Below are 72089 nucleotides of genomic sequence, written 5' to 3'. Positions count from 1 at the left end.
AGGTCCTATCTATCTGAACGCTCTCAGTTTGTACGTGTTAACGATGAATCTTCCACGCAAACCAAAGTTAGCCATGGAGTGCCACAGGGCTCAGTGCTCGGACCTATTTTGTTCACATTATATATGCTTCCGTTAGGCAATATTATAAGGAATCATTCTGTAAACTTTCATTGTTATGCGGATGATACTCAACTATATTTATCAATCAAGCCTGATGAAATTAATCATCTAAATAAAATTCAAGACTGCCTTAAGGACTTAAAAACGTGGATGACCTTAAACTTTTTGATGTTAAACACGACCAAAACTGAAGTTATTGTACTTGGCCCGAAGAATCTACGAAACAAATTATCTAAAGACATACTAACTATGGATGGCATTAATTTGGCCTCCAGTGAGACTGTAAGGAATCTGGTGTTATATTTGATCAGGATTATCCTTTAACGCCCACATAAAATCATTTCAAGGACCGCCTACTTCCATCTACGTAACATTGCAAAATCAGGCATATCTTGCCTCAAAACGATGCAGAGAAACTAGTCCATGCATTTGTTACTTCTAGGCTGGATTATTGTAACTCTCTATTATCAGGGAGTACTAAGAAGTCAATCAAGTCGCTTCAGCTGATTCAAAATGCTGCGGCTCGTGTACTAACCAGAGTTAGGAAAGGGACCACATTACTCCTGTCCTGGCTGCCTTACACTGGCTCCCTATAGAACACAGGATAGAATTTAAAATTCTTCTTCTCGCCTACAAAGCCCTTAATGGGCAGGCGCCATCTTACCTTAAAGAACTCATTATACCCTACTGTCCTACTAGGGCATTGCGTTCCAAGAATGCAGGGTTGTTGGTTGTTCCTAGAATCTTTAAAAGTACAATGGGAGCCAGAGCCTTTTCTTATCAAGCTCCACATTTGTGGAATCAGCTTCCAGTTTGTGTTCGGGCGGCAGACACCCTATCCGTTTTTAAGAGTGCGCTTAAGACCTTCCTTTTTGATAAAGCTTATAGTTAGGGCTGATTAGATTCAGCCCCTAGTTTTGCTGATATAGGCTTAGTTTGTCGGGGGACATCTTACTTCTTCCTTCTCTCTGTCTATACCCGTGTACACTCATGTTCCGATTAACCCAGCTTCCCCAAATGTCTTTCTTTTGGTGTCTATATACGCTGGGATCCGGAGTCATGGATGATCCTGCGGTCCTGTGTCCTGGATCGCGAGCGCTGGATCTTGAATCGTGGCTGTGGTCCTGGATCATAGGTCCTGGATGGATATCCTCGTGGATTCATCTTCCTATTATACACACATGCATTTCCAAACATTTGGACTACCTATGTTGCAAATGTATTATCTTTTCAATTTACACACGGCATCTATTGCACGTCTGTCCGTCCTGGGAGAGGGATCCCTCCTCTGTTGCTCTCCCTGAGGTTTCTCCCATTTTTCCCTTTAAACTGGGTTTTCTTTGGAAGTTTTTCCTTGTGCGATGTGAGGGTCTAAGGACAGAGGGTGTCGTATTGTCATACTGATATTCTGTACACACTGTGAAGACCACTGAGACAAATGTAACATTTGTGATATTGGGCTATATAAATAAACATTGATTGATTGATTGATTGATTTTGAAACGTTACCCACGTATCAGCCTGTGAGCAGAGATGTCCACACCTTATGAAGTTGTCAAAATAAATCACTGAAGATGTCTTTCAAGTTTGCATTGTGTGTAATGCTTCCATTGTTATTAATGATTCTTTCTAATAAGTGCAACATAAATCCCACACACAGATCACACAGAGAATATTGGCTGTGCTTAAGAGGACCAACCAGAACAAATGCCCTTCTCTCTTCGGCTCGTCTGAAGACCCACACATTCTCAGAAGTGGAATCAAAGGGATGAGTCAGCACCAACAAGAGCAGCCTCACATCATGTGCTCCTTCACTCTATGCATTCACCCAGGCAGGCTTATCATATGTGCATGAGGCTGAGCCAGCTGGAGGGAGAGTTGAGGGGGTCAGTATCTCTCCGAGGCTCAGCATGTATCCCGTCCAGCCAGAGCCTTTACTCTTTACTGCTGAGAGACTCGCTGACTCAGTCTTGTTAGGGGAGTCAAGCCAGGCCACAAACAGAAAGAGCTGCAACTTTCTCATGTAAAACCACTGGATACTGTGTGTGTGTGTGTGTGTGTGTGTGTGTGTGTGTGTGTGTGTGTGTGTGTGTGTGTGTGTGTGTGTGTGTGTGTGTGTGTGTGTGTGTGTGTGTGTGTGTGTGTGTGTGTGTGTGTGTGTGTGTGTGTGTGTGTGTGTGGCATTACTATACTTGTGGGGACCTAAATCTGTTTACACAGTCACGTGTGGGGACTCGCCTCCCTTATGGGGACAGATTGGAGGTCCCCATAAAGGGAATCATTCATTTTAGGGTGAAGACTTGGTTAGGTTTAGGGTAAGGGTAAGGTTAAGGGTTAGGGTTAGGGTTAGGCATGTGTTGGTTATGGTTAAGGTTAGGATAAGTCTCCAGGAAATGCATGTAAGTCAATGTAATGTCCCCTGAAGTGATGTATACATGGTGTGTGTGTGTGTGTGTGTGTGTGTGTGTGTGTGTGTGTGTGTGTGTGTGTGTGTGCGTGCGTGCGTGCGTGCGTGCGTGCGTGCGTGCGTGCGTGCGTGCGTGGGTGTGTGTGTGTGTGTGTGTGTGTGTGTGTGTGTGTGTGTGTGTGTGTGTGTGTGTGTGTGTGTGTGTGTGTGTGTGTGTGTGTGTGTGTGTGTGTGTGTGTGTGTGTGTGTGTGTGTGTGTGTGTGTGTGTGTGTACACATGGCATAGCTTTTTCTGCCGAGTCAGTTCTGTTTTCAAGCATGCAATTGATTGAGCTGCGGCTTTGCCAGCCAAAAGCAGTTAAAAATACCAAGCCCAACCAAATGAGGTGCAATTTGTTTGTTTCTCTTCAAGCCTGTAAAGTGGAACCATGTGAAGCAAAGACTTATATCTCCTGAAGGCTGTTTTCATTCTTGTCTTCTTTGAAAATAATTGGAAATCTCGATATATTCTAGTTACCACATTTCAAACCTAATTACATTGTGGGCATTGTTTTCTTGTCTGATGTGGGCCCATGTCTTTTTTTATTATTCGATAAAAAGGCTAAACAAGCATGAATAGTTTCTTTTTTTCTGTCTTTGCCCTAATTTGTTCAAAACTGCCCTTTTTATTAAAGTACTGTAGGCCAGGAAACGTTAAAGCAAGTTCCTAATTCTACTGAGTTTTTGAGATTGACTAATACCAGGAAGAGATTTCCCATCTTCTCTTGGTGTTCATGATTCTGGTCTCTGCGTGTACAATAACTGCAGTCTCAGCAGAAAGCTATTTCAGCTTTATACCACTTACTTTTCTTTCCCAGAACAAAGTAAGTGGGACAGAGAGTTCTCCCTGCAGGACGGATGGTGGCTGCTCTTTGCTAAGCCTAACCCAGTCATAGTGTTGAGAGCTGCAGAGAACGAGCCCTGCAGTAACTCTATGCAAACTATCATCTTTAAAAAGTGTAATCACAGGATGAGTATCTCCTCTCCTCTGTCTGCCTCACTGCATGTTACCATGGGGACAAAGTGTGTGTGCCATGAGTGTGTCCACGGTGCGACCATTTTCATTTGTAAACATGATTAAAGCTTCACTCAAGTTTCTAACCTCTCTCAATTCAGTCAACTCAATCAGTTCATTTTGAGAGAGGTAAATATATGTGTGTGTGACTTTTAAATTAACTCACTTAGCATTAGTTATGTGAAGTAAAGGCAGCTGAGAATAAGAATGTATTTTACTACCCAAGATGTACTCCATAAAGCAGTGACATCAAGTTATGTGACACAATAATCTGGTCTGCTTCTGGGATTTTCCAGAGCTTTCAACCGATTTATGAAATCACTTTGAGGCAGTCAGGGTGCAGATCCTGGCTTGGTTTGGGAAGAGGCACCTGACTCAGGAGCTTGCTTGGCATGAGGTTGAGGCCCCAAAATTAGCAAATGGCTTGGTTTCAGCCGAGGCCCCTAGTAAATAAACTAGCTTGCAAAGCAATCTCTAGGCCCGCTTCAGGGTCTGGCTAAAACTAACAGAGACTGGGTGGTTGCACAAACTGGATGTTAGCTGACCAAGAAGCAGACTGACAGAAGAGAAAGCTTTCGGGACCTCCAGACTCATAAACACAAAGCAAAGAACCCAAGGTGAAGAGATATGCAAGGACTGGCTGGGGGTTTCAAACTCAACTGCAGTGGGACCGAGTCTTTGAACAAGAGAGAGAAAAGGAGAGAAGGGGGGAGGGCACAGTAAACAGCCAAAAACATTTAGCTATAAAAGGGATAATTTCTTTGTTTCTGCTTCATGCTGACTGCACTGCCTGGAAACCCCAAATCATTTCACAAGGCATTACCCATGACCATGATAACTAGAAAACCAAATAAATTGCCTCAGCTCCAAACAGCTTCTCGAGACCTCCAGACTTTTTCTAATGAGTTCACCCCTCAGCCTTTCCCAGCACACACATTTTCTTAAGTGAATTTCATCTTTATTTGTATCCTGTGCACATTTTTGTCTTCTTTCATTTGAAACCAGTGCAGATATCTGGATTTTGATGATTTGAAGACAGCTTTTGTGAATTAAAGGTCACCTATTAGGCCAAATGCACTTTTTATGTATTTTAAACAGAAACATCTGTCCCCGGTGTGTAAGGAGACTCACAAAGTGTCAGAAAATACAACCCTCTCTCTTTTCATACAAGTCAAAGTGCATCACATTTCCGACAAAATATGCTTTCAATTGACTTATATTTCAGTAGTCCTTAACGCTTTCAAAGGAAGCATCTCACTTCCAAAATGACTTGGGCCAGGCGAGGAAAGGGGGGAGTGACTCACAAAATAGAACGATTTGTAATTGTAGAACAAGAGTAATAAATATCATGCAATATAGCCCTATTATTTTTACTTTTGTTTTTCATCTTATCTCTTGTTCTGTTTCCAGTTACCCAACCAGTGTCGGCCGGCCCATAGGGGCGCCACCCAAGCCCCCAGGAAGTGCTCTGGACTTTTTCCCATTGACTAACATAGTCAATGGGAAAAAGTCTTTCTGGGCCGGGTGACATCACGGAAGTTGCAGTACCGCCGTTTGGACACTACACATTTTGGTCACAGAGTTCTTTCACTCTCAGCTTTCCCTCCAATGAGGGAACGCTGAGAGTGAAAGAGCTCGGACCTGATCAGCCTGACATAGGCAGGAGTTAAGGACAGAGGACAGAGGAAGGCAGTATAACTGCTCATGGGCACCCCCCCACTTTTACCATGTGGAAAGTCCGTGAATCGGTCTCTCCACTCGCCGCACTCTGTAGAGCACTGTGTCAGTGTTTCACTATCAAATCCATTCCACTTGCTGATTGAGAGAATGCCCAAATCAATGAAACTCCGTACCATGTTTTCACTGCTACTTTGTACCAAGGAAGATTCTCCCATAGAGAACCGCAGTGACGCGTCCTAAAACCCGGAAGTAAGTTAGCATTTTTACCACGTCCGATAAAAAGCAATGCAATTTCTCCATAGGATTTTGGAAAATAGCTCCAAATAAGGTATGTGTTTGACACAAATTGAAGAGACAGATCACGTTTTGTTCTGCGCCATTAAATCCATCAGCAGTGACCCCGCTGGTGATTTCTGAAGAGTTTACGTGTCTGAAAAACGATGGTTGTTACCGAGTGGCTGAATAGGACTACAGAAGTTGTCCAGGCCGTTTTACGTCATTACACCGAACACGTAAACACTCCTCTAAGTTTGTTTGCCCTGTTCTGCTTGAAAGCAAGTCCCTGCCTCCTGCAAAGTGTTCAAACAAACGCTTCAACTTGTACCATTTAGAGTCTGTATGTTTAAATATGGATCTTAAGTTGGCGAGACGTTGAAGCTGTAGTTCCTGTATAGCATAACGTTAGCATTTTGCTTCTGGCGACTAGATTTATGCTTCGAAAATTATAAAAGTAGGGTAGACATGTGGATATTATCCGGCTGAACAAAGCGTGATCCGTGTTTCAACCACAGACCTTATTTCCAGCTATTTTCCAAAATCCTATGGAGAAATTGCATTGCGTTTTTGACGAAGGAACCGGAAGGAGTTTACATCCAGGTTTTAGGACGCATCACTGCGGTTCTCTATAGCGCGCGCATGTTCAAGGAGTGTTGGACAGCTCAGATCTGTTGTATGAAGCGATGCCGGTAGCGGAGGTAAGGCATACACACCAAATGTTCAGGAAACCTCTTAAGCCCTGAGCCTGTTTTTCAGGTTTCAGGCTCGAAAATGCCACTAACACATCAAGGACTATATCTTCACTTCTAAAAAGGGGTAAATTAATAATCTTTTCTCTCAAAGCAAGGTTACATCTGTGAGTTGGATGTAGAAGTGTCAGAATCAATATAGATGTTTTTATTTTAAAGTAAATTCAGATGGAACATAGTAAAAACATGCAAATTCTAAGGTCCGCCTAAAACAAAACATTACTTATAGTGAAAACCACCCTTGAATGATGGGTTAGTAGACTAAAAGGAATCCAAACTATAACATATAATAAGTACCCTGTATCAAGATTGACGCAAAACAAGTGAAATTTGACCTTTTCAGAGAGGTTTAGAAAAATAAAGTCCAGGCGGACTCACCTCTGGGTAATTTGGGAACCATCAGTTCCATTTGACCTTTTCACTGTTAAAATCATTTTATTACTTTGAATTATCACTATAGGTATTCATTCCATCCAAATACAACTGTTGTGAAAAAAAACAAAAACATACTCTGTTATCCTCGGACCCGGTTCCGGAGCCGAAATCGCGTCATTTGCAGGAAACAACGTCTAAGGAACCTTAATATTTAATAAACTATGAATATTTTATATCCATATAACGGGAAAAAACTCATTTAACTGATCTTTTTTTTTAAATCGAAAAAAACACACAATCCATAGGTTAATATCCAATGGGGCTGTGTCCCCTTTGAAATGTTCTGATAATCTATTTGCAATAAAACTGCAATTCCGTTATCTGCTGTCCGCTCTGTGCTCTGTGCGCTTTGGGTCCTGCAATTCCTGCTTCCTTACGTAGTAAACAATAAGTAAAGTCTGCTGTGTAATGTGCTGGCTGGCATTCTTTATACTTTACGCAGGACCATATCTCTGGAACAAGAAAAAGGTGTAAATCACCCAAATCGACCAATGGGTACCGATGGGAACTGCCCATCGATTCTATTGGATGTAATGGTTTAGAATCGATGGGCAGTTCCCAAATCCACGTAAACATTACCATTGCGGACGTAATAGAGAAGCAAACGAAGCATATCTGAAAGTACAAGTCTGGACTGCAACACTTTATACCCAGTATATTGCCATAAATGTGATGATGGATTATCAGTAAAAATGTCTACGTGACACAAAGACATTGGATTAACCTTGAGCGGCGTTTTTATTCCGTTGAACACAACTTTTGATCACAAATCAAAAAAGGTAAGACGTAATTATTGTAATATTTTTGAAACCGGATGTTGTTTACATTCTCTTTTCTGGCTGATAGCTCCAGGAATTCGGGGTCGTACAGTGATGACCTTACATGTGTGGAATCTGTGGAGTCTCAGCTTTAATCGGATATCTTGTTTGTGCAGTTACGATAAGTAATAAGGGCATTTCTACCGTGAGTGCTGTGCAAAAGTCCGTTAGCATTAGTTAGCATTTTTTCGCTCCATGCTAATTCAAAGGCTTGGTATTACTCTTGTGTTTCTTTTAGCTAAAAATAGTTCATAGTGTCAGTTAGCTGAGTTTCTTACCATTAAAAGGGTATGATGGAACATTAATAGTTTCATAAATGTTAAGAAGCCCTGAGACATACTCTCGTTAAAAAACGGTGGGAGGGGTCCACTGGGGGGACCCTCGGGTTTAAGAGGTTAATACAGCGAAAATCAAAGCTGACAATCTCTTGGTTTGATATGTTTTCTCCCCCAGACAACATGGACATAAGAACATTTGTTTCAAAGAAGAGGAAAGTAAGTCATCAGCTGGTAGCAGTTAATCAGTTAACGGTGATGGCGGCGGCGGCAGCGTCTCACTTCTGGAGAGGAGTTTCGTCTTTATGTCACGATAGAGAGATACAAATACTGAATAGTTTAGATGAGAAAAGGCATTGAAATGCCAGGTCACTAGTATTTATCATGTAAACAGGGAACATGAATAACCCATCTCTCTGTGCTCATGTAAACACCATGATGTCCACGTAGAGACGCAGTCAGTGTGTTTTACTGGAGCCTCAGTTTGATAAGAGATAAGAGTTCTTTAACTTCGGTACTCTCTCTCAAAATGGTATTGTGCATTATGTTTTAATTATACTTCTTATCATTCAGAAGCTGTTTGTGTGTGTTTATGTTTTACTGAGTGCTTATAGGCCATTTTCATCCCAGTGTTCAGTTAACTGTTTATTTTCTGTGCACATTATATAGATAGCTAATATTCTACCTCTTGCTTGGGACTTTGAGTCTTCAACATGTCCAATGTCACAGACTGGGACTTACTTTAGAGTCAGTTGTATTTACATTCAGTATGACTTGTTATGATTCAATGTGAAAGAGTATACTGCTCAATACATAATGATCACTTCACCACCTCTCTTGACACCTAGGCGCTTGAGAGAGAGGCAGAGGCAGAACACAGGGACAGTGGAGAGAGGTCCGGTGCTGAGGTGAGTGATGCAAGGGAAATGACAGTTTAGAATGTTAAGGAAATCAGTGGGGATATTGAACAGGAAGCATTTCAGTCAAGGGGCATCATGTGACCAACATAGACTGAAGAGCAACATTTATTTGAACAAGTCAATGATACCATTCCTAGGTGAACTTAACATCTGTATGGAGTCAGATCAGTCTCAATATTAATAAATGCTCACAGAAGGATTCACAAATGTATTTTGCGATTTATATATAAATCAACACTATCCCTCAATGCACTCACACATATTTATTGTTGTATATAAATGTACAAAAAATGGGCATTTAAACTGCTTTTTATTAATTCAAAGACGGCTCTGAATTAATAATCACATGTTTCCTTTCTTTACTACTGGATGAAATTACAAAATGTACCCATCATTTTCCTCATGCTAGTATAGCCACAGAAAAGTATCAAACCACCTGTTAAAATGCACCAGAATACAGGAAATGTTTCCTACGCCCATGTACCTGCTCTTTTTCAAGGAGCTGGTTTAGCAAGAAGGCTTGGCTAACTACCTGTAGCAACACCAGGGCTATATTTAGCTTCCCCTGCCTCCCTTTTCAAACGTCAGGATCAGACCAGTCTATGGACCAGACCCAGCATGGATCCAGACAGATGTGAGTGACTTAAAGGTCCCATGTCATGGCCATTTCTACTGATCATAATTCCATTGTTGAGGTCTACTAGAATAGATTTACATTGTTCAATGTTCCAAACTCACATTGGTTTCTCATACAGCATCTCTGTATAGTATTATAGTATGTGTATTCACTCTCTGTCCTACACACCTTGTTGGAGCTCCTGCCCCCCCCCCCCCTGCCTGTGAGCCCACTGTGCTCTGATTGGTCAGCTCGCCCACTCTGTTCTGATGAGTCCACCACCGTTACAGCGGAACATCAGTGATTGTGTTTTACAATGGCGTTTGTTAGCAACCAGGAAATGACACCAGTAAGGACAAACAGATGAGAATGCTGCGAGCTGCTGGAGTCTCAGGCTGAGTTCAGGCTGAGAAATCCGCGGAGCTGCAGCTGAGAAAAGATTGTGTGCGTGCGTGTGTGTGTGTGTGTGTGTGTGCGTGCGTGCGTGCGTGTGTGCGTGTGTGTGTGTGTGTGTGTGTGTGTGTGTGTGTGTGTGTGTGTGTGTGTGTGTGTGTGTGTGTGTGTGTGTGTGTGTGTGTGTGTGTGTGTGTGTGTGTGTGTGTGTGTGTGTGTGTGTGTGTGTGTGTGTGTGTGTGTGTGTGTGTGTGTGTGTGTGTGTGTGAGGAAGTCACTATACCCAATACGTCACTGTACTTACTACACTATAAGAAGAAAACAATGGAAAAAGAGAAATGTCCAACGAGGCGTTCTGGGGCAGCACAGACAGGTCTTCTCTGTGTTAGAGATGTACTCGCTACAGGGTGCACTTTGAGGGTCTGTGACTGCAGACCGTTTACATGCAGAAAAACCTTCATAGCAACAAGGGGACGGGTAATAACCGGAAAAGCATGACATGGGACCTTTAAAGCACATATCAGAAAAAACTAAAAAGCATGAACAAACTAGAGTCCACATGGATGGTGCTATGCGACTAGCCATGTTTAGGAGAGTAAACACCGCAGTCCAATGAGGGTACAGGATAGGGATCAGTAAGCATAATAAGGAGGCTGACAAAAACAGGCACTAAAATAATAGACTGTATCAAGTGCTGTGTGCCCTGCGTTGTAATAGGACATGTTTTGAGTTTGTGTATAAGTTTGCTTACATTTTGGTAGACCCCCCCCCTGGAGAAAAAATGCACCAGCCTCCAACTTGTCCAGTCTGTATTTCTGTCACTCTTCTTCGCCCCAAATGTGTTATTCCCCAAACCAAGCCTTTGTCCATCCATCCACCGGAGGCTGCTCAGACTTTTCCTCCTTCACCCAGACCTGACGTAGTTCTGCTGGCGGCACACGGAACAGTTCAAGTCTTTTCATGGATCATTAACAGAAACATGTAGAAATGCACTTTGCTGGTAAAGCCTTAAATAGGTTTGTGTCACTTCTCACATCCTTATAATGTGGATCTTTAGCACAGGATGCTTTGGAATGTTTCCATCAACATTCAGTCTCTTAGTTTTGTTTTAAAAACACAAATGTTCTTATTTGCTCAGGGGTTTACAGAACTAAGGGCTAAAAGGTGTTCCACATAAGTGCTTCTGTCTCTCTCTCTTGTGATCCTTTCCTGTGCAGACCAGTCACATGCAGTGAACTCAGTGAATGGGGAGGAACCAGCTAATGGCAGGGCCATATGTACAAACCTTTAGTTTAGTTTATTTGTTTATAGTGTCGTGGACAAATGGGGCAGCTTTAGCCAACATCGCTAATTTCCAGCTGTTGTCCAGATGATAATGGACACCTTTAAAATCACAATACATCAACAGCATTAGTTATAAAAAAAAAAGTAGATAGAGGCGAAAGGATAAAAGAGAACAATAAAATGCAAACACGTTACAACATGTCACATATAGCACATCACAATCACATAACAGAAACAAGGGGCAACATCCATGATCACAACATGTAACACAACATGTAACACACACCCCATATTAAACACACGGAGATGAAACGGGTTGCATCTGTTCTTTATCGTATAGATGGTTTGTCCACACGAGGACGTAACGGAACTGCGGAAACAGAGCCCTCAAACGATAACGCATCCCAAAGTGGGTAGATCTGCGGACGTAACGCTTGCGGCTCCGTGTAACGTTAGCCCCGCCTCTCCCCACCTCTGCTGCTCACCCCGCGCCATTGCTGATGTGTTTCGCCAACAACAACAATGGCGGATCACAGCCAGGGTTGCGTTCGTGCTCCAGACGCTACTGACCGTAGCTACAGATGTTAGTGAAAAATCTACAGCTCCTCTACCGCAACCATCAGCAACAAGTGGACATGGAGAACTACATGAACTACATGTTGCTAAATCCACTGCGGAGAATAAACAGAAGGACAACCAGGCAACCATGGTAACCAATGCTCGGGGGGTCTTATTTGCTGCTTTTGGTGTATTTTGTGGCGAAAGTACAGCGCCACTTACAGGCCTGGCATATGTACTACAGCGTCTCCAGCGGGTCGAGCAGTCTCGTTTGGACGGAGAGGTTTCTTGAGCCGATTCCTTGAGGACGGAAGACTTTTTTGATATTGAATTTGGTTCGTTTTCGTGTTCGTCTCCGTGTGGACGGGGTCTAAGTGAGCTGTAAAGGCAGGCCCGGTTCTACGGGGTTGCATAGGCATGCATTGCACCCCCAGTTGAATGTTATGCATTCAAAAAAGAGAACGGAGCGAAAAATACAAACAACAAATGGTGTCAGGTGCGCGTGACCTGCTCCGCTGCGCGTGCATCATTTCCAAAGTGCTTCCACAGCAGTGACACACATCTGTGGATAATCATTTATACGAAAATGGTTAAAGCAACCATCACTAAACGCCAGCAACACTGATCTACTGCAGACCGTAGCAACGGGTCAGATGGGGACATCACGTTACTCTCTGTTGTGGACACTAGCTTACTCCCGCCTGACTCGCCGTCCTCGCCCCCGGAGCAGCATCTTCGTCGCCCGAAACACCGCCGCCCCTCTGCGGCTCGCAGGTGCCAGGATACCACGGCAAAACAGAGCCTGCCCAGGTATATCTAAACAAGTACCCGCCTGTGCAGTGGGGTTAGGCGGTCATTGTGCAGCGTGGTATAAAAATAGACAAGGGCTAGAATATTAATGTAAAATAGTGCCATATTCTGCCATGCCTGTAGAAATGTTGGGTCAAACATAATGCACACAATAGCACAGATGCCTTCACCACGAATGGCTACAAAAAGATCTCATATCCCAAGCTTGTCAACAAGCTGATGTTGCAGCTGAAATGTTCTCCAGGTCACAAAGTCAACCTCACATGATGATGTGATCCAGTTTTCAAGCACAGTAAATATTCTCTTCCCAGAGTACATGATGGGACCAAAGTGATGTTTAGTACATGGTTTTAATAATACTTTTGCTTTTCAATGTTTGCCATTTCAAACCATGAGCTGGTTCAAATAACATGTGCCTTGATTTACAAAATGTTCTCATTTGTTTTATCAGCACAGCTTTGAAGCTGTTGTGCTTTTCTTTGCCACAGTCCACTTTGGACTATATGAGATATTTCAGGATTGCACTTTTAACTCACTTGAAATGTTCTCACTTGCTTGGTTTCAAAACATAACAAATGCCATCATCTGTTCATTGGGACAGATTATGGCATAACATCAATGCTATTTTTCATTGCTGTTGCCGGTAGGGCTGTACCCGAATATGCGAATATCCGAATATTCGTTCATTGGAGTACTGTTCGGGTTTAAATTTCGTTATTCGGATATTCGTTTTTCTTTTTTTTGGCAGCTGAGCTGCACTGCGTCTGCCAAATTGAATGTATTGAAATCTCCAATATCAACGTAAGAGCTTGTGCCTCTTCGGGAGGTGCTACCACTTAACCATAAACGTCATTGCTTACTTTCTCCGTCTTTATATGTAGATATAACTTTTCTCCATTAATCTCCTTCACGTTGTTTCCATAGCAACAACAACTTCCTGTCAACAGCGCTAACTCTCCTTCAAAATAAAAGCATATCCATAAAAAATAGGAAGCCAAGCCAAATTACACTTAAGACATATACAACTGCAACGAAAGTAACAAACACAATGCAATATCCTTTTCAATTTCAAAGAACACAAATTGGGTTACATTAAAAAATAACTATAAAACAACAATACTGTAGTATAATAAAATGAATGCCGTGAATAAACCTAAATACACGTGTTGAAACGGTTCGCTGCTCATTGATACGTCCCCCCGAATATCCGAATATTCGCTGCTGTTTACTACCGAATATCCGGAGCCCGAAAAATTGTATTTGGGACAGGCCTAGTTGCCGGCCACTATTGCTCACGTAAACCTAGACCTAAACTACAGCTGCACCCCCTGTAATCTCAGATGCACCCAAGTCATTTTGTTCTGGACCCGGGCCTGTGTGAAGGTGGTATGTGGATGTATGTCTTTGATTTGAGTGGGTAGAGAGTTCCAGTTTGTATTGCTGTGACCAAGAATGATAACTGACCAAAGGTACTCTCCCTGAACGTACGAACCCAATAGGCGTATATTAAATTCACCATTCAATTAGGATTTTGCACACTGAGCAGCCTATTGGTTTGGCAACTGTATGTTTCATATTTGATATCAGCATTCTTTATAACAGAAGAAAAGGCCTACATGTAAGTTACATTTGAAACCAACATGTTATTTTTGTATCCCTTCGTTTATAGTAAGTTAGGCCTGAGCTTAAGGACCTACTTCAGACGGGCCATTCCTACAAATCACCCCAATCTATTGTATCGTAGCCCACACCCCCCTGCTAAGGACCCCATGCAGGCCCATAAATTGAATTGCTGTCGCAAAGAGTGGACTCTCTCATTAAAGGGCCAGACCCTCTGGGCCCTCACCTTTCCGTGCTGCCCAGCTGATAATGAGCCACAGGCCTTTTGGTTGTGCTGGACCACTTTTTGGCAACTCACTTCCCAAGTCATGTACTCTGTAAATCCAAACAGCAGCAGTATGAAAACTATTTGTTTAGTATCAGTGCGTTAATGAGTGCAGCTGCACTAGTGATGAACTGGATGATGAAACAGGGACTGGGGGGGGGGGTAGTATGCAGGAGCCTGGGGGCTGCCTGTTGCCCTGCTCACTCTGATAGATGTCTAAGCCTCTCGCTGAGTGACGCCCTGGATTTCATGAGGAGTGGGGAAGTTAGCTTTATTGAAACAGCAGCACTCAATGACTCAAAGCCACATACATATTTCACCTTAAAACTAATGCTTCAAAACACAAGACAAGGTTGGAGGTCTCCATGACTCCGACTGGCTGGTCTGTAACTCCTCGTTCCTCTCCTGTTCTTACACCCATAGCGTGATGAAGGTTTTCCAGAAGGTTTTGTAGCAGTGATGTTCTGGATGTTTTCTGAAGAATAGGGGAAGAACAATGTATGTCAGTAATAACCCAAAAGTCCAAAAGAAAGAAAGTTTAGAACAACCCTAAATTATTCAGAGAGAATGGGGGGAGACTTATAGCTCTCAGGGTTGTAGTGCTATTTTTACAAGTTCCAGAGCACACCTATGACTCGCGCATTTTGAAGTTAAATGCATCAATCTTGTGCACTTTCAGAGCAAAAATTAAGGACTAGATCTATGTATACATCTCTCAACAACACCCATGTGAAACAGAACTGTAAACATATTTACTTTTCTTTATGCATATTGTACTAATCACTCCCCTTTTAAACTGTATTCTTGTTTTACTGTCCTATAGTATGAATTGTATTTATTCTTTTAACTATAAAGATCATATAAAGGTGTGCCTTGGAAATACTTGTGTACATAAATAGTGACCTAAACGTTTGAGACCCACCAGGATAACATAGACTAAAGTGAACTATCTAAACACTCAGAGATTCCTTTACCTCACTGAGCTGACGCTATAAGATTCTCTCAGTCTGACAGGAGAGAGCTTTCCTCCACCTTGTTGTAGAAACAGTTCCTTATAACCATTAGCGCAGCTAGCTAACAAGATGCTAACAACAACAGTCCCTGGTACCGGTGCAATATCTCTCTCTCTCTCTCTCTCTCTCTCTCTCTCTCTCTCTCTCTCTCTCTCTCTCTCTCTCTCTCTCTCTCTCTCTCTCTCTCTCTCTCGCTCGCTCGCTCACTCACACACAATGCGCTCGTGCCACACACACAGAGCCGAGATTGAATGAAACACAGAAGTACTTGTACTGTACTGTATAATATTATTTCCGATGGCTTTATTGTATGATTAGTATGACTGATGAACAGACCGCTACTGGGTTTTCATCTACAGTAAAGACACAGCTACGAAAGAAACATGGCATTTGTACGGCTCTTGATGTGTACTGCAATTTTTGAAGTGCCGGAGCAGCGTTCCGGTGCGCTCCGGCAGCACTACACCCCTGGTTAGTCTCCATCAACACTGGTAAGTAGTCATGTCTGGGTTTTTGCACTAACATAATTACAAAGTGCCCCAGAGCTGAACATCATAAGTGACTCTGAAGCCAGGCCTGCATGCTATAAACACATGAAAAGCCTAAATAGAATCCTTGTCGCAGGGCGCGTCTACCTCCCTCTGACAACAACTTTACTGTTTATACCAGGGGTTTTCAAAGAGGTCCAGCAAGAGAAGATGTCATTAAATACTCTGTTTTCGCTGTCTACCTCTTTTTTGAGCACACCATTTGAAATAACTCTGTTTCTGTCTTCTTGTCTCGTCTCTGTGTGTGTGTTTGAATCTATCGTGCTGACTCACTAACTGCACCGATTTGATTGGCTGAGTAGCGTCACCTCCTTAAAACATTAAACAATAACTTTTTTAAACCTTTTTATCTTTATGTTTTAAACATTTTTAACATTTTCAACATCGTGGATAAATCCTTATATGCTCCCGGCAACACACTGAACGTCAACTTTGCCTCCTTATTACACTCACCCCTACTTTAGTGGGAACAATGAGAGTGCGTCTTTGATGCACACAGGCGGATAATGCGGGGGTCAGAGTCCTGCATCGGGTCGGTACTTGCTTTTGATCAAAGTCAATGCGGTCCAAGCATATTGGACAACTACATACGGCAACTCTAATAGGATACTTGACACAGTGGCGTTTGGCAAAGCACAAAAAGAAAACTCGAGAGAGATGAGTTATTGTTATTACAACGTGACTTCACTATTATTTAACAACTCTTTTTATTGGGTTCTTTTATTTGGGGTTAAGTATAAGTGATAAATGGATTTAACTTCTGTTAGACAGCCATATGCCATACATTTTTGCATACATTCACAGAAAATATTTATTCAGTATGATAGCTGTCTAACAGAAGTTAAATTCATTTCTCACTTATTCTGACAATGTACTTAACCCCAAATACAAGAACCCAATAAAAAGAGTTGTTAAATAATAGTGAAGTCACGTTGTAATAACAATAACTCATCTCTCTCGTTCAGATTAATATTGTCGGTTTTTTTTAGTGTTCTTTTTCTGCTTTGCCAAACGCCACTGTGTCAAGTGTCCTATTAGAGTTGCCGTATGTAGACCATCTCGCACATGCGCACTGCAAATAGGGCAGGGCGGCAGATCGGGTAGTGACAATGACAAACAGATGAGGATGCTGCGTGGGGTGCCGTGTTGGCGGGACGTTGCGGGGCTCACTGCTCCGCCCTTTGAGGATCGAGGAGCGGACAGTGTGAGCTGGGTTACTGGTGTGGTTTCCTGGTTGCTGCGTGGGGTCTGCGAGACAGCGAGACATCGCAGAACTCAGCCTGAGCACACACTCACAGCCAAGCTGTTCGCCACACAGTTCGCCACACACTCACAGCCTGAGAAAAGATAAGGCTGAGTGAGTGTTTCTCCACGATCCCAACTCGTCTATTACCAACGTTCATGGAGCTCTATGCAAGTCAATGGGACTCCCTGATAGTTGAAAATGTACGCTAAATGTCCCCCCACTGATAATGACGCCAAGGGATCCTGGTGTGTGAGGAGCTCCACGGATTGGTCCATTTGGTCGTCGTTACGTTACTTCAGCGTTTCTCACATCTCTGCGCCCCACTAGTGGGGCGCAGAGATGTGATAGGTGGGTCACGGAAAAAAAAAAAGTTATTTAAAAAAAAAAGATTCTATTTTTTTTTTTACATTTATTTATCATTTATACACTGGTGGAATATCAAAACAACGGCGGCCCGGGGTGCAAAACGTATCACTGAAAAGCGACCCGCTACCACACAAAACAACACCTGTAGATAACCCAATTTGTGTTCTTTGAAATTGAAAAGGATATTGCATTGTGTTTGTTACTTTCGTTGCAGTTGTATGTCTTAAGTGTAATTTGGCATGCTTTTATTTTGAAGGCAAGTTTACGCTGTTGACAGTTGTTGTTGCTATGGAAACAAGAAACGTTTCACAGCGGGCGGAACTTGTCATAAAGTCCGCGATAATAAAGCCCACCCATTTAGAGGGAAGATATGATTGGTCAATTGTACTGTCATTTGACATTACTCTTGTTCAGTTACTATAGCTGGCCCTCTGTGAATTCATAGCTGGACGTCCAATCAGCTCCTGTCTTCACAGACTCGCAGAGAGGAGCTTCTTTCATTTAACCCTTCACATTCAAACAGAAACTGAATAGGCAGATTCAAAGTATTTATTTCTTTGGAAATTTTTGAAAGTTATTTTTGGTAAAACTATTGACAAATATTACTAAAAACATATTTAAAAAAATATATATAAAGAAAAATATAATTTGTTTTAATGTTTTTAAATATTATTTCGTAGAATATCTTAGGCCCTCAGAGACAGGCTCGCCACTGGTAAAAATCTCTCATACACACGTGTAAAACGCTCTCACAGACACACACAACAGCGTTGCAGTCGGGAAGAAAAGCAATGTGGAGCGAGAGAGCGAGAGAGCAAGAGAGAGAGCACACCTATCTATTTAATAAAGTTGTACAAAATAAAGTAAGAAATCATTCCAATGTGTACTATAGGGCAGTACAAAGTTTAAAAGGGGAGTGATTAGTCAAATATGCATAAATAAAAAGAAAGAATGCTAACTAGGTAACATAAGATAAGAATAAACGAGTTTAAATGATTTGTTGTGATGATATTCTAAAGATGTTTGGATTATTGAAAAGTATACAGCTCCCTTTCATCTGAGTGTTGAGAGCTGTAACCATAAATTCATGTTGGGCTCAAAGTAGGGCTGCTCGATTATGGCAAAAATCATAATCTCGATTATTTGGGTCAATAATTGATATCACGATTATTATAAACGATTAACCATTTACTTTGAAAAACATCAATTTATTGAAGAAAATAATTTGAAAAGTATGTTTTTAACAGTTGATTACCCTGAACTTTAAGTATAATTCAACTGAAAAACCTATTTAAAAAATAAATAAAATCGTTTTATTTCGATTATGTTGTTTTCATAATCGTTGCAAGCCAAAATCGTAATTGCGATTAAAATACGATTTAATTGAGCAGCCCTAGCTCAAAGTGCACCAGATTGATGCATTCAACTTCAACATTTAAAAAAAATCTTCCTGGGGGTGCATGCCCCCGGACCCTCGAGGATGTGACGTCCACCACCAAATAAAGCAGGTTAAAATAATTAAATTGCATACATTTTATTTTAGTAAACACTGAAAACGGGTCCCACAGACCCAAACAGCACTCAAAGGTTAAAGGTAGCATATAATAATGTTAAAATGTGCTAAATATATACACTGCAAAAAAACAAAAAAGAGGAGTAAAAATAGCTCACGACTTGTTTTATTTTTTGAAAGTAACCCTCATCCTAAAAAAAGTTGGAGACCCCTGTTATAGAACGATACATTTGACAATTTTAAGCTTGGCCTACCATTTTATTGGAGCGATGAGGAACAGGTGGGGCTTGAAAAGGCCCACCTGTTCAAAGTGGGGAATGACAGAAAAAGTTTGAGAACCACTGCGTTACTTAGACCAGGAAGAAAAAAATGGAAAAAGAAAAATCTCCAACGAGGTGTTCTTAGACAGCATAGACAGGTCTTTTCTGTGTTAGAGTTTTACTCGCGTACTTTGTGCGTACGGGTGTACTTTGAGGGTTTGTGACCCATGTGACATGCATAAAAAGCTACATAATACGGGGGCGGGAAAAGCATGTCATGGCACCGTTAAAATAAAACAAATCTATATTGATTCTCACTTTTCTACATCCAACTCACAGGTGTATCATTCCTTTGAGAAAAAAGATTATTAATTTACCCCTTTTAGAAGGGAAGATTTGCTCTGGGAATGTCATTTTCTAGCCCTGAGGCCTGAAAAACAGGCTTAGGGCTTAACAGGTTAAGGGAAGGATGTGGATTCATCTTCTCCCACTGCAGAAAGTAAAGCTATATCAGAGAAATTATGGAACCAGGAGGAGCTCATGATTTATAAATCGTTGTGTTTAACGGGGTGAGCTCATTGGCCTCTGGTGTGCATGCCATGTGCTCACAAACAGGCTGCTTCCTGATGAGGAACATTAATAATGAACTGTAATTGCTGCATTAATAGGAAACAACAAAGCAAATGTAAAACTTGCTTCTGGACTGGGAGGGTGTTTGTTTTAGAACCTCCATAAATGCATCTATGGTTTGGCACACAGTTTAAGTATGTGTCAAAGTCTTTGTTGCTTCTAACAGAGGCCAGCAGGGTGGAGGAACGGTGAAGAAGACGAAGACAGGAGACATAAGGACGAGGGAAATGTATTTGGTTGTGTGACGGAAGTTAAAACACATCGACAGGGGTATGGAAGAAATGCCTCAGATCCACTTTTTCGACACCTCATAGAAACAACAATGGTTTGTTCACAAAGCATGCCACTGAACATTTGTGAAAATAAGTTATGTATTCAAGACAGCTAACAAGTTTATCATTGGTCCATTTTCAACATTTCATATTAGGCTGGGTCAGTTGAGGTAATAATAATAATAATAATAATAATAATAATAATAATAATAATAATAATAATAATAATAATAATAATGCATTACATTTTTTATTAGAGCGCTTTTACAGGGGCTCAAAGCGCTTTACAAGTACACATCACACATATTAGACATGTAAGAGTCATTACTGCGGACATTACCCACAGGAGCAAATGCGGGTAAAGTGTCTTGCTCAAGGACACAACGGCCTGACAGGATTCGAACTGGAGTTCACCAATGCCCCTGGTAGACAGGACTGTCCATCCTTCCAGGACATACATGTTCCCAGGCTAGATGGAGTATATGATATCTCCAGGGTGTTATGGGTGTGCCGGGTTCTCCTCACAGTTCAACAGGAAATCCTCAAAGAAGACATCCAAAGGGCCCAAGAACCGTTAGAAGATATCTGAGCTGCCTCAGGAGCTGGAAACTCAAAGCATTCAGTGTTTTGACATTTGTTCCATATGTTCTAGACTAGAGCCAACCAGGCCAGGCCCTCCCATTTTACATTTCTGCCCACCCCCAAATAATAAACTGTGCACTTTAATGCTACGATGTATGTGATCTTAGATAGTAAGTCAGATGGACAAAATATATCCTACGTCAAATACATGTGACTTTTGTGATTTGATATTCGTCCACATTTAGACCAATCGCTATTAGAAATAGAATCGGAGGGATTAAACCCTCTTTAATGCAGAGCACACAACACCCACAGTGAAATGTGGCCTCTGCATTTAACCCACCCTAGTACTATAGGAGCAGTGGGCAGCTATAGAGTGGTGCAGTGACGTGCCCTAAAACCCGGAAGTGAAGTAAGCATTTTACCACTACGGGTTCCCTCGTCTCAGATGCCCCTTTCACACCAGCGCCTTTTCAGCTCCAGCTCGGAGCTAGAGCCTGAAAAGCGCCGGGTTTTCCTGTTCACACCGCAGCGGCGGCGGCTCTTAGCTCCGGAATCCGCTTCATTTCCAGCTCCAAAAAATTGTCGGTCCAGAGGCAAGAGCTTCGGAGCTAAGAGGTGGCGTCGCTTACGTCTCTCTTACGTCGAGGCGTGCAGGAAACTAAACCCACCTCCCCTGAACATGGGTCGACTGTTATGCCTGCCTACAAGCAGTAGTGCCTATAAACACACTTTATAAAGTCAGGGAACACTAACCAGGCTTCGTGTGATTCTGTTTATTTGTACCTTACTTTGACCATCCGTTCACTGTTATCGATCATTGTGGAGAGAGGCAGACGTGTTGTTTTGTATTATTGCAGCTATCGGATGCAAGTAGTCAGTTTAGCTTCGGTTGCTATGCCAACATCACCCGTTTTATAACAGAGAAACTTTCATAACAGCGTTGTGATACCAAACAGTGTCAATTCAGACTGACACACATTCACTTAGGCTAAGGGGAACTGGGGATATGCATCAGCTGCTTGTGTGAGTCGGACAGTGAATACTTTAGAGCGGCCGCTGCAGTGTGAGCTAACCGGGAGCTAACGGGAGAATAAACTCCTGTGGAAGAGCAGCACTGCAGCGGTCGGTAAATGCTGCAGAAACACATTAATAAACAATGAACCACGGCACTCTGGAGAAAAGTATAAGGTTGGAGAAGTCGTTATTCAATTTATTCTGGCTTCGTGTGATTAAAAGCAACACGATCATCGACCCGACGCTGTTGTTGTTGTTGTGAGCGCCGTAATGGCTGCCGTTGGGGAGCAAATCAGCGATGTAAACGGTGACGTCATGACGCAGCAGGGGCAGCTCTGGGGCGCCAGTGGGCGGTGTGAACAGAGCGGGAGCTGAAAAGGGAAACCGGAGCTGAACTAGTAAAGCTCCCGCTCGGAGCTAGAAACTGAAAAGCGCTGGTGTGAAAGCCGCAAGAGTCAATGGGATTTCTCCAAAGGATTTTAGAAAATAGCTCGAAATAAGGTCTGTTGTTGACACAAATTTAAGAGATGGATCACGTTTTGTTCTACGACATTAAATACATCAGCAGTGACCCCACTGGTGATTTTTGAAGAGTTTTGTGGTTGCGATGGTTGTTAACAAGTGGCTGAATAGGACTAGGAATACGTTTTTTTCCCCTGTTTTGCTTGAAAGCAAGTACCTGCCTCCTGCAAACTGTTAAAACAAACGCTTCAACTTGTACAATTTTTTATCTGTATTTTTGAATATCGATTTTAAAGGTCCCATGTCATGCTTTTCCGGTTATTACCCGTCCCCTTGTGTGTTATGAAGGTTTTTATGCATGTAAACGGTCTGCAGAGTCAAAAACCCTCAAAGTGCACCCTGTAGCGAGTAAAACTCTAACACAGTCTATGCTGCCTCAAAACGCCTCGTTGGAGATTTCTTATTTTCCATTGTTTACTTCCTGGGTACTGTGACGTGTGAATACCCAGAGGACACACCCTCTGCCAGCATTTCACGAAACAAAGCTTCCCAAACCTTTCAGCGATTCATGCCTGATATGTACAGCGTAGGGCACTGAAGAACGATGCTGTTCCTACTTTGTTTGGACCAGCGGGAGATTCGGGTACACAACCTGTAAGTATTCATTGTTGTTTGTGTATTTATGATGTTTAAAACAAACAAGGTATCTACCATGACTGTTTAAAGGGGTAAACGTTTTTTCGGGCTGCTAAATTGGGATGGCGGAGATGCTCTCCGCAGACCCATGCTCACAGCGTTATAAACCTTTTTCTTACTCAATATCAAGCCACACTTATTGTTTTTACTTCGGCTGTGAATGTTTGAGTGCTCAGGATGAGTTTCGCTTGTTCTCGCTGTATCGGTGACCCGGAAGTCTGTCTGCTCCTCGCAGCAGATCGCAGCAACGGACCTTGCAACGTCCCGACCAATCAGAGCACACTGGGCTCACAGGGAGGGGGGGGCAGGAGCTCCAACAAGCCGTGAATACCGGTGAATACACGTACTGTACAGAGATGCTGTATGAGAAACCAATGTGAGTTTGGAAAATTGCTCAGTATAAATCTATTCTAGACCTCAACAATGGAATTATGATCAGTAGAAATGGCCATTTCCACAGACCTTATTCCGAGCTATTTTCCAAAATCCTATGGAGAAATCCCATTGCTTTCTTGTTGAGGGAACCCATACGCAGCTTACTTCTGGGTAAATACGTCATCCCTGCACCGCTCTATAGTACAGCGCCCAGGGAGCAATGGGATTGAGGGGGGAAGGGGGATGTCCGATGTTCAGAACAGATCAGCCAAGAAGGTGTTGTGCGCAGGGCCGTATCCAGGATTTCCTAAATACATAGCTCCAAACATATTAGGGGGGTTTGGGGGTATACCCTCATATTTTCATGATCTAGTTAGGTGCTTTTTAAGTCCTGTGGGGGATCTCAAATTGGATAATATGTTGATTGATATGTGGTCAGTGGGCTGCAGCATAAATTATTTTTGAAAGTGTAATGCATAACAATCAGTTGATTGTTACTATTAATGATCTGGACATGCAGAAGAGGCTAAAATGATCACAAAACATTGTCAACATTCATTTTCCATGAAGCTTTCTAATTTCCCCTCCTCGACTCCTCGACTCCTCGACTCCTCGGTCCTCCAGTAGTGTCCCGGAAATGGATTTCAGCGCGCCATGTTGAAGGACATCTCATTTCTCTAAATGTACATCGAGCATCGAGGAGACTCTCTGGAGGAGCTATATCTGAGGATACACTGATGGATCCACCGCCAATGACAGCTCTGCATGCATCCCTTGGATATTACCATGGACCACCGTGTACCATACTGCGAATGTATCTGGCCCTTCCTACATCCAGGACATGGTTAAACCGTACACCCCAGCACGTGCACTCCGTTCTGCATCAGCCAAACAGCTCGCTGCACCCTCACTGCGAGGGGGACCCAAGTTCCCATCAGTAAAAACACGTGGGTTTGCTATCCTGGCTCCAAAATGGTGGAATGAGCTCCCCATTGACATCAGGACAGCAGATAGCTTACACACCTTCCGGCGCAGACTGAAAACTCATCTCTTTCGACTCCACTTCGAGCGCTAGAAATATTAACAAAGCACTTATATACTAATAAAGGGCTAGCTTACCTAAAGCCAGTTGAGTAGCACTTGAAATGTTTTTGCTCTATGAAGCCTGATGTACTTATATGATTCTGTTTTCTTCAAGTTTTTATTTTGTTGGTCGAACGCACTTATTGTAAGTCGCTTTGGATAAAAGCGTCAGCTAAATGCAATGTAATGTAATGTAATGTCAATGTAATCTAACCATCAGATCCTCCTTCACATTCTCCAAGAACTTGGAGTTTCAGGCTCTGCACTTTCCCTCCTCACCTCATACCTCAAAGACCGTACCTACAGGGTAACTTGGAGAGGGTCCGAGTCCGACCCTTGTCAATTAACTAGAGGGGTCCCTCAGGGCTCTGTTCTTGGTCCCCTCCTCTTCTCCCTGTACACAAACTCGCTCTGATCTGTCATTAGCCCGCATGGTTTTTCATACCACTGCTACGCTGACGACACCCAATGAATCCTGTCCTTTCCCCGCTCAGAGACCCAGGTCGTCGCACGCATCTCTGCTTGTCTAGCTGACATCTCTCAGTGGATGGCTGCTCATCACCTCTCAACCTTGACGAGACTGAACTGCTTTTCCTTCCCGGAAAATATTGTCCCACTCTTGACCTGACTATCAACATCGGCACCTCTGTTGTTTCCCCGACCCAGACTGCAAGGAATCTGGGTGTGACCCTAGATAACAACCTGTCCTTCACTGCAAACATACATAGCTACAACCCGCTGCTGCAGATACACGCTTTACAACATCAGGAGGATGCGTCCCCAGCTGACCCAGAAAGCCACGCAGGTTCTGGTCCAGGCTTTCGTCAGCTCACGCCTAGACTACTGCAACTCCCTCCTGGCTGGTCTACCTGCATGTGCTATCCGACCTCTGCAGCTCATCCAGAATGCAGCGGCTCGTCTGGTCTTCAACCTTCCTAAATGTTCCCACACCACACCGCTCCTCCGCTCCCTCCACTGGCTTCAGGTAACTGCTAGAATCCACTTCAAGACACTGGTACCTGCTTACCATAATGCGAATGGATCTGGCCCTTCCTACATCCAGGACATGGTTAAACCGTACACCCCAGCGCGTGCACTACGCTCTGCATCAACCAAACGACTCGCTGCACCCTCGCTGCGAGGGGGACCCAAGTTCCCATCAGCAAAAACACGTGGGTTTGCTATCCTGGCACCAAGATGGTGGAATGAGCTCCCCATTGACATCAGGACAGCAGAAAGCTTACACACCTTCCGACGCAGACTGAAAACTCATCTCTTTCGACTCCACTTCGAGCTTATCTAAAGCCAGTTGAGTAGCACTTGAAATGTTTTTGCTCTATGAAACCTGATGTACTTTATGATTCTGTTTTCTTCAAGTTTTTATTTTGTTGGTCGAACGTACTTATTGTACGTCGCTTTGGATAAAAGCGACAGCTAAATGCAATGTAATGTAATGTAATGGGTAGGGACTCGAGAGGGAACTCGAGAGGAGACTCGAGAGGGGACTCGAGAGGTGACTTGAGAGGTGCCTTGAGAGGGATCTCGAGAGGTGCCTTGAGAGGGATCTCGAGAGGGAACTTGAACGGAGACTCGAGAGGAGACTTGAGAGGGAACTCGAGAGGTGGCTTGAGAGGTGACTTGAGAGGTGACTCGAGAGGTAGCTCGAGAGGAGACTCGAGAGGAGACTTGAGAGGGAACTGGAGAGGATACTTGGGAGGGGACTTGAGAGGGAAGTCGAGAGGGGACTTGAGAGGGGTCTTGAGAAGGGTCTTGAGAGGGGACTCGAGAGGGGACCTGAGAGGGGACTTGAGAGGGAACTTGTGTCGGTCGGTACACCGACAGGACACAGGGAGCTGGCGTTGGCTGAAGAGCCAACAGGAGACGAGGAGGTGGGGTCGGCCGGTACGCCGACAGGCCTCTGGGAGCTGGCGTTGGCCGGTATGCCGATAGGACTCGGGTAGCTGGCGTCGGCTGGAGAGCCAACAGGAGACGAGGAGCTGGGGTCGGCCGGTACGCCGACAGGACTCGGGAGCTGGCGTCGGCCGGAGAGCCAGTTCTGGAGCCGAAACTGGAGTTGGGACCATTGCTACTGGGGCTGGTACTGAAGCTGGAGCCATGGCTGCTGGGGCCAGGACTGGGGCTGGGACCGTGGCTGTGTGGGCTGGTTCTGTAGCAGGGGCCATGGCTGCATGGGCCGGTTCTGGAGCCGAAACTGGAGTTGGGACCATGGCTACTGGGGCCTGTACTGGGGCTGGGACCATGGCTGCTGGGGCCAGGACTGGGGCTGGAACCATGGCTGCATGGGCCGGTTCTGGAGCTGGAACCATGGCTGTGGGGACCGGTTCTGGAGCCGTTACCATTGCTGCTGGGCCCGGTACTGGGGCCGGAACCATGGTTGCTGGGGCCGGAACCATGGCCGCTGGGGCCAGAACTGGGACCGGAATCATGGCTCTTGGGGCTCGGGCTGCTAGCCTGGACTTGCGACTCCTTCTCTTAGAAGCCGCCTGAAGGCTCCGTGGACCTCCGAAAGACTCCTGGACAGGAGCAGGAACTGGGCAGAAGCACGGGTTGACTCCAGACGGAACACACCGAGACGTTTGTAGTCAGCAGGCTGGAAATCACACACCCAGAGGAAGTTCAAAATCCAGCCAGGTAAGAATTTCACCAAGTCTGGTTTCTCCATAGCCAACCGGTGCGCCTCTACCAGAGCGGCCTCCTTCTGCAGAACACTGGACGCTCCCTTCCACCAATCAAAGCAGCAAGCCAGAGAAAAGGAAACATTTTGTAGTTCCACCTCAAATGGATCATCTGCTGGGTCCATTTCTGGTCGGTTCGTACTGTCACGGTTTAAGTGAAGGAAGCAGGACCCAAATGCAGATAACTCTGATAAACCTTTATTTCAAGGATAATGAACTTAACACAGACAAAACAGAACGCTCACCGGTGAACTCAGTCACCAACAACCGACAAAGACAGACAGAAAAACCAGAACTTAAATACACACAAGACTAATCATATAAACAAGACAGGAGGAGGGGAAAACACAGGTGAACACAATCGGGTAAATTAGACACACCAGGGAAACTGACAGGGAACCACAGACAGATCTAAACAAGACAAAACACAACGCAGACAGAAAACCACAGACAGATCTAAACAAGACAAAACACAACGCAGACAGAAAACCAAAGACAGATCTAGACAAGACACAACACAGACAGATCGTGACATTGCATGAGAATCGTGACAGGGAGAAGGTTTTAAAAGTCTGCTAAAAACAAAGGAAAAACTCACATTAATACAATTGTCCAGGCTAATGAAAGCTAATGTGAAATGTGTTAACAATTCCATGAGCAATGTCTGTTCCAAATTCTGTGAAAATCGGGGAAACTATATCCGACTACCACGATAGGGTATTGGAGCTATTATAACACAAATTAAAGATCATGGCCTGTGACGTGTGTACAAAGTTGTGTGTTTGCAGCTAACTCTAACTCATTGCAAATTTAGAAAACATCACAACCACAGTCTTCAAAGTGTTGATCATTGAGATCTTATTTCATACTCGCCCCCAGAGCATCTGTACCAAATTTCGTACAATTATGTTCACCGGTTTATACAATTGTGTGGTGTTTTAGCAGAATCAGCAGTCCAAGTGACCCAATGCCAACGACCAGTGACGGTCAACTTGGAAAACTGTTCCAGCTGTTGACCTGGAATTCTAAACCCCATCTAACTGAACTTTGCCTCTTTCCATTTCTCCTCCGATGCAAACAGTCTTGTGTTTGGACTTAAAAGTCATAATCGTTTGGTTTAACCTCTTAAAGCACTTTAAGCCGTTTCCAACACACACACACACACACACACACACACACACACACACACACACACACACACACACACACACACACACACACACACACACACACACACACACACACACACACACACACACACACACACACACACACACACACACACACACACACACACACACACACACACACACAGCTTGACCAGATGGAAAATCACCTGAAGAAACAGGGAGTAGAAAGAAGATTATGTTTATAATATTCCAAATAATAATAACATTAATGAGGCATAATTGAACTGTGCAGGAGAATTAAGGGGACTATATGTTCCACTTTACTGGGTTCCCACAATTGCCAGGAACATTTTCTGAAGAGACACAAGGAAAGTGGTTGCTGCTGAAAGAAAAGGGAATTTCATTTTTCATTTCATTTCAAACCTTTATTTAGCCAGATTGGTCCCTTGAGAGCATAGATCTCTTTTTCAAGGGAGACCTGCAAGTAATATAGACATGTACAACACTGAGTACCTTATTTGTATTAAAACAAAAATGTAAGCAAGCAATAATCTTCTATTAAAGGTCTCCTATCATGCAAAATGCACTTTGTGATGTCTTGTATACATGAATGTGTGTCCCGGTGTGTCAGGGAACTCCCAAAGTGTCAGAACACAAAACCCTCTCTCTTTTCCTCCGTACCCAAATCTCTAAAAAGCTGGTACAACGGGGCTGATCCAGATTTGCGTCCGATATGACGTAATATCGGAAACGTGGGCTGGCTTCACACCCACGGCCCAATCAGAAACATCGCTCTATCAGAAACAATGTGGTCATCTGTCACCTGCAGAAGTTCTCTGACGACTCTCGCTCATCTCCAACGAGGACGACAGGGAGTACAGGGAGTACAGGGAGCTGACGCAGGACTTCACCCTCTGGTGCCAGAGGAACCACCTCCAGCTCCACCACTGTTGTGCAATAACTCTTCTGGGCAATTTGTAAATTAGTAGAATCTACTTTGAATGTAATTTGTACATTTGAATAACTTTTAAATTGTTCTCATTTAGAATTTTACATTTTCAGTGCATTAGCACATTACTCTACATCTGAATGTGAAAACACCAGGGTCAATGATGGATTTAGGTCTGAATCTCAGATCTTATGTTATAATACGATGTTCGATTAATAAAATGATAAGCTGCAGCTCAGCTCTGCGAGAACATGTGGTTTGATTTAGTGCTGTGGAAAGATTACATAGAAGACTTGGAGGAGAAGAAAAGAGCATTGTCCGTTCATATTAAGAAATCACTGTATGTGTTGCATTGTTGGAGCAGCTCAGGTCAGAAGAATGTCATTGCCATTTATACACAGTATAAATATGACAGTGCATATGACAATAAAACCTTTGAATCTTGAAATATCTTGAATCTTGTCCTTTAGCGGGCTCAGAACTTGCTGCTCGCCAGTGTTAGATCGTGATGCATCTCAAAACAACCCATCATATAAAACGATTGGCTGATGCTAAGAGACTTTATAAAGGCCATCCATGACAATGTCTCTCTAATGGCGCATTTCCACTGCAGCGGGTAGCCCCGTTTAAGCGTCCTCAATCGTCCTCAAGCGGCCAGGCCAGTTTTTGGTGGCCTTTCCATATAGCGCAGCACCGGCTAGCGGCTACTTTTTCCCTCTTTTTCCCGCCCCATAAAATCGTGGTTCTATCAGGCCAGGGCTGAACTAGTGACGTCAACACTCTCGACTGCTGATTGGTCAGAGAGAATCGTCACAAGATCGCGCGCGAGATCATCGCTAGCGTCGCATATATATCTAGAAGCAAGCTTGCAGCATTTTTATACACAGCATTTTGTAAACGGAGGAGCTACAAAAATGGCAACGTCAAAGAAAAGCACACCGTGGTCGACCGAGGACGACGTTCCTACATCTCATTGGGGATGATCAAATCCAGTGGGAGCTCGACGGAACAACAAAGCCGATCGCCCCGCCTACCCTGCGTTGCTACCCCAGGTCCTAAACTGTAGAGAGGCAGCCCGGGGGCCTGAGCGAGGACGCTTAGGGACGCTTACACAGGGCTACCCCAGGTCCTAAACTGTAGAGAGGCAGCCCGAGGCCTGAGCGAGGACGCTTAGGGACGCTTACACAGGGCTACCCCAGGTCCTAAACTGTAGCGAGGCAGCTTGAGGCCTGAGCGAGGACGCTTAGGGACGCTTACACGGGGCTACCCAGGTCCTAAACTGTAGCGAGGCAGCCCGAGGCCTGAGCGAGGACGCTTAGGGACGCTTACACGGGGCTACCCAGGTCCTAAACTGTAGCGAGGCAGCCCGAGGCCTGAGCAAGGACGCTTACACGGGGCTACCCCGCTGCAGTGCAAATGTGCCATGATTGATGGACCCTGTGACATTGTTCTTTTATGTGCAGCCGGCAGAGTTGAGTCAGTCTCCTACAAACGTTGCTTCTCACCTTAAGCCAGGCCACTGTGCACATTAAAGATGGCAGCTGTTGTAATCTGAATGATTCATAAAAACTAAAAATGATGATGAAATTAGACATATCAGGTCTTCGTGGAATAATCATTGCCAAAAACAAAACAATTGTGTCAACTGTTGTACATTTATTGGTTAAAATAGCTTTTCACAGACACAATGGGAGAGTTTTGCACGCACACTGTACAACAGTGGAGGGATTAGCATAGTCTGAATTATGGCAACAAGTGAGCTCTGCTCCTGCTCTCACAGGACCGGAGGTCAGATGTCTAATGGTATGCACTGTAGTGATTTGTGTTATAAAATAAATTAGTATCAGAAAACTCTTACAACTAACTGTGTGCATCACATTACATCTCTACCATCAAGATTTCAGTGCAAATGCCATTGTAGCTGAAAGATCCATGACACACGTAAGTACCGACTATATGATGCACAAAGGATGATTTAAACAATTACAATTCAAAGAACAAAAGGCCAAATTGAGAATTATCTTAGTGTTTGTAGTTATGGAGCTACATTGGCATCCATTTTAATATAACTGACTAAATATTAGTCCAGATCTATAGGCAGTCTTCTAAAACCTCACATGTGTATTGTGACATCGTTAGCTGCATGTACAGTACTTAACAATCTATTTCTCAAGCAGCCAGGGCTGCTTTGAGTCTGGAACAGAAAACAACACCTACAGAACAAAAAGGATCATTCATTCAAATATGTAAAAGAACGAAAACCATTCTACTGTCTTTCTCTACAGGCCACGAAAGATGAAAAAGATGAGACACAATAATAAAGCCTTCCTTTATGTTTGCTGAACCCTCACACACACATGGAAACAGAACAGCACATACATTCACCGTGTATCAGGAAACCACAGTCCATGCTGACTGAAGAAGTGACCAAAGAGAACAATATGTCTTACTGTCAATAAATATAAAGTTTCAGGGGATTAATGAAAATGTTCTCTGTGAGTTAGAGATGCTGATAGTAGTCACTTGGAAGTCGTACTGATGCCAAGCAATAAATATTCACTCAACTGATATTAAGCATCCTGCCCGAACACTCGCTGCCGGCCCCAACCAGGCTGTGTGTTCCGACTCAAGTGACTTTAACAGAGTCACCATGGAGATAGTGATGCACTCAAAGTGTGCGAGCTACTCAATGCATGTGTGTGTTTTTAACCTGACAGCTGACTCACTTAAGAGTTACCTTGAACTCAGACGTAGCAGAGTAGAGTTTACTCACTCGTGCTTATTGGCCAACAGAATGTAAAGGAACCAGAACAAGCAGAGAAGACTCCTTTTGATCTACTCACATGTAAAAACTAAGAAGGCTCCTCATTCAGATGTGATGATGGGAAGTGAAATGCTGTCACCAATAGCAGAAACAAAGAACAGAATGTAGCTGTAACCATGGCAACTGAGAGCAGTAAACCACCGGCTGTTAGTCTTCTCTCAACCAACAGTTATTGAACAAATCTTTGCAACGTCGTGTACCTATGACAGTGTTACATAACAAATGAAATGTCTCTTTGCGTGACTAAGAGTCTGTGATTGAGGTGACCCCCCCCACACGGATCTTACATGTGATGAAGTGTTTTCAGCCACATGTGGGGGGGGCGCAGGGCTTATTACACGTCCAGGTCGTCCGGCCGGGCCCGGCTGCTCATGCGGCTGCTGGCCCGGCTGCAGGGCCGCGCCTCCATCAGCGCTAGCGGTTGCAGCTCGTGTCCTGCGGCCGACGACACTTTCTTATCGTGGGTGTCATCGGGGAAGTCAAAGGCCTGGGCGTGGGAGTTTGAAATAGTGCTTCCTCCACCAGTCTGGCCAAGGCGGTTCTGCTCCGTGGAGTAGTTGGCCCAGTTCTGCTCGTTGGCCTGCTTGTTGTAGTTACGGCAGGAGCCCGTTCCCCGCTCCCCTGTGGCTAGCTTGTAGCCCGGGGGGGACATGGGAGAGAGTGGTGCGGTGGGGGAGGAGCAGCCGTTATAGTAGGCATACTTAGTGGAGGACAGGTCTTTAGGAGTGGGGCTCATTGTGCCTGCATTCGGGTACAGAATGGGGGGCTGTCTGCCCTTCACGCGATCTTTGATCCTCTTAAAGAACACGTAGAAGAGCTCGATGACGTTGAGCATCAGAGATACCATAGACACCACCAGCATGAAGATGATGAAGACCGTCTTCTCCGTCGGGCGGGACAGGAAACAGTCCACCCTGTGGGGGCAGGGGTCCCTCTCACAGGTGTACACTGCATTAAGGCTGAAGCCGTAGATGTACCACTGGATCACCAGGAAGCCCACCTCAAACATGGACTTGAATAAGATGCTGACGATGTAGGTTCTGAGCAGGGCCCCTTTCATCTTCACCTTGCCATGCTCCTCGATGCCATACTTGAGCTTTTTCAACTCAATTTTCCTCAGCGGGATGTCAACATCGCCTCCATCATTTTGCACAGCTTTAAGTATCTCCTCCTTCCTGGCAAACTTCTGCTCCTTCCTGTTTAGGTAGAAGACGTGCGCCAGGTAGAGCAGCGTGGGCGTGGACACGAAGATGATCTGTAGGACCCAGAAGCGCACGTGGGAGATGGGGAAGGATTTGTCATAGCACACGTTCTCACAGCCAGGCTGCTGAGTGTTGCATTTGAATGCAGACTGCTCGTCTCCCCAGGCGGACTCCACGGCGGTCCCCAGGACCAGGATCCTGAAGATGAAGAGGACTGACAGCCACACCTTCCCCCCCGCAGTGGAGTAGGCCTGGACCTTGTCCAGCAAGCGGCCCAGAGCACTCCAGTCGCCCATTCTCAGGTAGCCTCAGCTGTTTAAAGAAGAAGGGGAACAATGTTGAACTGTCAATCACATACAGAACCAGAACCAGAATAACATAAGATGTGCTTCCTCAGGCTGTTGGCTTTTGGAGCATGTCATGATTACACAGCAGCTACCCAAACACTGCGAGCAGTGGTCAGTGTATGCAACACTCCATTTCAATTCATGTAAATGAGGAAATATGAATTGGATTCATTAATAGAGCAATTTTAAGAAACCCTAAATCAGCAAGACGATAAATCATGTCATGTAGCTCTTCAGTCGGGAAAGTAAATAATGGCATATTTAAATGCATCTTAAAGCAAAGCTAACACAAAGCGCTCTGAGGCAGGCGACTAGCCGGGCAGCGCGAGTCACATGACGCGAGTCCACCTTCCTGAGGGTCCACACGCAGGTATGCTAACCCCCATATAAAATACCTTATTCTATATCATCTTATCAGTCTTCTCCTCTCTTCTCATGTGAGCTCTTTCCAACAAAGATTTATGCTTTTAATGATTTGCCATGGTGAGGACAAAGACACAGCGGGAGGCAGCGCAACGTGTCTGCCCCTCCAGCCGGTGGAAGAGCACGTACAGCTTCTCGTGTTAGCGGTTCTGAGAGCAGCACCGAGCTGTGACGACGCTGGGAGGTCTTCAGAACTTTAACAGTGCCCACACACGCTCCTGACCACTGAGTCTTCCTCTTCGTCTCTCGGCATGAATCTGACTAGCTGACCTTCTCTGTTCAACATTAGTGTTCTCTAACAAAACAAACTAGATACATGGGTTACATCCAGGACCAATATGTCTTGAGTCTTGAAATGACTATGGTTTCCTCAGTTATATGAGAATATGACCTAAGTAAGTACAACGTTTGTCACATGCCATAATTAATAGTTGTCAGGCGTGTGGACTCTCTGCCGAATCTGAAGGCATTATCTTAATAATAATAATAATAATAATAATAATAATAATAATAAGTCAGCTTCACCATGGGAACTCTCTTCCAGGAGAGACAGACAATGGGAACATTTTTACTTGTTGTTATTACACAGAACATATCCCGCCACTTTCTACATGAGTGACTTTGTGTGCTGAAATGAGCAGACAGAAGAGAACAATGGAGTCCAACACTTCTGAGGGCCAACGGACCCCAGACCCGGGTCTGATGGAGAGTGTGAGCGGGGGAAGGGTCCAGGGGGAGGGAGAGCCGCAGCGGAGTCTCTTAAACTCTTAAACCAGAACAACGCACACACTGAAGGAACCAGTTGTAACTTTAAAAGTGTCACTGCGCGTGTGAGGAGCGCGCTCAGACAGAGGAAAGTGTAACTCACCCGCAAAGTTTCCGAGAGCAGAAGATGAGCCGCAGCCGCTGAGCACTTCAAATCCAAGTTCGGGACCAGGAGGAACTGAGAGGAACTTGTCAAAGTTCCTTTATAAAGGCCCGTGAGACTCCAGTCACCTGATGCATACGTCAGGAGGGGGGGCTACGTTGTGAACTCTTATTATGACTTGTTTATTTTTCTAATCTTTGTTATTTACTCTTAACTATGATTGCTTTTTTATTTATGTTTTCTTTTTTACTCTTATATTTGATATATCATTTACTATATCATATACTCAACTGTATGAATTATTTTTGTTTTTTCATGCTTTTTTATTTACGCAATTATTATTTAGCCTACTCTTTATTATGTATGCTTTACTATTATTGCTTTATTAATTGTTTTGATTCTGTATTATTTAGACTTCAGTATTATTGTTAATGATTCACTCTTTTTATTAATGCTTTAGTCTACATTTTTAAATGAATTCCTTTACTCTATTATTTATAAGTATTAATGCTTTATATTATTTGTTTGTGTTATTTTGTATTCTTTATACTTTAAGTTATTATTTATTCTTTACTCTTAATTCTTGTAGTCAGATCCCAGCACCCTGCAGAGTCCGTAGAGGACACACTGTCGAGGCCCGACTCCTCACACATATAGCTTTCAGACACTCTACTATAACACATTAACACGCAGCTCCACGTGAGTCCGGAACACACGTGACATGTGTCTTTTGGCGCATTATTCTGTTATGTATTCAAATGATTAGTTATTGTTTTTTTCTTTAAAACGGCACTATCAGGATGAAGATGATGATGATGATGATGAGTACTGTTGGTGCTCTAGTGGAGCAGTGCACAGCTCCACCTAGTGATGGAGACGATGTGTTGCTCTGCTGGGTACATGCAGTAGTATTATAGAGTATTAAACACACATGATAAACATGTAAATGACACATGTGGAACATGTACAGTGGCACAGGCCTAAAGAGAGATGACCTGCTGACCTGAACAGAGCAGCAGTAACATCTAACGGAACCCTGTGTTTCCATTGGACGTGGGCATGTCTGGCAACCTACTTCGTAAAAGTAAATAGGTAATCTTTGCTTTATGGAATGCACAGTAGAATGTTTTGCAAGTGATATAATAGCAGCAGTAAAAGCTTTATAAGCAGCAGTGATTATTAAACATAGCAAATCAGCTGTTTCTCAAAGTTTCAGTTTTTGTTCCTTCATAAAAATATGATCAGCTGTTTCATACAAACTTTGGGTTTAAACCATGTGTTTTCAACATGACCTATCATTTATGGCATTCTGTGTGCGAACAAGAAGTATCCATTATTTTTTATATCAGGTAAGCGTGAAGTAAATATTAGCATTTTGGCAAGGTGTTACTGAATACACAGCGTGTGAAAACATTAACAGACGGATGGTGGCTTATTGTATTTAGAGTTTTTTTATTTGACGACACTCAACGACGATGTTAAAGTCTGTAAAAAACTGTAAAAGTATATCTGTTTAAAAAGTTTCTCAGAAGTGCTTTAGTAGAATCAGGCTTATGCTGAAACAGGACTTTCACTACAACTGCAATTTTAAAGAACTTTGAGATGAACACTTTATATTTGAACCTTGTATTTCCTTAAGTCAGTAGCCAGCCAGATAGAAAGTATAACTTCTTGCTTAAGACAAGCTTCTTTTGACATGATATCCAAATGGAATTAAGATGGAAAGGCAAGAGAGCTCGTGTAGTTTTGGTCATCAACATCTTATGTCCCAGGCTCCTCCAAACATGTGATATAAATATATATAAGTCATAAAACAATAAAAATAGAGCAAGAAGAATCTGAGAAACAAAATAAAGGGCACAACAAAGTAACAAGTGCTCGAGACACCATCTTCAGCACTCTATTACACATTTACTGTTTTGGTGATTTTCTTTGATTTGTCAGTTATACATTTTTAACAAAATGTTAGCTGAAAAATAATAAACTGAATTATTTTGTTTACCCAAAAAACCGTTGACCCTCAGAACCTGCTGCTGTGAGCATTCACAACGATATTGCATTGAACAGTCTCATTGTGTAGCGTTCTCCACATAATATATCTGTGCGTCAGAAGATCTAGGAAGCTTCGAGAAGACGTGAACCGTCATCATGACCTAATTACACGTTCTCCTGTTCCCTCTAAAGACACTCTAAATCTCAACTCAAAGCCCACGGAAATACTCTATCTTTATTTGATGCTGCACCTTTTTTATAGAGAAGCTTTTTCCAGCCACTGTCACAGATGATTGATGCTCGCTGTAAAAGTAGATCCGACGTAGTGCTTCCACTCAGGCTGCCCACCCACTGCCATATGAAGCACAGCATGAGACCTAACATGTCTGATCAGACAAACACCGTTACAGACCATTCCACATGTGCTTTTAATACGTATAAGTATTGTCCAGAAACATGGCAGACCTGTGTGTAAACATTACTACAGTGGTCAGATTTACAAAGTTAACTTCAAACAACCAAACACACAAAGGAAGTATCCAATGGGAACATTGTTATCATCACTCCTCTGATTGAAAAGGATTCAATACAGGATACAATATTTACATTGCAGTCACAGCAAAAGAAAAGCTTACTAGTCTAGTGAACGTGCTGCACTGCGCTGCAGCGGCAGGCAGAAAGTACTTCTGGTTTGGAAGAGCATTAAAGGGCTCCATGTCGTCACAGTGTGAACATCATCACGTCTGCGAGGCACGGAGAAGCAATGTGCCGCAGTGGGAATAACAACCAGCTCATAATGTAGCTGGACACAATGGTTTCATTGGCGGCATAACATGGAGGAAATGAAAGTCAACTGGAATAGCTCAGAAACTTATATTATTGTTAATATGATGCAGTCATTTTGTTTGTAAAGCAGTGACGCTCATAATTACACTTATGATTACATCTTTCCTGAACCCTCCAAAATCATTTTACACTCAAATCAAAATTAGATATCTATATAAAAAGATACACACAATTAACAAAACTGTTCTAATGGAGCTTTGGAGAAGGTTCTGGGTCCTGAGAAAGAACACGTTCCACTGTGCAGCTTATTTAAAACCTCCTTCACAATACACACAAGCAGGTGTACAAGTACGCATCTCAACTGAGCTGAGATCGTCTGTTCTATCGAATATGCACAGATTTACCAAAATAATGTACATTTTGGAAATCTTTCCAATATTCTTGAAGTATAAAAACAAAAGTGTATCTACAAAAATATACATCCCAACAACACATTCCAAGCAGAGGTGGTTTTAAATCCCCCCAGATTTTCAAACTTTTTAAATCTATATTTTTTTGTATTTTCTATCAAAAAGGCAGTTCTTCGAATAGTCCACGATACCAATGTGGCATGTTGTTCTTCCTTACAAACACTAACAATACAGTCGCTTCTTCAGTCCAGAAACACAATTTAAAATATTCTTAGTTTAAACAAAAGATTATAAAAGTAAAAACTGTGGCCCCTCGTTGTTGATGAGTTTGCCTGGGGGCCTCAGCAGAGGAGTCTGGCGCCCTCAGTAGACGCGGGGAATGATCCGGTAGCGAACTGTTCGGCAGTACTCGTCCCACGCCGAGCCGTACTTCCTTCGGCACTCGCTCATGTCACGGGAGTCTCGGTGCACCAGCAGGATGAGGAAGTAGATCATGTAGTACCAAGGGAGGAGGTGGCTGAAGCCTGCCAGGGGGAGGACATATGTTAGGGAGTGCATCACACAAACCCATACTCTTCCTTTGGACTGTGTGCTTCACTGGGTTTTGTAGGGATGTAACGATATACCGAATATCGCCATAAATAAACGTCTCAATACCGTTGTGAGACTGACAAAGTCTACCGCGATATTACATGGTTAATAAAAAACCTTTATTTAACCGGGTGGTCCCATTGAGATCACCGATGATCCCAATCTGTTTCCCAAGGGAGACCTGTCCGCACGGCAGCACGTAGGTTACAACGCGAGCATGTGTTATGCCACGCACCTCGCGGGAGCGTAAAGCAGAACTCCCAGACATCGGTTTGGAAACTCTATCATTACCTTCTGGAGGAGTTTGCATAACACGGCGAACACCAGAGCCTCGCTGCGGGGAAACTTTGGCGCTGTTCCGAGTTTGTTCTAATCCGTCAAAATGCTGCTTTCACATTTTTCCGTCATTGTTAAAATAAATATTGGGTTAACGCGACCGCTGCTGTCATGGCGACATCAGTGCCAAGCGAGAGGGTTCCACAGCATATTGTAAACGCCCAAACATCCAGCTTCTACCTGGAAATGTGGACGCCCTCATATTCCTAGAAAAATAAATACCGTACCGTGGACTTGTTACCGCGATATTATCGTACCGTGAGTTTTTGGTATCGTTACATCCCTAGTGTTTTGTATTTCTCATCGAGTGGATGCGTTATAATTCCACACACACGGACAGTTTCATCCCGCAGGCATTAAGACTGTTAAACAACATTTCTAACATTCACCTGGCTGCCCACACACACACACACACACACACACACACACACACACACACACACACACACACACACACACACACACACACACACACACACACACACACACACACACACACACACACACACACACACACACACACACCACACACACACACACACACACACACACACACACACGTCTAAGGTATTGAAGTGCACTAAAGTTGCTTTGAATTAAAGCGCGAGCTAAATGACTTCTAACCAGGGCTCTTATGGCGCATTTCCATTGCAGGGCCTCGCACGGCTTAGTACGGTATCGTTAGGCCTTGTTAGGCCAGGCTCACTTTATGCTGCGTTTCCATTACAGTTTAGTAGCTGGGATAGTTACTATAGTAACGCAGTGTAGGCGGAGCCGTGGCGTCATCTTCAATGAGAGCCCCAGAAAAACAACACAGCCGTTAGCTCTTAGCACTCAGAGCTCACAGCTCCTCATATCTGTTCAGAAACTAGACAGAAGCTAAACCAGTACAAACCACAGACTGTCTGTGTCATGGAGAATACAGTCGCTGCTTATTTATGTCTGTAGGCCGTTGTTGTGAGTGTGGACGGTCGGAGCATATATAACGTTAGCTTAGCCAAGCTCCATTCAGAAAACACGCATTTTAAAAGGTTTTTCGCCTGCCGTCTGTCTGCAGACTTGTCAAAGCATTAATTCATGGTTTTTACTAACCGGTATCAGTATGTTGTTACTTCGGCATCATTTAGAAACGTGTATTACAATTAAACCCCTTGCCAGCGATTCTCTCTGACCATTCAGCAGTCGAGAGTTACGTCACTAGTTTAGCATATTCAGCCTGGTTGTTGGCCCGGTAAGAACCTCGATTTTGGAGGGCCAGAAAAAAGGTGAGAAAGTAGTCCCGAGCCGGAACTACTCCTAGTGGAAAAGCAAAAAAATGCTTGCAGTGGAAATGCGCCATTAGTGTCAGAGGGTCAACAAAAAACACACTCACCACAGGGCAGGGACCAGGCCAGAGCCATCAGCAGGTCCCCCAGGTAGTTAGGGTGGCGCACCACCCCCCACCACCCAGACACCAGCAGACTCCTCCCTGTAGCTGTGGGGATGGTCTTCAGGTCTGCAGGGAGGCAGACACACAGAGGTTAATCAGATGTGGACAAAGAAGTGATGTTTTGACATCAGCTGCAGGAGAACAGCAGAACTTACGGGAAAGTTGGGGGTCTGATGGGTTTCTCCTGAAGGCGTTCTTCTCAGAGTTGGACTTTCTAAAGATGTAGAATCCAACAACTAAATGAGAGACACAGAACATTTTAATTTCAGTTTCGAAACCAGAAAGGAAATGAACACTTGAGATGTTGAGATCACCTCTCTAGGACTTAACAGTTTTCTCCATCAATGCCTGCGACATTTCTGATTGAGAAGCGATACAGAAGCTCAGGACTAAAGGCACAATGGTGAGGGAATTTAATGTGACACTTACGTTTAAGTGTGACAATGGCAGCGAGGGCAGGGGGGCTCAGCGGGGTGGGCCGGCTCACCAGGTAGTAAGCCTGCAGGGTGTAAGTGAAGGGCACCCACACCAGGTCTCCAAACGCCAACATGAAGCCAAAACCATCGTGCATTAGGTCCATGGTGGTCAGGATGGCCTCCTGCACACACGGTCATCTATGCCATTCTTTGCTTTCTTTGTTCATGTTGAGGGAACGTGTGTGTGTGCTGTGTGTCATACCTCGTTCCAGAGGCCGTCGGCCACGTAGAGCAGCTGGAAGAGGTTTACCAGGATCATGGCGTGAGAGGGAGCCTCCAGACCCTGCCGTTTCATCTCCGCCAGCGCCAGCGCAAAGTTGATCAGACACTGAGCAATGACACAAAACAATAGGATTTGTTTGGAGCACTCAGGAAGCTGCAACACCGGCCAACTCATCAAGGCTTTAAAGACCAAGATGCTTCATCAGAACAGCCGTGCATCTGGCTATGCAAAGGCCATACCAACAAATACTCGTCCTGCTTCGAGTGCTCCTTGGGTGTATTCTAAGACAAATGTTATTTTTGGTTTTCCGTGAACTCACCCAGCCAATCAGACCAGGGCGCATCTCGCAGAAGAATTTCAGATCAAAGTATTTGATTCGTGGATTGAGCTCACGTCCTTTGAAAAAGTCATAAGCCACATGTCCTGATGAAATAAAGAAAACAAGTGAGCCCGCTGAGCACAACAGAAAGAGTGAAGAGCAGCTGCATAGGGACCTCACCAGAGCTGCCGCCCAGTGCCAGCTGCTCTGCGGCAGCGCGCCCAGAGCGCACGTAGAGGAAGCTGCTGAGCAGGACGGAGACCAGGAAGGAGGACACAGCCAGCTGCAGGAAGTGGCTGTGGATGTATGTGAGGTCAGCTCCTTGCTGCACCGCTGCTGCTACTGCCACACCACTCACCACCATGGCAAAGAAACCTGCACGGACACGCAGTTAGATACGCTTGGGCAAATAACACAACAACCAAAGGGAGTGCGTGGGAGTGAAACACTTGGAGGCTCACCATTGGTTCTGTACTTCAGCCTCTCCCCAGAGCGCAGTGGCATGCCCTCGCTCAGCTAGAGACAAACACGCTTAGTTAAGTGTAGTTGAGTTAACACATGCATGCCAACAGCATGGAGCCACTGGACTGTAGCTGGTCTGTGCGTATCGGAGGCTTCTGTCCTCGTCGTACTGGGGTGATTTTGAAGGTGACCAGGAGGTCCATGAAACGACACACCTCAGCATACTAGTTGTACTAATTGAACTGATAACTTGAAACAAAATAGAAATGTCATTAAGTCTAATTATTATCTTGTGTGTAAGATAAAGAGAGAGATGGCCAGGATGCCATCGTTCCCCTGTACCGTGAATACACAGAGGCTTGATAGGAAAACTGTAACCATGATGATCACCGCTTCGGAACGATGCCAACTTAATCAATCTATGCCTTTGTGAGTGGAGAGGTCTCTTTTCACTCACCTTTCCGACGGGTAACATGTAGAGCAGCACCTGGAATAAGATCCAGAGAACCACAAATCCAAGAGCCTGAGCATCCCAAAAGCTTTCAAGGGGGGGCCAAGGAGGGGGGAAGTTGGCGAGGCTAGGGTCTTCCTGGTTGACTTTGAGTACCAGGAAGAGAACCCAGGCTGGCAGGAAGAGCAGCCAGAAGTAAGCACCTGTCACACACACACACACACACACACACACACACACACACACACACACACACACACACACACACACACACACACACACACACACACACACACACACACACACACACACACACACACACACACACACACACACACACACACACACACACACACACACACACACACACACACACACACACACACACACACACACACACACACACACACACACACACACACACACACACACACACACACACACACACACACACACACAGAGTGAGCAGACTGGTAGAATTCTCTGCAGTACAATGCTACTGTCCTCTAAAAAGAAGTTGGCAGTCTTTGCTTTAAAGACCATCCTCCAGGCTACTGGATGTAGTTTCCTTAACATCCTATAACTACCTGGCTTCCCTCCAAAGTCAAGGGAAACGGAGGGGGGAGCAGCTGCAGCCACCTTGGCCTCTTGTTCTTCCAGCCGCTCTGCTTTGGCCTCAGCTTTGCCGTCTCCATCGTCCTTCCTGCGCCGCAGATTGTAACGGCTTTGGTTCTTCTCTGGCTCTGACTTCTGAAGAAACAATTCGGACATAACAATCCAATTCAAAAGTTGCACAAGATGTGGGCTAGCAGTCTCAACAAAGTTCCTGCACACCATACAGGTTTGGTGAGAGCTGCAGCCAGGAGTCCTGTCCATCACATTTACACACGGTATAGCTCGTCAGACAACACCAACAAGATTTAAGGTAAAAAAAACAACGTATGTTATATGTTGATTGAAATATTCATGTTAAAATGATCAAAATAAATTCTTATTCTCTTCAATTTAAAATGTAAAATCATAAACAAAGGATGATCTTGCTGCTCTCTCCACCCCTTTCTGTCAAAGTCAATCTGTTGATGAAGTGAGGCTTTATGTTTTCCCTCAGAACGCTTCGGGGCAAACAGACAATGACTATATAATAAGCTGGCTGCTCTCGGGTCTGCGTCTGCAATCCTACTGACGAAAAGTAAACAACACAGCTCGAAAAACAAGACAGTGTATTCATGCAACACGTAGTACTTTTTAAAAAAGGATCACATATTCTACCACTGCACTTTGTGTAAATGTAGGAGCCTGGCAAGGCAAGTTTATTTAAGTAGCACCTTTTAACACAAGGCCATTCAAAGTGCTTTACAAAAATGAAAGACATTATTAAGAGCAGTGTTTCCCCTATATACAAATAGCGGCAGCGCAGTATGTATTTTTGTTAATCTTGAGACATTGCCACTGTATGTACTGGCAGGGCCGATTTTTGGCATAGGAGGTCGCTAGGGCGCCAGATCTGGGGAGGCGCTGCTCTGGGAGGGGAACTTTTTTTTTTACCGTTGGTGCTCATCAATTGTTGGCCTTGATGTAACAATATTCATAATTAAGTAAATGTAACACCCTTTTCACCTCGGTTACACTTTTCATTCGCCCTGTGCGAGGGGCGCTGTAAGTGATAAAAGTGAGGGATGTTGGCTTATCAGGCGCCTGCAGCTCACAGCCAAAGTGCGATTGTGGGAGCGAGCGAGCGAGGAAGAGAGAGAGGGCGCACCGGTACCGGCGCTGTTGTTATTAGCATCTGGTGCTAGCTGCGCTAACGGATATAGAAGTAGATGTTTCAACAACAAGCTGGAGGAGAGCTCTCCTGTCAGACTGAGAGGCTCAGTGAGGTAAAGGACTCTGTGTTTAGATAGTTCACTTTAGTCCAAGTCATCTCAGTGGGTCTCAAACAAATATGTGTTTACAAATTATGTAAACAAATATTTCCAAGGCACTCCTTTATACTTATTAGGATAAATAAAAACAGGTTTGAAATCATTCCAATGTATACTATAGGACAGTAACCAAAAATATCGTTTAAAGTTGGAGAGATACAAAAATATGCATAAATAAATAAATGTTAACTAGGTAAAATAAGGTATAAATGAACAACAAAAATAAAATAAGTTACATGTATTTGTTATTGGCTATGGTAGGTTATTGGTTATGTTCACATACTTATTTGATTATTAAAATGCAAACCGATCTTTTTCATATCGGTGTTTAGAGTTGTACCCCCTAGATCTAGTCTCTAGTCATTCTGCTTAAAGTGCACCAGTGAAGCATTTTACTTCATGTGACGTCCACCCCCCAATTAAAACATGTTCATACAATAATACATTTGAAGCCATTTTGATGTATATTTTACCTATGTCAATAAGTTTCTGTTTTTGTCTTTTGTAGAGATTTTTCATTTATTCTTTATATATAAAATCTCGCCTAGGGCAGCAAATAGTCTAGAACCGGCCCTGGTACTAGGCCTCAAGACCCTTTCTTGTGCTGGCAGACACATAAGAGGTTTCTCAATACTCAACTTTGCCCTCCTCGACTCCTCGGTCCTCCGGTAGTGACCCGGAAATGGATTTCAGCGCGCCATGTTGAAGGACATCTCATTTCTCTAAATGCACTTCGAGGACCGAGGACCGAGCGTCGAGGAGGCTCTCTGGAGGAGCTATAACCGAGGAGACACTGATGGGTCCTCCACGGCTCCTCCGCGGATACATTTCCGGGAACGGTGGAGGCGTGACGCACGGCCGGACTTATCTCAGCCAATGACAGCTCTGCATGCATCCCCTGGATATTATTTTAGAAACTGCTTTCATCGCGTCGCGATGTTTCCAGAGAGAACAGCTGTGAGGTCCGTGCAGAAAGCAGAGCAGTGTGTATAATATATATCACTCAGTATAACAGGCCTACATTACTCTCTTTATTTGCTTTACTTTAGTAGATATCTAAAAACTAAGAGTCGATACTTTTCTAAGACCATTTAGTGCTTAACATAATAAAATACACAACGGCTGTAGCCTGATTATGCTTTAGGAGTTGTGTGTGTGTGGTACGGTGTGTAGGTGTGTGTGTGTGTGTGTGTGTGTGTGTGTGTGTGTGTGTGTGTGTGTGTGTGTGTGTGTGTGTAGATGTGGCGGACAGACGGGTCTCAGTTGGTTTGGTGTCCTCTGCTTACTTTTAATACTTGTAAATACAACTTTTGGCCCGTAATTTCAATTCCCCATTTCAGCGACCAGAGAGGAGGAGGGAGGGGGGGGGGGGTATATCCAGTCTCTGATTGTGTAAGTTATTATGAGAGTGCTCTCATACTTGTTTGATTCTGAAATTGTATATATTCGTATAAATATATATGTGTGTGTGTGTGTGTCCGCATCTGTAGCCTGTTATCGTCTCATTATACCGCACTGTGAATGAATCAAAGTAAATATATAAGTCATCATGAACACATCTGTCCATCAGACAGAGGCTGCTGTGCCTCCTGTCATCATTAATGGACGTCTCTTTAAAATGACCGCTCAGAGGAGAGGAGTTCTCCTTTCTCTAACCGCTTCCCCTCCTCTCTCCTTGATTCCCCTCCTCGACTCCTCCGCTCGCATCTCCTGTGGGCGGCACCAAGTCTCGAGGATAGGAGTCGAGGAGGGGAAATTTGAGTATTGAGAAACCTCTATAGAAACAAATTGGCGGGGCGCACTTCGCACGCACTAAAAAATTCCACGCGCTCACATTATGCTGGGCCCACGTGCCTTAGCACCGCTGCTAAGGCATCCTAGGGGAAACACTCAAGACCATTAAGAAACATATTATAAAATGGGATTTGAAAACAAGCTGCAAGGGAGAGGAAAGGAGAGGCACATGTTTCGCCATGTGACCGGCTCATGGAGCCCAATGTTGTGAGGGGAGCCTCTCAGCTGAAACCTCACGTGGCCCCTCAACCTGCATGCATCATGACATTCCACCAGCTCCAACTTCCACTATAGGAGTCGCGCCAGGCAAGTTCGATGTGCTTGTTTGCAATAGTCTGAAGAACTCAATTAAACTCTTACACTCTCAACTCAGAGAGAGAGAGAGAGAGAGAGAGAGAGCAGAAAAGCGTGTCAAGTTAACGGTGGCATTAATGCCTTCTAATGCAGTGTGTTTACATGCTAAGGTGTGTGTGTGTGTGTGTGTGTGTGTGTGTGTGTGTGTGTGTGTGTGTGTGTGTGTGTGTGTGTGTGTGTGTGTGTGTGTGTGTGAGTGTGTGAGTGTGTGTCCTGACTGTGCTCTCGTTGATGGCCACGTGGGTACTGACTGAGAGGAACTGGCCGATGCGACTGCACCAATTATGCCTTTCTGAATCTTTCATTTGAAAGAAATGTCTTTTTTCAGACAGAAAATAAGAAATACAACTCACCTCATTTACTTTGTTCGCCGGCTCATTGTCCTCTTGCTTTCCATGCTTTGTGCTGCCGTTGTTCTCAGAGGCCTTTGTCTGCTCCTGCCCATCAAACAATGGAGGGAGGTTGATGAGATGAAAAGCGCCACGTGAGGAATAAGCAGAGTGAGCGTGAGGGTCCGGTCACAGTTCAACAACAAGCCACAAGGACGTGCTGCTCTTTAGTTTGGGAAGTGAGTTAACGAAGAGCTGAGTGCAAATCACACAGCTACAGATCACATGTAGAATACTGACTGACTCGCAGGGAGTCAGCATCCATAACTACATCTCACAGGCTCAAGTCAAACTACAGAAATAAAACAAATGCCCTGTTGCCCAGCCAACGCAGAATGTAGCTCAGACTGTGCGACACATCAGGCTCTGCTTACACTGACACTTCGCAGGCACGTTTATCAAACTTCACATAAGCTTTATTTGTTTTTAAGTTTGACAAGACAATAATGGAAGACCTGAGTGAAGTTACTCTAAAGCAGCCAATCAAAGAGAATTGATATTGAGCCGACAGGGCGTACAACAAGGTCCTGTAGGCAGCCGAGCAGGACAGCATCGCTGTGTGGCGTTGAACATTTACTGATGCTTGTGACATCAGCCGCACACAGATATCTCTTCCTGTTCACCAGTTCCGCCACCTGTAGTGCTGAGCGAGCAGGTGGCACTCACCGGGGGGATCAGCCTGACTTCGGATGAATCCTTCAGCTTAGCATCTCTGCGAGAAGGCGGTGCGCTCTCTGTGATAGCTGCAGCAGCGACGGCCGCCGCCGTGCACGAGGGCCGCGTGGTCCGTGCTGGGGAACGAGAGCGGCTGCGTCGACGGCCTGGTGATCGAGAACGAGAGCGGGAGCGAGGGCGCGCCTGGAAACCAGCTGCACTCTGAGGGGAGACAGCAGAGTACGAACATTGTAAACAATTTTACCTTGTTTTGTATTGGACAAGATATTTAAAAGAAGTCTGCCTTATCTTTTCTAGAACGTATAGAAAAGACATATTGAAGGCTTCTCAATTCTCTAATTTCCCCTCCTCGACTCCTCGGGTCTAACCGGTTGTTATGGGAGTCATGGTTTTTAGGGTAGCTTAAAGATATTCCTAATTAACCATTAGTCGTCATTTTAGGTTATAAATCGAGTTGGTGCACATTTATGATATATTACTATTTTCTTTGGCTTCGCAAAATTCAATTCCAGGGCTGAGGAAAAGCGTTAGCGTTATCGCACAGCATGGACGAAGAGACAATTCAAGCTGCACCTGCAACCATTCCTAATGCGTGTCGGAATGAGCAGCGAGGAAACGCATTAACCCTTTAATTCATTCTTTCAACAGAGCATAGCATGAGTTACATCATCGCTCACAGCCTTTGAACGTGTGTCTTCATTTGTAGCAAATAAACATTTTCAAGTATTTTTCAAATTTAAATAAATAGAACAAGCAAATAAATAATACAGAGCAAAGGGGAACTCTCTGACTTGCCAAGGCACATAAAGCTTCATCATCGAATGGAACGTAATACAATCAGGAAAGCACCGCTGCACGGCTCAGATGTCGGCATCAGCTGATGAACGTTCTATTTACTTGGTACACTTCTCAACAAATATGGTGATTACACCACGCCTTTATGAAGACTTGTCAATGAGTTTCAGAATATAAATGATCTGTAGAGTCAAGACTTTATATTCTGACAATTGAAAAGCAGTTGATGCTAAAAAGCAGAAGAAACCAAATGGTGACTGATTATAGTTAAGGGCAGCTTGTGTATTGCAGAACGGCGACAGCCCTATTATCGGTTAACACTGATCAGGGGCGCCCAATACGTCCATCGCAATTCAACTTCTTTTTCTCTTTCAAAGTTGTCCTGTCATCCATCCTCTCTATGGCCTTAGCGCACAGGAAAGCCAGTCTGAGTTGTCTTGTGCCTGACGGGTTCATGCCGTTATGAGGCGGCCTCACCTCCTCATCTGAAGCACAAATGCAGCGCACTATTAGCGCTTATGCGGCGCAATTTGTGTAAGCGCACTACAGTGTATCCGCCGTTTAGTCCACTAGCACCCCCCCCCCCCCCCCCACGACACAGATTGGGCCCTGTAGGTAGGTCATTTTAAAAGTAGCTCCCAGGCTGAAAAAGTGTGGGCACCCCTGGTGTATATGATAAAGCTTTAATTACCTCTTTACGTTTACCTTACAATATTTGATAAGGGGTTATCTCCCTAAGGTTGCGACCTGTGTACCCACCTAGAATTGTATATCAAAGACGAGAATAACAAAGACACTTACACAAAGTAATGTTTCATGAAAGTGTGAAAAGACAGTTTGTAAGTTACTTTGTGACGGGTACCTTGATGTCTTGCTCCTTGAGTTCCAGCTCGGTGCCGTCCTTGTAGATGACCGTGTAAAGCTGGCTGTTGGCCTCAAAGTGAAGCACCTTCACCTCATAGTACAGGCTGCTGCCGGGCCAGCGGCCCATCACCATGTCCCCTCTCTGATACTTCACAGGAGGCATGGTTGTTGACCTAAGAAAGGGTGAGAGACACACGGTAAATGATAGAGCAGAAGATAGTGTGAAAAGGGGACAGAATTAGAAGGGTAAAGATTAGGACAGCACAAAGGCAAAGACATAAGAGTAGATAAGGAATAGAAAAGAATGTAGGCTGGATTTTTGATTTTTAGAGTGAAAATAAAAGCTAGAGAAAAATCCTACATTAGGAATCATATACATTAAAATATGTATTTAGAACTCTGTCAAAGCAGAGCTAACCTCATGCTGTTCCCACACAGTGCACTGAAGCGCATTATGAATCTGTTTTCATGAGATAAAAAGGATCTGGACATTCACCAGTGGGGTTTTAACTGACGTGTTTTGTGTGGAAGAAGAAACAATCAACTCAGCTGGTCTCAACCACAGGCCTTATGTCAGGCATCCAACCAAAAAACACTTGCTCTGAGAAATACGGATAAAATGCTCTTCTCACATTTTGATTCAACTCTGTTTGCTTATCTGTCAATCAGAAAACACACATTGCTATATATATATATTTAAATATTATCATATGGAAAAAAATATCATCATATTTATTAACAGTATTAGAATTAAACCAAATAAATCAAAAGGTATCAAAAACCCCATCATTGTTATGTTTATCTTCAAGTTTAAAACGTTCCAGTCTTATTTAAAACGTTCCAGTCTTATTTTAAAAACATCCAAACATACTTCAGTAGCCAACATGACTGCATGTGCACACTGGACACAATGAGGTGCCCAGGCCAGCTCAGCATTATGGACCTTAGAGATCAGGGAGGCTCAGTGTGTAGAACTGCTGACAGCTCTGTCCCCATAGGGTCCCCCAGCTGTCCGTCTGTCTGACTCCCACTCCCTCAACTGTAGCTCCAACTGTTAAGTTTGTCAAATCTAGCAGCCACTTTAACAAAACCAAAAGATTTAAAATGGTTACAACAGCTGCTCAGTGTTACTATGAGACAAACATTAAGTTTATTCTACAAATATTATTATTTGCAATGCTCCAGAGAACAACACCTGAATAATATCTAGGGATGCACCTTTGCTTTGGCATGCAGCGGCCCATGTTCGCCCTTCTTACTGCCGTCAGCACATCGGTAAGAAAGGAGACATTCGCTCGTGGTTACACATGTTGCTGGGCTGGGTGGGACTTAGCACTGGAGAAGAGGACTTGTCATTGTTTCAATAATGAAGGCATGATCTGCAGTCTGACTAAGATCTGCAGACTCTTTAAAGGCATTGGCGGTGCAGTAAATCCCTTTTCCAGGTGACTTTGCCACCGCCAGAGCCTGGGGGGCATTGCTTCTTAACAACAAGTGTAGCTCACTGAATGAGCTTCAGCAGAGCAGGTGAAGCTCTCTGCTGCTGACAGCTTAGCCATGGCTACATCCTGACTACAGCAGTCTCAGTTCCATTGGTTAACACTGTGCTCTGCTTCAGTGGATGGCAGGCAGCGTTCACAAACAAACCGAAAAAAAACCTCAAACCGGCAAAGACACATTCATGTTAAAAAACTACAATAAGTCTACTGAACCAAGCTGTTGTACTGTCGAATCCATGCATAGCAAATCAATGTGTACTCCTTCTAAAAACACTAAATAACTGGCTCATCAGGATTTTAAAAAAGGGCAAGAAGAGAGAGAGTCAAACATAGTCAACCCCTATTCCACTGCACTGGTCGATCTCAACAAGCCACAACATCCAAATGTTAAAATGACACACCCGAGCTCAGTAGTCCCCGCGCTGCTGTGCCGGCCGGCCTGTCCGCAGAGCCCCATCTCCGGCTGGGCTGGTGACAGGATGAGGGCTGCACCATAGGTGGAGTTTTAAATACAAGTCACACATCCCCCCTTTGTGCGGAAAACTCCTGTTTAGCTCCACATGGTATGCAGAGCAGCCCCTCTGAAATGTAGCATGTGAATCCAGTGGTAAACGCCCTCCAATCGATAGCACACCACTCTCAAACTTTAACTTCACTTATATACTCAGTTTGATAATGCGTCAACTAAGATCAAATGATAGGTGAGCTAACCCGGTATTAGTAATCAAACAACAGTAACAAAGTGCTTTCCAATAAAAGCAGAATGCATTTAAAATAACGAACTAAAACTGAAATAAAACCAAACATTTGGGTCCCAATACAATCTAAAATAAACCTTAAGTAACACTTAGCATCACATTTAAACTAACATTATTCGTTCAAATAAAACACTCTTCCTTCTGGCTGCAATTTTCACTGCGCTACCTTTTGTGATTTGGCAAAGTTAAGGACGAATTTAGAGCACTTTTCTAAATTATTTTGTGAACTTCCCCTCGCTGTTTTAAAACACGCTCCACAATGTAAATATATCTTAACATACAAGGTATGTAAACGGTAACGGTAAAGCAGGCAGTTATATTCTTCCATTGTAATGTTTCTGAGCTGTTGCTTTAAGCGTCATGGAGACAGCAGGAAGGAAGGAGGAGGGAAAACGTCATGCATTCAAATCCTGTTGGCCAGCAAAACAGACGGTCCTTCAGCCGCAAGCACATGAGTGAATAAGTCTCGCTGGACACGGGGACGTATCCCAGAACATAAACATTTCACATCATCGAACGCTAGGTGCACACAAATCTAAACCGCTCCTAGGCTGATATCAGTCTTTGACCAAGCAGACACGGTCTACTTTCTGACCATTTAATTGCGTGTCCTTCATCTGCTTACATTCTAGTTCACTTCACAGTGCTGTTGAAAACATCTATCTAACCTTTCTGAAACTATTAACCATAAGCGGGTTAACAGTTACTTTATTATCTTACTTGGACCTGAAGAACAAGTTATGGTTTCAGGAAGTAGTCGGAGCCTAAAACACAATTTCCCAACAAAGGCAATCGACAGCTTTTTCACAAACTCATGCGCTGGACAAAAACACTTACCTTATTATACCGCGGGTAGTTCCAGTAATTACACCTGATGAATATTCCCTTGTAAGACAAATAATTGATAAATATAGCTATATATATTTTTTTTTAAACAGACTGTCCTAACGTTTGACGTAGTGCTCGTTCTCCCTCCCTCTGAGCAAAAGCTACCAGTGACCAGGAAGGCGCGATTTCTTCTGATTGGCTTGTTCAGCGTTCAATTCAAACAACTCTGCATTGTGATTGGTTCAGCTCAGCTCGGGTTCTGACAGTCTATGGTTCTGACTGATTTGGGATTGGTTTTAAGGGCGTCACGGATACTGTGTTTAATGGTGTCTTATTACCATCAGACATAATGGTGGATATCATGAAAAAAATAATATATATAAAAAAATTATATATATATATAAAAAAATATATATATTAAAAAATATATATATATATAAAACAAATTATTTGAATATTTATTTTATTTATCGTGCATGACGAGCGAATCGTTTACTCAACCTGTACTGTACTGTTGCTAGAGGCAGCAAGTTCGACGGCATTATAAACAATGTAATAGCTTGCATTTATAATGTACAGAAAACCAAAGCACAAGAGCAGCGCTCAAAAGAGAAAGGACACACAACCTTGTTACGCCACTGCTGTGTACACCGACACCTGTTGCAATGCTCACACACAATATTAAGGAAGGATATTTCAACTCTCTAAGGGCCCTTCTCACTTCTCTTATTTTTCATTTCCTCGCTCCTCTGTCTCGTTCTCACCGGAAGTTGATTTGGCTGCGCCATCTTGAGTAGCGTAGGAGGAGCGATAATGGAGGAGCTATAACCGAGGAACCACCAGACCATCCTTCGATTAAATCCTCAGACACTCGCCCCACCCCCTTACTGTGTATCGCTCACTGATTGGACGATGCAGTGCATGCACTGATCTGATGCTTCTGACAGTTTCCCAGCGGAGTGAAGAAAACACATGAACCTCACGGGACTCACTCCTCAGTTTATACCGTGTTTTGTTTCAATTCATGTTTCATTTAGTTACAAATATGTGATACATCTGAACAATAAAGTGGTCAACAATCATTTTATTCATTTTTTGGAAACATTTTCATGATCGCTTTTTTCGTTTTACATTTTCATTTATTGTCATTTCCATTCAGTCAGTCATTAAGTGCTATTAAAATGTTAATGTGCTGCATATCCACACAAACACACAAAGTGTGCAATCCAATGAATGTTAATCTAACGGGTTTTGATAGATACTTCTATCTTCTCTCAATTATTTTATTTATTTTGTGCACTCTAATCAATATTAATCAAACTAATGTTCGTTTATACATTTTAAGAATGGCGTTTATCTTTTTGAGAATGAGTTCTTATTTTATTTTATGTATTTGGGTCTACAACAGATGATACAAATGTTAGTGTTAGTAAATGTGTACTAACAGAGGCGGGGGTGTTTGTGGAAACAACGGGGACAGAGCTGGGCTGCAGTCGAATAGTCCAAAGATCAGCTCCTAAGTTCTAACACTATCTCCTATTCCTTGAAACGTTCTGAGTGAAACGTTAAGGGATAGTGGATAGGAGAATTCAAAAGGACTTAGGAGAAGAGACTGCGGTACTTTAGAGAATCGACTGCACTTTCACTATCCGACGTGTTTATGATGCGCCAGCGGACGTCATGAATGTGCGTCTGCTGCTGTGGGGAAACCATGGAAACTACAGTTTTCTATACAGCGGACTACAACATGGATGTTCAATAAGAAGGAGGGACTACTGTGAACTCATCTGGAGACTCTGCACCGTGCTCTGATGCTGCTGCTTTGCTTTATGAACGTGGACAACAGAGAAACATATTCTTCAGGACCAAAGTTGGAATTGAAATAAAAAAGGAAAGTGAAACTTATGCTCGTCCCCCTCTCCCTCCGGTCCACATTAATACAAATGATCCCAATACGTATGATTGTATGAACTAAAGATCTTAAAATCAATACAAATGTATTTATTATAAACGTTAGTCCTTAACATCTATCACTGTGTATATCACCATTCAAACATCTTTTAGAAGCTGAACAAACCCCACACAGCTCAGTAAAGACTGAGATGTTGACTTTATTTGATCATTTCAGTAAAAACTAACGTTCATATTTCTCTCTTTGATTATAATACTGATGAACGTTCAAAACAAAGCACTTTGGCAACTTACCACATACGTTTTAAAATGCTTAATAAGCACCGTAACTTTCATGATATCATTTCTCGGTCATAATCGATTGTTTCCGTGAACGGCCGACTGTTGAGTGACGGCAAATGCTGCGGCTGCAATGCATTGTGGGGCAGCATTTTCGCTTCTCCTGTCGGTAAGGGAGGTCCAGTGGTTCCTAAGCTAAAGGAGGTTATAAAGGAAGTTTGAAACCTCCTTTCCTATCATTCTCATCATTCTAGAGAATTCGAACGGCACTTATCATGGCTGCCACTGAGGGACTTCCGGGTCATTTCACTCCTTTAGGAAGGTTCCTAAGCTAAATGGACTATTCGACTTCAGCCCCGCTGTCAGACGATGAGCTGTGCAGCATCATCACAAACGGACGTCGCTTCGTGACGCTCCGGAGGAAAGGACGTCCCATTGCTCTTAAAACTCATTTCCCTGCTTCTCGTGGTTTCCTTGGCCCTGTCTCAGGTCGACTATTTTCATTTCCTCGCTCCTCGGTCTCACCGGAAGTTGATTTGTCTGCGCCATCTTGAGTAGCGTCCCAATGGCTCTTATTTCTGCCGGAGGAGCGATAATCGAGGAACCACCATCCTCCGATGAATTCCTCAGACACTCGCCCCGCCCCCTTACTGTGTATCGCTCACTGATTGGACGATGCAGTGCATGCATCTGATCTCATGCTTCTTGACATGAGAGCAGTTTCCCAGCGGAGTGAAGAAAATAAATGAAACACACGAGAGTCACTCCTCAGTTTATACCGTGTTTTGTTTCAATTCATGTTTCATTTAGTTACAAACATGTGAGGACGTCCCATTGCTCTTAAAACTCATTTCCTGCTTCTCGTGGTTTCCTTGCGTCCCTCCATGATTCCCTGGTGGGAGGGACTAGTCGCAGGGAAACAACGCAAGTGAGGGACGCAAGGAATCCATTTAACCGAAGTGAGAAGGGCCCCAACCCATGCCCTAACCCTATTAGAGCATTTCCTTTCTGTCAGCTTCCTGCTGACGCTCTGCTGGCAGCTCAGGGTGTTTCCGGTCTCTGAGCTGCACCTCTGCTGCATGCTCAAGCCCTCAGGAAGTGCACCGGACTCTGTGGGTGTTTCTCAGGCTGCTTCTCACTTCGGTTAATCCTTGCGTCCCTCACTTGCATCGTTTCCCTACGTCTCTCCCACCAGGGAAGCATGGAGAGACTCAAGGAAACCACGAGAAGGGAGAAGAAGCAGGGAAATTAGTTTTAAGATCAACGGGACCAATATCATCCAGCTGCAGCAAGACACGCCCCCTACACGACACTACGGTGGCTGAGAGACATTAGCAGATAAAAAACGAATTGCAAATGTTATTGTAGCGTTTTAAGCAACTATTCACCGTGAATTCACAATAATTACCTGGCAACTTGTTGTATGACTTTCACAGTAAGATTCACAGCAATTTACTGTGAATGTCTTCACAGCAATGTATCGTGATTTCACATCCATGATATTACAATATATTACTGTGAATGTCTTCACAGCAGTGTATTGTAATTTCACATCCATGATATTGCAATATATTAATATTACTGTGAATGTCTTCACAGCAGTGTATTGTAATTTCACATCCATATTACAATGCATTGTTGTAAAGGTAAAACTGTAACTTCACAGCTTCAATGACTAAGGAATTACTGTGATATTACAACCCAGTCTCACCGCATTTCGTGTTCACCAACACGATTTTTAATCTATTGATTCGTGTTCACCAACACGATTTGTAATCTATTGATTCGTGTTCACCAACACGATTTGCCCCTTTTTTTCGTGTTGCACAGCACGATTTTAAAAGCAATGTATTTCTACTGGTAACGTGTTTCGTGCCTGCAGGCTGCAGCACGTCTTTTTCTCCGGTCGGGTCGTGGAAGACCGGAAGCTGTGTGGTTCATAAAAACATGTTCTTACTCAATATCAAGCCACAGTTATTGCTTTTATTTTAAATCGTATAATTTCGGACTTTTGTTGCCGTCTGTGAGGAAAATAAATGGGGCTCAGAGCCTCAGGATACTGAAATCTGTATTTTTTAAATATTTTTTTCCTTCTAATTTGTTATTCTTTTCAAAATAACACACTGTTATTTACTCACCAATAACACACAATTATCCTTGCTTTTATTTATTGGTTTAATTCCATAATCTCGGGCTTTTTTGGCGTCCGTCAGGAACTGAATTTCAAAATAAATATAACCGGAAACAGACGTAGGCATTTCGAGCGATTACCCAAGATCCTCAGCTATGGTTTTAAGCTCGCTGATTGGATGTGTTAGCCGCAATGCATGCTGGGATTTGGTGTTTATATTATATGAAATCCGGAAAACATTTTAAAAGTATAAAATAATACTTAATTCCGAGTGCTCTTGCTTTTCTCTTTGAAAGTCATCACATAACGGCATTGTAATACACGGTTCGGCTGCATTACATATTACAGATCTGCCGTAGTTCTTTATTTAGAGAGCCCTGATGAGAAGACCTTTGGAAAAACTGGAAGAAATGGCGCCGAAACTGAATACTTGACGTGGATCATAAATATATCAACAATTAAACAACATCTTCAATTTCTCTTCACACAATACGTCTCCTTGCAGTATCAACACTAATTCGGCTGACTTTTACATGTGATCTAATTCATAGATAGGTTATATTTACACCATAACGGTGCACAGCTGATAGAAAAGGACTGTAGTTTTCAAAGATATTACTGATTTTCTTTGAATGTAAGAATGTAAATACTGAGTCTGAAATAGTATAGCAATATGCTGTAAAATGATGTGAAAGCATGCATAAAACTATACATCTTCAGATGTTGTACATACACACTAATAATACAAAGTTATTATGGCTGTGTGCACCTTGTGTGCACCTCCTAGTGGTTAAAGCACGTTATTGAATTATTGTTTTTATGTGTTATATTTGATAAAAAAATTATTAAGAGTACATACTTTCATAGGGGGAAAGTATAAATATAGAAATATAGAATATAAAAAATCAAGAAGATACTATAAGTGATCTCTACAATAAAACAGTTTAGTGCAGGATGTACACAGATATTAATAGGAGGAGGTGCAAAACAGAAAAACGGATTAACCTTTATTTAAACATTAAATATTAAATATTAAGCCTGACAAAGTAATTAACGTCTAATATATTGCTTTCCTGCAATGTTAACTATGTTGAAGCACTTATTTTAACTGATATTATACACATTAATTATACTCTTATGTATGTAGATAGAATAAGAAATGTGCAGAATATGACAGTTTAATGGTGGAGGTACACACATATTGATAGATGTCTTGTAATGCACTGTTGAGGAACCTGTGACCCAAGTTTTTCATTCATTGCATAACTACACCGTAGTTGTGTATGATATGTCAATAAACCTTTGAAAATCTTGAAAGGGATGTGCAAAATAGCCATAATATACAGTCTTTAATTAACTATTAGTAGAGAATAACGAGTAATGAATACACTTTATTACTTGTTTCCATTCATGTCAATTGCAGATACATGTTTAGTCTTCTCAAGCACCAACTATCACATATCTCTCCTGATTGTTGGCACTTGACAATCACCTTACCTGAATTTTACTCAGGTGTAACTGAGTGTAAGTCTGATTTAAGGGTTGTTTATATTTCACATAATTAATCAGAATCTGCGAAGTAACTCAAATAAATGCAGTGGAGTAAAAATACCAGGTTAACCTCTGAATTGTAGTGGAGTAGAATTACAAAGTAGCAATGAGCTGTCATGTGGGTATACGGCATTAATATAATGCTGCGCATTATGGACACAAGTGATTTTCACCCATTTATTAATTATATGTTTTACATTTGATAACACCAATGTGTTTAATAATGGCAACTTCTAATTGTGGGAAAAACGAAAACGTTCAGTAGAGACGTCCCATAGAACATTTTGCGAAACACAATAGCCAGCATGTGTAGTTCTGGAGGGGTGTTCGATTCCAGTTTTGGATAGTCTGGCATGGTTTCGTTCCATTTCACACAGCTGTTTGACACTCTGCGTAACCTTACGGGAACTGTAGTCCTAAACGATAGCTGGGGATTATGGGTAGTGTAGTGTCTTCGGCCATCCTAAACTCAGAAATGTTGACAATCGCAATGATGCTCGAAATGTCCCTTATAGGCATACGTCTGTTTCCGGTTATTTTTATTTTGAAATTCAGTTCCTGACGGACACCAAAAAAGCCCGAGATTATGGAATTAAACCAATAAATAAAAGCAAGGATAATTGTGTGTTATTGGTGAGTAAATAACAGTGTGTTATTTTGAAAAGAATAACAAATTAGAAGGAAAAAAATATTAAAAAAATACAGATTTCAGTATCCTGAGGCTCTGAGCCCCATGTATTTTCCTCACAGACGGCAACAAAAGTCCGAAATTATACGATTTAAAATAAAAGCAATAATTGTGGCTTGATATTGAGTAAGAACATGTTTTTATGAACCACACAGCTTCCGGTCTTCCACGACCCGACCGGAGAAAAAGACGTGCTGCAGCCTGCAGGCACGAAACACGTTACCAGTAGAAATACATTGCTTTTAAAATCGTGCTGTGCAACACGAAAAAAAGGGGCAAATCGTGTTGGTGAACACGAATCAATAGATTAAAAATCGTGTTGGTGAAGACGAAATGCCGTGAGACTGGGTTGGATATTACAGTATGTTACTGGGAAATTACATCATTTTCTTGTACATGCATTACAACAAGGGACTGTACTTTTACATTTCTATTGTGAAAGCAATGTAGGAGTTGCCAGTAATTTACTGTGAATGTACATGTGTACTGTGAAAGTAATGCAAAAGAGTTGCCAGCAATTTACTGTCAATTTACAATGATAGACTTGCATAACTGTAGTCCCCAGCTCCGTAACTTCCTGGAGGAAGCTCATACAATGGTTTCCTGTCAAATACAAAACCAAAGTGTGAGCTTCCTCCAGGAAGTACTGGAGCTGGACTACAAAAATGCATATAGGCTATTGTACAACTAAAAACAACACCCCAAACGCATAAATGAGGTAAAATCAATGGAAGCCCACTGGCATATTTATTGACAAAATGAAACCTGAATAAACAAACAGGTTGAAAACATCATGAACAGCTTGGTGAAAAAAGGAACTAATTCATGCATGCACTCAAAAGAAAAAAAGAGGCGCAGGGACGACAGGATCAGGTCAGTTGTCTATGCAGACCATTCAAAGTCTATCAGCTTCCGGTGAAGGGTGCTCACGTGAGGGTTAATGGAGCTTCACTTCTTTGCCTTGGAGCCTTTGAAGGTTGATGCCCAAGAAGCAAAGATAAGTTTCAGTTTTAAATAGACTCATGTATTTCAGGCAGCATTTATCAAGGTGTCTTTTCCCACACCACACCCTGATGAAGACTGTTACCTTTTGGATCATCCTCTCACAATAAAATTATGTTTAGCCTAGCAGAGTGCCTCAGGTACCTCAAACATAAGGGTTACTTACTTATCTGAATTTTGAACCATTATGTCAATTGTTTTAACAAGATAGCCCAATGGCAGCAATGCTAAGCTAACTAGCTTATACCAGAGCCCTATAATATAACTCTGGCTTATACCAATGGCGATTATGCCAGTCTATCATGTTAAAGTATTCACCTTTTCACTCGAATACAGTATAAGCCTTCTGCCAACATTTGGAAACGTTACTGACGTTAGTCTACATAGAATGGAACAGTCGGCTGGCTAGCACCAGCTAGGCTAACGTTATGGTCACCGGCTTGAAGATGGACATGGCTGCTATCAAGCTAACGTTACTAGCTAACGCTAGCTAGCTATCTATTCGCTACCATGTACAAACCAACACGACACTACTCCACTGGCGTTTGCAATCGAAAGCACACAATATCCACCACTAATCCACATTATGGGCAGTAGGCTACTTACTTGCTGTTTACCGATGGTAACCGCCTTGCAGAACCTCACAGATGTTCACGTTACCTCTTGCCTGCGTGCGCATTTTCAAATATCTGGTAGGGTTCCACAAACCGCGATATGATTGGCCGTTCTAGCGATGACGTTCGCTGCCTGCGGCTTCATCGCATACAGCAAGCAAAAATGCACAAAAAGCATCAAACCCGTGAGTCCAGTTGGGTCAAATCAAATAGGCTATAGAATGTCTCAGTTCAAATCTTCCAGACGGTTTGAGAAGTAGGCTATGCTGCAGGACCAAGCGGCAAACTCTGGGGAACAGCCGGGAAGCCAATACGGAAGTGCCACACACTGCAGTTCATACATGGGCCGCTAGGGACTGGCTGCAGAAAGGAGCAATTTCCATAGACCCCCATGTTAAAATGCCCAACTTTACAACAGAAAAAAACATGTTTCTACCCATGGATGCAATAAATATTATTATCGATATAGTTAAATTCCACCTTCATGATTATGAATCTGTGAGTGAATTGTTTTCTAACACGACCCTTTTATTTATATTAGGTCTTAACGTTTTTGCATAAATTAGGGCGTGGTCACGTTGATGGACACGTACATGCCTCACTGTCAGCTAACAGCAACTTGTCCACTCTGCTAGGCTACAACCATAGAGGCTACAACGCTAGTTAGTCATAGTACTGTACTTGACCCTTTAGCTTTAGCCGTGTTCGTGGTGATTGTGCCTTTTAGGGAATATTGTTACAAATACCAGACAATTAAAATGTCGTGCTGTGCGCTTGAATGTACTAACAGAACTTCCAAGAAGTCTAAAATGATAATATTATACATGTTAACCCCGTTCGCAGGTGTTTGTGTGCTTGGTAGCTTAGCTTGTTACTTATTAGCCAGCTAAGGACGTAACCCTTTATGCATACATATACATTTTAGTTTATGATTCAGCCTTGGGTAAGACTTTTATAGTGCTAAACGGGAGCTAATGTTAATAGGGGACCCAATTATCCCAGTGGTGGCCGCCGGAGCTAACGGAGCCGCAGGGGCTAGCTCCAGCCGGCGTCCCGGAGCTAGCCCACTGCGGCTCCGTTAGGTCCGGGCGGTGGAGTCCGTCTTTTCTCAACGTGTGAATGACAAGCATTAAGAATAACAAAATATAGCTAATTCTCTTGCAGATTGTCTCATTTGATTATGAATGTAACGTTTATATAGGGCAGGGGTGGCCAACCCGCGGCTCTCGAGCAGCATGCGGCTCTTTGCCTGGTTTCATGCGGCTCTTCAGTTCATATCGAATGTTATGTGAGTTTGGGGGAGAGACACTGACTCCTGACTAGTGTTGCACGGTGTACCGATACTTGAAAGGTACCGCGATACCCTGCCGTTAAAAACGTTACGATTCCTCCGTTTCATTAGTATCGGTACTTTAAGAATGACGGGGGAAAGTACTCCGGTGAGAAAGCGCCGTTTTAAGAGCCGTGTGTTCAGCGCTCTGCTTCCCCTCCCTGCACTGCAGCTGTGCCTGCAGTCCCGCCCCTCTCAAGCACGCTCCAAGTGCCTCCCCTCTCTCGTGCACGCGCTAGCTGCCAGAGCATGTGAGAAAACGAGAAGCATGGCTGCAAGTGGGAGTGCAACTGCCGCTGCGCCTCGGCTTGTTGACAAAAAAGACGCCAGAAGCGAAATTTGGATGTATTTGAGCGATATCTCTGACAGCGAGGGCAAGCCTACGGACACCACGAGGCCTGTCTGTGAGAAATGTATTAATTTTTATTTAATACGAATTATTGTCATTTATTTTATTTATTGTTCTCATTGTTTAAAAGTTTGTGTCATGGTTATGGTTCTGGTGTGAAATAAAGCAGAATAATTACATTTAAGACTGTTTCCCTTTTTTTAAGAAAAAGAATCGGAATCGCAATTCTTGACTTGGTATTGAAACCAAAATGTTGGTATCGTGACAACACTACTCCTGACAGTTAAACCTGATATTTAGTAGGTCTGTTAAGTATTGAATGCTGATGCTGAGTGTCGTGTCAGGTATGAGAGGATGACAGCGCGTCTAATTTTGATGTGGCCAATCACAATAATACAGGCAATGCAGTGAACCAATCACCTTTGAGGGGGGGGAACCTATCGTTGATTAAACACTATCCAGTGTTTCCCCTGCCATTGTCTTGGAGGGGCGCTGCGCCCCGCCAACGGAGCCCCGCGTTCCCCCCCCCCTGACATTCAAGGTGTTTAAAAAATATATATAATTTTTTTTTTAAATATATATATAGCACCAAATTGCAAATAATCTATAACTTCTGTCACTTTTCACATTGAACATGTGCTCTTTTATTAAATAAACTAAACGCTTTCTTCTTAAGTTGTGGGTTTAGTGTTTTTGACCCTAAGAAACACTGATGCATTAATCAATAACAATAATCCACAGCTCCTCTCTGCTCCAGAGGATTAAAAAAATATATCCCAATGCCACAAAAATGCACCAGTGACGTTGAAATCTTGTCTCCAGAAAACAAAAAACTGAAACAAGCGGTATCAATGACTGTGTGTTTGATGTGGCTCTTTGCAGTAACATAGAACAAATGTGGCTCTTAACCTCTGACTGGTTGGCCACCCGGGGAACTACACTGTTAGCAGTAACTTGGTATGCATGTATTTCATGTTAGCTTAGCTTCTTAGCCTGAGCTAGCTCTGTTTACTTCCAGTTCGGAGGTAGATAAAATAGTGTTCCGAACTCAAATGACACAACGAGATGTAAAAGGAGATCACACATACAGTATAGTCGATATAAAACTGGCCGCTTCAATCTGAAGAGCAACTAAAACAAAACGTATCTTGTTCTTGTGAACACTAATGTTATCCACAGCATACACAGAGACCACAAAGTTCTTAAGGAGAAAACTAGTTGCTAAAACAAAACACGTTAGTGTACCTCGTTAGCTAATGTTAGCTAGCTGACATTAACGTTACACATTGCACTCATATTACTCACCGAAACCTTGTAAAGCCGGTCCCGCTGCTCTTACAGAACCGACTAACTCAGCGTTTCTCAAAGTGTGGGGCGCGCCCCACTGGTGGGGCGCAGAGATGTGATAGGTGGGTCGCGAAAAAAAAAAATTATTTAAAAAAAAAAAATTCAAATTTTTTTTTACATTTTTTTTTCACATTTATTTATTATTTATACACTGGTGGAATATCAAAACAACGGGACGCCCGGGGTGGAAAACGTATCAATGAAAAGCGACCCTCTACCACACAAAACAACACCTGTAGATAACCCAATTTGTGTTCTTTGAAATTGAAAAGGATATTGCATTGTGTTTGTTACTTTCGTTGCAGTTGTATGTCTTAAGTGTAATTTGGCATGCTTTTATTTTGAAGGCAAGTTTACGCTGTTGACAGTTGTTGTTGCTATGGAAACAAGAAACGTTTCACAGCGGGCGGAACTTGTCATAAAGTCCGCGATAATAAAGCCCACCCATTTAGAGGGAAGATATGATTGGTCAATTGTACTGTCATTTGACATTACTCTCGTTCAGTCACTATAGCTGGCCCTCTGTGAATTCATAGCTGGACGTCCAATCAGATCCTGTCATCACAGACTCGCAGAGAGGAGCTTCTTTCATTTAACCCTTCACATTCAAACAGAAACTCAATAGGCAGATTCAAAGGATTTATTTCTTTGGAAATGTTATTTTAAATACAATTTAATCAAGTTATTCTTGGTAAAACTATTGACAAATATTACTAAAAATATATTTAAAAAAAATATATAAAGAAAAATATAATTTGTTTTAATGTTTTTAAATATTATTTTGTAGAATATCTTAGGCCCTCAGAGACAGGCTCGCCACTGGTAAAAATCTCTCATACACACGTGTGAAACGCTCTCACAGACACACACAACAGCGTTGCAGTCGGGAAGAAAAGCAATGTGGAGAGAGAGAGAGAGAGAGAGAGAGAGAGAGAGAGAGAGAGAGAGAGAAAGCACACCTTTATCTATTTAATAAAGTTGTACAAAATAAAGTAAGAAATCATTCCAATGTGTACTATAGGACAGTAAAAAGTTTAAAAGGGGAGTGATTAGTCAAATATGCATAAATAAAAAGAAAGAATGCTAACTAGGTAACATAAGATAAGAATAAACAAGTTTAAATGATTTGTTGTGATCATATTCTAAAGATGTTTGGATTATTGAAAAGTATACAGCTCCCTTTCATCTGAGTGTTGAGAGCTGTATCCATAAATTCATGTTGGGCTCAAAGTAGGGCTGCTCGATTATGGCAAAAATCATAATCTCGATTATTTGGGTCAATAATTGATATCACGATTATTAAAAACGATTAACCATTTACTTTGAAAATTATCAATTTATTGAAGAAAATAATTTGAAAAGTATGTTTTTAACAGTTGATTACCCTGCACTTTAAGTATAATTAAACTGAAAAACCTATTTAAAAAATAAATAAAATCGTTTTATTTCGATTATGTTGTTTTCATAATCGTTGCAAGCCAAAATCGTAATTGCGATTAAAATACGATTTAATTGAGCAGCCCTAGCTCAAAGTGCACCAGATTGATGCATTCAACTTCAACATTTAAAAAAAATCTTCCTGGGGGTGCATGCCCCCGGACCCTCGAGGATGTGACGTCCACCACCAAATAAAGCAGGTTAAAATAATTAAATTGCATACATTTTATTTTAGTAAACACTGAAAACGGGTCCCACAGACCCAAACAGCACTCAAAGGTTAAAGGTAGCATATAATAATGTTAAAATGTGCTAAATATATACACTGCAAAAAAACAAAAAAGAGGAGTAAAAGTAGCTCACGACTTGTTTTATTTTTTGAAAGTAACCCTCATCCTAAAAAAAGTTGGAGACCCCTGTTATAGAACGATACATTTGACAATTTTAAGCTTGGCCTACCATTTTATTGGAGCGATGAGGAACAGGTGGGGCTTGAAAAGGCCCACCTGTTCAAAGTGGGGAATGACAGAAAAAGTTTGAGAACCACTGGACTAACTCCCCTTTCGTGTATGTACAGCTCTCAACATGCCCAGACTTGTAGTGATTTTCACCTCGTTTTATACTTTTCGCCTCATTCTGAAAGAAACAGGTGACATTTGCTAACGTGACGGCCGTCTTTGTGATGGTGACGCGTATTGTGCGAGACCAGAGACCTGTAGTTCACTCTGCGGTTTCACACAAAAAAATGTGTAACTTCACAGTTTTACGACACATTTTAATTTTTTTGACTTGCAAAATGTTCTTTTAAATTGACAAACATCATATGTGTCATTCGTGGCACAATTCAAACAGGATCAAAAGATAACTTTTCTCTCTCCATTGACTTCAATGTATAATTTTACGCGTCCGGGGTCCCATGGAGGCTCCCGGAAGGGGAGGGACTTTGCCTCTCTATTTGGAGCAGGCGGGATTAGACTCTGACGTGACAGTCGAGCCGTTAATGGCCGACTCCGCCTACTAAGGGCTTCACGGCAACTCTGCAGAATCCTATGGGTGACGTCACGGACACTACGTCCATTTATATATACAGTCTATGTGCAGGACACACGCCAGTTAGAATATTCTATTCTGCACATGTGCAATGCTGCACAATTCAAATTGTACAGTAATGGTTTGTGCTATTACAGATGATTTTGAGTACAGTGCTTTACTGTGAAATAATAGTTAAATAATGTGAAATCCAATTTTACTGTAGTTTTATAGATATGTTGTTGTGATATTACAGGGGCTTTTGATTACAATATTTCTCTGTAATATGATACTCTTAAACGCTGTGAAATCCTTGCAATGTTTGCAATGTTGTTGTGATATTACAACATTTGATGTGATATTACAGAGGATTTTGATTGCAGTATTTTATTGTGAAATAATAGTTAAATGCTGTGAAATAAATCCAAGGATACAGTCCGTTTTACATGTATTTATTGGGATATTACAGGGGGCCTTGATTACAATATGTCACTCTAAAATAATACTGTTAAATGGTGGTAAATGTTTACAGTTGTGGATGTTTCAAATGTGAACGAGAGGCGCGGATAGTTCTCATTGGCAGGTTTCTTCGATGACATTTATATTAACCAATCAGGAGTGTTGTGGACTCATTCCAAACATGCCTGACTTGTCTGCCGTGTTTTGGCTGAATTCTATTTCAAGTGCCGTAGCTCTGGCTGTCGGCCAGAATCCGAAAACCATAATTATACTGTAAAACTAAGGTTTATTACTGTATATTGACCAATGGAAAAAACCCACAGCAACATAAATAAAACAAGGATAACTGTGACTTATTGTTGAGTAAATTACAGTGTGTGTTTTAAACCTTGGTCCTCCCTGCAGAGATTTCTCCACTTTCTAGGATTTTTTTTTTCTTAATGATATTGTCAACTGTAGATGTTTACAATATAGTAAGTTATGAATTTCATGAAAACATATTTATTTACCTTTGTTTCATCATTGGATATTTTGTGTTTGTGGTGGATTCAATCGAATATTGAGAAAATGATTTATGTAAAAAAAAGTACTTACATGTTACGTTTTTTTTATTTGACACTTTTTTTTACAGTTTTATGTTTACCTTAAAATTACAAAGAAATATCTTAAAGTCTTATAATAGTAATACACTTTTATATTACGAGTTACATATTTAATTACAGATACAAAAAATTATTTTACGTACATCTGCATGTATTTTCTGAAAGTTCAAAAATACTGTAAATATTATATAGTACATTTAGAGAGGCTATGCTGTAGGACAAACGCCGGTTTGAATAGTCTATTCTGCATATGTGCAATGCTGCACAATTCAAATGTTACATGGGTTACTGTGAAATAATAGTTAAATAATGTGAAATCCAATGTTATTGTATTTTTAATTTGTATAGATCAATCAATCAATCAATCAATCAATCAATCAATCAATCAATCAATCAATCAATCAATGTTTATTTAAATAGCCCAATATCACAAATGTTACATTTGTCTCAGTGGTCTTCACAGTGTGTACAGAATATCAGTATGACAATACGACACCCTCTGTCCTTAGACCCTCACATCGTACAAGGAAAAACTTCCGAAGAAAACCCAGTTTAAAGGGAAAAATGGGAGAAACCTCAGGGAGAGCAACAGAGGAGGGATCCCTCTCCCAGGACGGACAGACGTGCAATAGATGCCGTGTGTAAATTGAAAAGATAATACATTTGCAACATACATTTGCAACATGTCGGGTTGTAATACATTTGCAACATGTCGGGTTCCACAGGGAACCCGACATGTTCCCACACAGCTGGTTTAAAAGAATGTTTGGAAATGCATGTGTGTATAATAGGAAGATGAATCCACGAGGATATCCATCCAGGACCGATGATCCAGGACCACAGCCACGACTCGCGATCCAGGGCTCGCGATCCAGGACACAGGACCGCAGGATCATCCATGACTCCGGATCCCAGCGTATATAGACACCAAAAGAAAGACATTTGGGGAAGCTGGGTTAATCGGAACATGAGAGGACACAGGTATAGACAGAGAGAAGGAAGAAGTAAGATGTCCCCCGACAGACTAAGCCTATATCAGCAAAACTAGGGGCTGAATCTAATCAGCCCTAACTATAAGCTTTATCAAAAAGGAAGGTCTTAAGCGCACTCTTAAAAACGGATAGGGTGTCTGCCGCCCGAACACAAACTGGAAGCTGATTCCACAAATGTGGAGCTTGATAAGAAAAGGCTCTGGCTCCCATTGTACTTTTAGAGATTCTAGGAACAACCAACAACCCTGCATTCTTGGAACGCAATGCCCTAGTACAGGGGTCTTCAACTAAAATTCAACGACGTCCAGTTAGAGAAAATCTCCCCATGCAAAGGTCCGGAACATCAAAATGTCTAAGTTGCTTCATGAATTAGTGTGATATATATTGAAGTGACCTGTAGCTTTATCAACGTCTGCATGTAATCAACAACTGACTGCCAATCAAATAAAGAAAGTACAATTCAAAAACAACAATATGTATTGTCAATTAACATTACTTAAATACTGTGGATATGTGTAATGTTTAAATATTGAAGTTAAATGCATCAATGTGGTGCACTTTGAGAGCAACATTAAGAGATCTATGGATACATCTCTCAACACCCATATGGAAGAGAACTGTAGCATATTTTCCTTTTTGGATATTTTACAAATCACTCCCCTTTTAAACTCTATTCTTGTTATTTTTAACAACTTTTTTGTTGCTGTCATATAGTATTTTATACCTGTTTTTCATTTAGTCTCATTAATAACTATAATGATCATATCAAGGTGTGCCTTAACCTCACTGAGCTGAGGTTATTTGAGCCTCTCAGGAGATAGCTCTCTTCCACCTGGTTGTAGAAAAGCTCTTTAAATTCGTTAGCATAGCTAGCTAACCAGATGCTAATAACAACAGATCGCCACTGTGCTTACAACTAAAGACACAGCCACGCAAACACTGCGGCATGTGTACCCTTATGGGTATTGCAATATTTTAAGGACTGGAGCGGCGTTCCGGTGTCAGTACCAGATGTGTTCGGGGTACCAGATGTGTTCGGGTGTATTTCCGTCGCTCCCGTCATCCATCATATCCGTCGACTCACCTCCCTCTGCTCCCAGCGCTCTGCTGCCACACACCGGCCGTCTGCGGAACTGCAGCCGGAGGAACTCGGTACAGCTTGTTATGTGTGTGTACTTGTGCACATAAATAATGTTTCTAATTATTTACAATTAAAAAATATATATATTCTGCGTTACTTTAGCCAACACTTTTATAAGGCCACGAGATTAGATAATTACGAAATGTGTAGATAGAATACATATCTTTCAGGTTGTTATTTTGTCATTGTTTAATGTTTTATTTATCTTTTAGTATTTTTATATAGTATCTGAACTTTGGAGAAGAGTTGGGAGACACACGACACATCAAATCACATCTACAGATCAAGACGAAGCGAATGGAAGTACTCCTAGCGTGAACATGTTTGTGAAAACGTGTGCAAAGTCTCCAAAAATCCTAATAATAAGCTCATATTTGAATTCCCCATAAAAAAAACACATCATTCAGTAAAAACAAGGCACCACTGATCATCTGCTCCCTGATCTCTCTGCGAATTGAAAGTACTTATTGCCGGAGATCGCATGCTGTGGTTTTATTAAATGTGCCAAGTGCTAGGACTGTCTTATGGAAGAAAGCTTTTAGATGTGCAGCTCCACTAACATGGAACAGTCTGCAAAAAGAATGGGAAATTACCAAGCTAGTACCACTACATGTTTTTAAAGCTTGGTTGGATGCTACACAATCAGATGCTGTTGGCACCTGTACATGTGGATAGATATGTTGTTCTGTTGTTTATGTTTTGCCTTTGATGTTATTCCATCCCATTTATCTCAACTCAAGTTAGTATTAAATGCAGACAACTCCAAACTCATGATATTCTCAAATGGCAAAAAGTTAACTTCTTTTCTCCCCAACATTTGTACTGTTCAAGGGACTGACATTTACATTGAAAGGGTCACTACATACACATATCTAGGTTTTATTATTGATCAGAATTTATCTTTCAAATCACACACTGAAAATGTTGTTTTAAAAATTAGGTTTCTCCGTTCAGACAAGGAAACATTTGATCTCTGCAACGTTTTTACCAGTATTGGATTCAGTATCTGCTTTACATGAATGTCTCTGACCAGTGCCTAAAGAGTTTGGATACTGTGTACCATTGAGCATTGTTTTATTACATATATATTGTGAGTTTGGAATAAATATGCACTTTATGAAAATTATTAGTTGGTTACTGTTAGTAAAAAAACAGTAGGGTTAATACTGGATGTTTGTTACACTTGGATATGTTTTCATTGGACATTCAATTCAATGCCTTTATTTATCCAGTTAAAATCCCATTGATATCAATGATAACTTTTTCAAGGGAGACCTGCAGCAGTAGGTTCCACATGAAGACATACAAACATAAACAACAGAACAACATATCTATCCACATGTACAGGTACCAACAGCATCTGATTGTGTAGCATCCAACCAAGCTTTAAAAACATGTAGTGGTACTAGCTTGGTAATTTCCCATTCTTTTTGCAGACTGTTCCATGTTAGTGGAGCTGCACATCTAAAAGCTTTCTTCCATAAGACAGTCCTAGCACTTGGCACATTTAATAAAACCACAGCATGCAATCTCAGGCAATAAGTACTTTCAATTCGCAGAGAGATCAGGGAGCAGATGATCAGTGGGGCCTTGTTTTTACTGAATGATGTGTTTTTTATGGGGAATTCAAATATGAGCTTATTTTTAGGATTTTCGGAGACTTTGCACACGTTTTCACAAACATGTTCACGCTAGGAGTACTTCCAGTCGCTTCGTCTTGATCTGTAGATGTGATTTGATGTGTCGTGTGTCTCCCAACTCCTCTCCAAAGTTCAGATACTATATAAAAAGTACTATATAAAAGGTAAATAAAACATTAAACAATGACAAAATAACAACCTGAAAGATATGTATTCTATCTACACATTTCGTAATTATCTAATCTAGTGGCCTTATAAAAGTGTTGGCTAAAGTAACGCAGAATATATATATTTTTTAATTGTAAATAATTAGAAACATTATTTATGTGCACAAGTACACACACATAACAAGCTGTCCCGAGTTCCTCCGGCTGCAGTTGCGCAGACGGCCGGTGTGTGGCAGGAGAGCGCTGGGAGCAGAGGGAGGTGAGTAGACGGATATGACGGGTGCGACGGAAATACACCCGAACATATCTGGTACCCCGAACACATCTGGTACCTACACCGGGGCTGCAGTCGAATAGTCCAAAGATAAGCTCCTAAATTCTAACCCTATCGTCTATTCCTTGACCTCCGAGTGAAACGTCACGGGGTTAAGGGATAGTGGACAGGAGAATTCAAAAGGACTTAGGAGAAGAGACTGCGGTACTTTAGAGAATCCGAATGCACTTTCACTATCAGCGTGTTTATGATGCGCCAGCGGACGTCATGAATGTGCGTCTGCTGCTGTGGTGGAACTATGGAAACTACAGTTTTCTATACAGCGGACTACAACATGGATGTTTAATAAGAACGAGGGACTACTGTAAACTCAGTCTCTGCACCGTGCTCTGATGCTGCTGCTTTGCTTTATGAACGTGGACAACAGAGAAACATATTCTTCATGACCAAAGTTGGAATTGAAATAAAAAAGGAAAGTGAAACGTATGCTCGTCACCCTCTCCCTCCGGTCCACATTAATACTAATGATCCCAAAGATTGTATGAACTATGAAAATATCTTAAAATAAATACAGATGTATTTATTATAAACGTTAGTCCTTAACATCTATCACTGTGTATATCACCATTCAAACATCTTTTAAAAGTTGAACAAACACCACACAGCTCAGTAAAGACTGTGAGATGTTGACTTTATTTGATAATTTCAGTAAAAACTAACGTTCATATTTCTCTTTTGATTATAATACTGATGAACGTTCAGAACAAAGCACTTTGGCAACTTACCACCTATGTTTTAAAATGCTTAATAAGCACCGTAACTTTCATGATATCATTTCTCGGTCATAATCGGTTGTTTCCGTGAACAGCCGACTGTTGAGTGACGGCAAATGCTGCGGCTGCAAGGCATTGTGGGGCAGCATGTTCGCTTAGGGAGGTCCAGTGGTTCCTAAGCTAAAGGAGGTTATAAAGGAAGTTTGAAACGTCCTTTCCTATCATTCTCATCATTCTA

The 72089-nt window shown here is 42.6% G+C and overlaps 2 protein-coding genes across 6 annotated transcripts; both read right to left on the bottom strand.

Annotated features, from left to right (window-relative positions):
• Window positions 1–30754: 30754 nt before the first annotated feature.
• On the bottom strand, window positions 30755–34865 carry gja1b (gap junction protein alpha 1b). The gene is made up of 2 exons (XM_034076040.2): window positions 34783–34865; window positions 30755–33456 (listed from the first exon to the last, which is right to left on the bottom strand). Exon 2 carries the CDS (start codon window positions 33438–33440, stop codon window positions 32277–32279), a length of 1164 nt encoding a protein of 387 aa, XP_033931931.1. The 5' UTR covers window positions 33441–33456; window positions 34783–34865; the 3' UTR covers window positions 30755–32276.
• Window positions 34866–37183: 2318 nt separating this feature from the next.
• lbr (lamin B receptor) lies at window positions 37184–52915 on the bottom strand. 5 transcript variants are annotated; one of them, XM_071201965.1, is made up of 14 exons: window positions 52857–52915; window positions 49049–49223; window positions 47383–47592; window positions 46681–46764; window positions 42845–43007; window positions 42264–42460; window positions 41806–41860; window positions 41525–41719; window positions 41345–41448; window positions 41005–41130; window positions 40756–40924; window positions 40482–40562; window positions 40270–40392; window positions 37184–38494 (listed from the first exon to the last, which is right to left on the bottom strand). In XM_071201965.1, exons 2-14 carry the CDS (start codon window positions 49211–49213, stop codon window positions 38334–38336), a joined length of 1833 nt encoding a protein of 610 aa, XP_071058066.1. In that variant the 5' UTR covers window positions 49214–49223; window positions 52857–52915; the 3' UTR covers window positions 37184–38333. The 5 variants fall into 5 exon arrangements, with proteins under 5 accessions (XP_071058066.1, XP_033932099.1, XP_033932098.1 ...); XM_034076208.1 differs by lacking the exon at window positions 52857–52915 and adding an exon at window positions 52762–52792; XM_034076207.1 differs by lacking the exon at window positions 52857–52915 and adding an exon at window positions 52145–52389.
• Window positions 52916–72089: the final 19174 nt, after the last annotated feature.

Source organism: Pseudochaenichthys georgianus, chromosome 24, assembly GCF_902827115.2.
Source record: "Pseudochaenichthys georgianus chromosome 24, fPseGeo1.2, whole genome shotgun sequence".
NCBI lineage: Eukaryota > Metazoa > Chordata > Actinopteri > Perciformes > Channichthyidae > Pseudochaenichthys > Pseudochaenichthys georgianus.
This window is presented reverse-complemented; position numbering and strand designations above follow the sequence as displayed.

Excerpts from the sequence above, each read along its gene's own strand:
- lbr (XM_034076204.2), bottom strand. The coding sequence starts at position 51,006 with ATGGGGCTCTGCGGACAGGCCGGCCGGCACAGCAGCGCGGGGACTACT. Across the intron at positions 47,593-49,048 it reads TCAAGGAGCAAGACATCAAG|AGTGCAGCTGGTTTCCAGGC; the intron begins GTACCCGTCACA and ends GTCTCCCCTCAG. Across the intron at positions 41,861-42,263 it reads ACATGTTACCCGTCGGAAAG|CTGAGCGAGGGCATGCCACT; the intron begins GTGAGTGAAAAG and ends GTTTGTCTCTAG.
- gja1b (XM_034076040.2), bottom strand. The coding sequence starts at position 33,440 with ATGGGCGACTGGAGTGCTCTGGGCCGCTTGCTGGACAAGGTCCAGGCC.